Genomic DNA, 51619 nt, shown 5'->3' with positions numbered 1-51619 from the left:
TCACAGGCAGCAGCCTCTAGTGCAGTGCTCTGACTAATGAAGAATTAACTATTTCTGAGCAGTTAATAAAGATTTTTTTCCTCACCAATCAACATACTCTACATGATCCTTATAATTACTAAAAGCATTAAGCCCCTGGTATGAGTGCCCACATGTCAGACGGGAATTCTACTCTGAGTAAATGACAAATGGCAAACCTAATCCCATTTCACTTAATTTTTTCTAACATGTTCACTGAAATAAGAAATAATGGAATTCCTAAGTATTAGAAAAAGATGGTTCAGTCCAAAGCATTTGTTAAATGAGTATTGATGAGGTCTTTAGTCATATTTTATTGTGATGGAAGATTTTATACTCCAGTTCAGTTCTTGTTAGAATCAAGAAGTTAATTGGCTCCAAACAGGGGTTTTTACTTGCTTGTTTTGTTTTTCCTTTATTAAGAAGTGCACTCATCCACAACAACACAGGAGAGAAAGACTTGTGTGAGGAACACTAATATCTGCCTCATAACAATAAGAGGGAAAAGGTACAACCTAACCTTTCTAAAAAGCCTTGGGGCAGTGTTTTGCTTTTCAATGGAAAGGTCGTCCAGAATTAATTAAAGTCACTTTCCTGCTGAGGAGCAAGCATTTGACTTTACTTTGAAGGCTCAAAGAAAGTTGCTCATACTGATTTCTTAGAGACCCACATTTAAGACAGCATAGCCAAAGCAATTGGTCAGCCTTTAAAAAGTAACCTCCTTTTGGAGTCAAAAGTCTGAACAATTAATACACTGAAGACTTAGGTGCCTCTGAAGACACAGGCCAGAATTGGCAAGGCAAAACAAAAAGGGTAAGAACAGCTTACTTTTCCCTAAGAACTATTACCTCTCATTCAGGGAGGATCAGTCCTCACATTTACGTACACCATTTTCCTTCTTATTTTTAACTTAAGCTAAATCCTGTCGTTGGGACAGCTGCTCCCATTAAACAGAGAGGAGGAGGATAAAACCATACTTAGCAAAAATAAAAAGGATGTCATCTTATCGAAAAGAAAATGTATTTTGTAAAGGTTTGCATTACATAGGGAAAAAAAGGGGGTCAAATACACAGACAGTAACTCACCTTCTCAAAATATTCCTCTGCTGGAAGATTCTACACACTGTGCCTACCTAAATAAATAACCAGTAGGGTTGGCCACCTGCAGTGGCTCACGCCTGTAATCCCAGCACTTTGAGAGGCTAAGGCAGGCGGATCACTTGAGGTCACGAGTTCGAGACCAGCCTGGTCAACATGGCAAAACTCCGTCTCTACTAAAAACACAAAAATTAGCCAGGCGTGGTGGTTGCATGCCTATAATCCGAGCTACTCATGAGGCTGAGGCAGGAGAATTGCTTGAACCAGGGCGGCAAGGGGGAGGTTGCAGTGAGCTGAGATTGTGCCACTTTACTCCAGCCTGGGTGACAGAGCGAGAGTCCGTCTCAAATAAAATAAAATAAAAAACGAGCATGGTGGGGTGATCTATGCACATTATGATTTGTCTGAGAATCATTTGTTTGGCGCTTTGCTTGCTTGAAGATGACTCCATTAGTTTCCCACTTACGAGTGAAGGTTAGTGACTTAGTCTTCCTGAGCTTCAGTTTCCTCATCTATAAAATGATATTATAACATCTATTTTGTTGAATAGTTGTAAAAATTAGTGACAGCATAAACCTGGTATACCAAAAGGCTACAGACAAACTAGTATAAATTTGTTATTCACTATGTCCATTGCTTTGTGTATTTACCACATTTTATAAAAGCGACTAGAATCCTAGAATGCCCCACAAAAACCTTCTGGGCCTAAAATTGCAATCAAGTGGGTCATAATACATTAGCCTGACTTCTGAATACTAGAAGTTTGACAGAGCCCAGCTCATCCATCATGGACCCATCACTGGACACAAAACCTTCCCTGGTTGCCTCAGCCAGAAATAAACCTTCCAAACGTGGTGTTCTAATTTGCCTTGTACTTTTCCCATACAATTCTTCACACCCCGTCTTCGCTTAGAATTATTTGTAGACAGATCTTGGATCTGTATTCCCAGCACTTAGCACAGTGCCTCAAGCACCAGAACTAAAAAGGGGTTTGTGAATTTCACTGTCTTGTGGCAACTTTACAGCCTAACCCCACGTGGATGACTAAATGAATCAAAAAGTGAATGTATTTAGAGATTATCTGCTCTTTCTTTATTCTTCTGTGGTGAACCCTCTCTCCCACTTTTTTCTCCACTGGCTTCTAAACTGTGTCTCTTGAAGTTTGTCCGCCACCTCCCGCCCACATCATTTCCCCACAGTTGATCAGTTGACAGTAAAAAGACAGCAAGGAGGCTGATGTCTGGATGGCTGGATCATTTCTAAGCTGGGTATTTGCAGATCAGGGGTTTCCTGCACTTTGACAAGGATTTTTAAGCGAGTATGGTAAACAGAAAGTTGTAGATTGAGACTCTATAAAGGTGAATCAAAGTGTCTTTTGAAATCACTGGTTTCCCCATATCCCTATTGCCATATCCCTCATTATTCAGAGAAATTACAGAAAAGAGAGGTTAGCCTTCCAGGGTTACTAGTGATTTGCTGTGTTGACCTTTGACATGCTCTTTAATCTCTTAGGACTTTAGTATTTTCATCAATAATAATAACAACCTGTTCTAATTACATCACAGCCTTGCTAGGCAAATCATATGAGAGTAGTATATAAAAGATATACTACTATATTACTAGAACTAGATATTAAAAAAGGACTAGGTTAGCTTGTGTAAATAGCTTTTTAAATAATGAATGCTATGTGAATCAATATATTAATAATGAGAAAAATTAGATTTGCTTGAAAACAAAATGCTATTAAAAACAGGAAGAAGCCATGGGAAAAAAGTTTAATTTGTCATTATAACAGGTAAAGAATATTGCTATAGTCACCTTCATAATGCTCTGAGCTTCCTACCCTTACAGTGAACATTCAATACATTTGGAATAAAGAACACGTTTGAGATACACTATCAAATCAAAATGGTTTTCCTGGTTTGATCAGTGGTGGAAATCGAGGCTATTAATTTAATATCCACTCCTTCTCACCATGCACACTGGGTCATTATTTAACTGTGAGCAAATGGTCTAGGTGACTCTTAGCAAATCCTGAAAATATGTAATTTCCATTCCCACTACCAATTCCGATCAAGGCCATTCTGAAGTGCAGCAAATGAGTTTAAGTACAGGGTTGACACTGCACCGAGTACTGGCACTTTCTTGCTCCAGAGGAAGACAAATGTAAATGCTTGAAAAAACACAGTTGAGAGAATAATTGAAAATGCGTTCAATGTCTTCATCCTCTGAGAATATGTGTGTGCATGTGTGTATTTGTAGTTGCTCTTTCATAAAATGTGTATGTGTCTGTTTTGATTCTGAAGCTTCCCTCTGGTGTGGGTAGGTTTCACAGAGGGGTTCTGGCTTGTAAAGGTTAACCATGCAGAAATCAAGGCTTTGTGCATTTTTGCAAAGGTCACACTCATCAGCAGTTCCGGAAAGACTGCTGGGCAGGGCCATGGTAACCACCCCATGAGTGAACCATGGCTCTGGGTTTCATTTCCTTTAAGAACACCGCTACAGCCCCTGGTTGTGTCACCAAGAGATAAAGAGGCTGCTCAGTCACTTGAAATTCAATTTGTACATTACTCCAACCTAGCCCACCTCTTTCCTTCATGGTGTTTGGCAGCTGCTTGCTGGCACTCTGCATTTCAAATGCCTGAGCTGCAGGAAGCTGTTTAATAAGTGGGATAGGTTTTGATTAATGTAACAAGCTAAAAATAGACCATGATGTAATGCATATCTCAGCAGGAATCACAGAGCAAATTGGACGGTTTCAAAGGACCATGCTGCAGCAGAGAGTTTCTCTAAAGAAATATATTTATGTTTTTATAGCACCTTGAAGGGTCAAATTGTAGAATGAGTACATTTTGGACATGGAAGCTTGTCCTGTGGGTCTTTGAATAGCAATTATAGGTGACCACACAAGAAGCTCCAGAGAAAACTGGATATTTGACACTGACTCAGGTACACTAAGGGTCATCTATACTTCACCAAACACCCTGGTATTATTATTTTTAAAAACAGCAAAAGCGAATAGAAATGGTAGCAGTAAAATTCTGGCAGTATCTGTAAACTCAGTTATTTAAGTATTGCATTTAGTTTCGTCTAATGATCTAAAAGCCTCATGTAGTCCTATGTTTAAAGGCATTGATTTAAATTTCTCATTTCTTAGTGGATAAAATAATTAGAATTCATGTTGCTTGGTTTAAGAAAGACCAATGAAAAGAAAAGCAATAGACTTGTACGGCAAGATTCCCTTATATTTACTGAGAAATGGCACAATATGTAAATGAAATGTGGGATCACTTTTCTTAAGGGAGCAATAATTAAAGATTAAAAACAAAGTCTGGAATGTACTAAAAAGAAATGAAGGAAATAAATTCATTGTTTGTAATTGTTGTTTACTAAATCTATACATTGTAAGTTGCTAAAAATCACTTTGGATATTTAGTCAAAGTATGTGTGTCTGTGTATGTGTGTTGATGTGGTGTGGTGGGGGTAAGGGATGGGGGAAAATCTTCCCTTGCTATAAATGCAAATGAGTGTGTGGAAAAAATTATGTTTTTGTATTTTTCTCTACAAGTAATTTCACCTTCCCACTATGAGAATCTGTGTACTTTATAAATGGTCCCACACTCTGGTTACTGTAAAGATGTTGACTTGTTACCTTGCCAGTGAGGGAGAGCCAAAATTAACATTCTTAGGCTGTATGAGTAATATTTTTCCTAGAGAACTTGCCTATCTACTCAAAGTACTCATCTCATGGGATAGTCAATTAATACAACCAAGGTATAGATTCCATGAAAGTAAGTTAATGCCAAAAAGAGCAAAATTTGCCCAGCCAATGACCACAGTCCTAACCAAGCCATTCATTTTAAGAGTATCAACAATCAAATAAAATCCATCATCATTATTCCACGACAAACAACACAAATTGATTAAACTGTACTGTAGTGGGTTGAAAGGTGCCCTCCAAAAGTTATGTCCCTGGAGGGGATGGGGAAATGGGAAGCAGCTTTTCAGTGGGCATAAAGTTTCAGTTGTACAAAATGAATGAATTCTAGAGATCTGTTGCACATTATGCCCATAGTTAACAATATATTGTGCACTTAAAACTCTGTTAAGAGTGAAGTATTCTTACCACAATAAAAAATACATTTAAACGAATGTAAAGTTATGTGTCCTGGAACCTGTGAATGTGGCATTATTTGAAAAAAAGGGGTTTTGCAAATGTTAAATTAAGGACAAATGTTATTTGATTTAGGAATCACCATAATCCAGGATCCTAAATCAAATGATGTGTGCCCTTCAAAAAGAAGAGAAGAGAAGACACACACTCAAAGGAAATGTTGAGGTGAAGACTAGGGCGGAGGTTGGTATGATGTGCCGGTGGGCCAAGGGATGCCAGAGATGGCCCCAGCCACCAGAAACGAGGAGCATGGTGAGAGGCATGGGATGGATTCTCCTTCAAGGCCGCCAGAAGGAATGAACTCTATCAACTATTTAATTTTATTCTTCTAGCCTCCATAACTGTGAGGATAAATTTCTGTTGTTTTAAGTTGCCCAGTTGGTGCTAATTTGTTACAGTGGCCCTGGAAAACAAATACACACAACTGAGAGTATTATCTTTGTGTGCACAGAAGAGGAAAAAAACTACGTGAAAATGTGGATTGGTAATATGTTGCATGAGGGATATCTGCAAGTATCAACTTCTAAAAATATGTATTGTTTATTTTTGCACTATTTAATATATTTGAGACATCTTTTATTTATCTATTTTTGAGACAGTCTTGCTATGTCACCCAGGCTGGAGTGTGGTGGTGCAATCATGGTTTACTGCAACCTCTGCCTCCTGGGATCAAGCTATTCTCCTACCTCAGCCTCCAGAGTAGCTGGGAGTACAGACACGTGCCACCATGCCCCGCTAGTTTTTGTAATTTTGTAGATAAAAAGTTTCTCTACATTGTCCAGGATGGTCCCAAACTCCTGGGCTCAAGCGATCTGCCTGCTTTGGCCTTTCAAAATGCTGGGATTACAGATGTAAGCCACCATGCCAGGGCTGTTTGAGACATCTTACTATCAAAACAGAGATACATTAAGAACAAGGATGATTAACATAGAAGAATAAGACAAAAAGACAAAATAATAATAAAAAGGGATAGGGAGAAGTGAAAATTTACCTGAAAACTTCAGCTTGGGACAAACTAGAGAAGATGAGAAGAAAATTGTAGCAAGGAAAAAATAGGAAGCTGGGGTTACAATGATCTTAGTATCTAATAAAAGGAATATGGATTTCTTAGATAAATTTAGTAAAATTTACTTAAAAAGCAATAATTTAAATCAATAAGTGGTTTTATATAAAATTGAATTGATTTCACATATATAAAATCATTTGATTTGTATTGCCTATATATAAAAAATATATATTTTATATATAAATATATAAAAATTATATATTTATATATAAATATATAAAAATATATTATCTATAGAAATATATAAAATTTTATATATATAATATATATAAATATATATAAAATTTATATATGTAAATATATATAAAATATAATTATATAAATATATAAAATATAATTATATATAATATAATATATAATTATATATAATACATACATAAATATATAAAAATATAATTATATATAATATATAATATATATATAATTATTTAAACTATTTAATTTTATTTATTTAAAGTTATGTGTCCTGGAACCTGTGAATGTGGCATTATTTGAAAAAAAGGGGTTTTGCAAATGTTAAATTAAGGACAAGTGTTATTTGATTTAGGAATATAAATATATACATAAATATATATAATATATATATTACATATATATAAATATATATTATATATATTACATATATATAATATATATAATATATATAATATATTACATATATATAAATATATATAATATATATTACATATATATAATATATATAATATATATATTACATATATATAAATATATATAATATATATATTACATATATATAAATATATATAATATATATATTACATATATATAAATATATATAATATATATATTACATATATATAAATATATATAATATATATAATATATTACATATATATAAATATATATAATATATTACATATATATAAATATATATAATATATAATATATTACATATATATAAATATATATAATATATATAATATATTACATATATATAAATATATATAATATATATAATATATTACATATATATAAATATATATAATATATATAATATATTACATATATATAAATATATATAATATATATAATATATTACATATATATAAATATATATAATATATATAATATATTACATATATATAAATATATATAATATATATAATATATTACATATATATAAATATATATAATATATATAATATATTACATATATATAAATATATATAATATATATAATATATTACATATATATAAATATATATAATATATTACATATATAAATATATATAATATATTACATATATATAAATATATATAATATATTACATATATAAATATATATAATATATATAATATATTACATAATTATATAAATATATATATAATATATTTTAAAATATATAAAATATAAGATTTTATATATAAAAAATATAAGATTTTATATATAAAATATATAATATATAAATACATAAAACATATATATAACATACATATACACACACACATACAAAAACACACACATATAGTTAGAAGTGAAATACTGTCTGTTTTGGTACCACACACACACATATTTCTCTGATGGGAATAAGGTCATATGCAATTATAAAAAAGAAAGTGATGCTAATATAACATCATGGAAGTCCTGTTAGTTCTTACGTGATTTTTCCAAGCACATTAGACACAATGTTTTGTGTCACTAAGGAACAGGAGTTGAGTGCAACAAACCACTAAAGAATAGTTCTCTACATCAGCGGTCTCCAGCCTTTTTGGCACTGGGGAAGACCATTTTTCCACGGACCAGAGGCAAGGGTGGAAATGGGGATGGTTTCAGGATGATTCAAGCACATTACATATTATGCATTTTATTTCTATTATTATTACATTATAATATACAATGAAATAATTATATAACTCACCATAGTGTAGAATCAGTGGGAACCCTGAGCTTGTTTTCCTGCAACTAGATGGTCCCATCTGGGGGTGATGGGAGACAGTGACAGATCATCAGGCATTAGATTCTCTTAAGGAGTACACAACCACAACCCAGATCCCTTGCATGCACAGTTCACAATAGGGTTCACGCTTCTATGAGAATCTAATACCACCACCGACCTGACAGGAGGCATAGCTAGGTGGTAATGCTAACTCACCCGCCGCTCACCTGCTGCTCTGTAGCCAGTTCCTAACAGGCTATGGACCAGTACTATTCCATGGCCTGGGGGCTGGGGACACCTACTCTACATGATGCTAATTCACTGCATGTTCTTCCTCTTGGCTCAATTTAGTCAAGAATTTCACAGAGGGGCATATGGCCTGGTTCGGGCCATATGTGCATTTTGTCCTTATCTCTAACTGAGCAGCCTCAACCTGTTTTACCTTATATCCTCTTCCATCAAGCATCCCTCAGCTTTTTTTTTCTTTTTTCTGAGAAGCAGTCTCGCTCTGTCACCCAGGCTGGAGTGCAGTGGTGCAATCTCAGCTTACTGCAACCTCTACCTCCCAGGTCCAAGCGATTCTCCTGCCTCAGTCTCCCAAGTAGCTGGGACTACAGGCGCGTGCCACCACGCCCAGCTAATTTTTTGTATTTTTAGTAGAGTTGGAGTTTCACCATGTTAGCCAGGATGGTCTTGATCTCCTGACCTCGTGATCTGCCTGACTCGGCCTCCCAAAGTGCTGGGATTACACGTGTGAGCCACTGCGCCCGGCCCCTTCACCTTTTCTATAAAAGGAGAAAATCTTATATTTACTAAGGTATTTATTTTTCAAGAATTTAGAATGTCTTTTTAACTGCACTGGTGTTTTTATTATGATTATTACTGTGTTCTTGGTATTCTTGTTACAAAGTTGCATAAGTTTGAATGATCTGATCTGATTTATTTTGTCAGTGGGCCCTATTATTTTCAGTGCACCCTATTATTTTCAGTGCACAATTTTTCAGAACATAAGGTTTTTTAGAAGCACATGTATTGCATAATAGCATAAATACTTATATATGACACCTCCCTTTTAGACATTATTCTATAAGACAGGCAAAGTAAATGGTCTAATTTTAGCTTTGCTACCCTCTACACACATTAAGAATCTCTACTGTCTTTTGAGTCACCAGCAGCAAAGACTCTACTTTTTGCCAAGCTGATTATTCAGGGACTAACAAATGGAACTTATCTTTCTGGAAACTAGAATCATGACTGCAATAATCATCTGAGTAAAACCCATTCAAGTAATGTTCCCTTAATATGCCTGTAAAGTTATTCTTTACAAACATTTTTTAAAATAGCAAAACAGAAGCGTTGAAAAGAATTAAATCCATAAAAGGATATGAACTAAATGTACTGAACTCAACTTTTATCTTAATCCACACTGGGTGCTTTCAGTGTTATTTCAATACTTGTGAAACGGTGAAAGCTTTATTCAGGTATTGGTCAGGTATAAAATAATCCTGTTTGTTGCTTGCCCACTGATCCCTTATGGATCCCATACTGACCCATGATGGACCCATGATAGACTGTTAACTTTGTTGTACCAAGACTGACATACTGACTACAGAGAATTCTTATTCTCTTTCTTCAATTTAAAGTTTATTTTTAAGAATCAGAGTTCCTGCCGGGCGCGGTGGCTCATGCCTGTAATCCCTGCACTTTCGGAGGCCGAAGCGGGCAGATCACCTGAGGTCAGGAGTTCGAGACCAGGCAGGAGAATTGCTTGAACCTGGAAGGCGGAGGTTGCAGTGAGCCGAGATCGCGCCATTGCCTCCAGCCTGGGCAACAAGAGCAAAACTCCGTCTCAAAAAAAAAAAAAAAAAAAAAAAGAAAGGAAAAAAATCAGAGTTATTATTGACTATATTAACAGACTTTGATTTCAGTTTCCATTTGAAAAGCACTACAAAGATGTAGTATCAAATTTGGACAGGTTTAAATTTCCTTCAGTGTGATTCTAATAGTAATAATAAAACTACAATAGACAAGATGCTCAAAGCAGACAAGGTTACATAAACTCAATGTTTTCTAGTCCAAATCATCTGGTAATTTAACTAGAATTCTGAACGAGAATTGCATTCAAACTTCCATGGGGAATAAAAGGTGCATATATACAATATATTTAACTTAATGACAACTGTTTGGTGCTAGCAAAATAAAATATGGCCATTTAAATAGTCTGCCTGACTTGGACAGGCCTGATAAAACAATCGTAAGCCAAAACTAATTATTGTCACAATACTCAAGCTTTGTGGACTCAGTCAAAGAAATGTGTATTCAGACTTGATGGCCTTTGTGTTTACTGGGACTTTTCCTCTCCTTTCTCTGGGTCTTGCAAAGCTGACCCTAACCTCTTTTGAAGTCTGTGGTTACCCCGGGATCACATCAGATGCATTGAAGTGGGTTGTGCAAGAAAGAAGAGAGCTCATTAAGTGCTCACATTTTAATGCCATTTTCAGTGGATTACAATGATTGTTGAATGAGTTCTAGCTCTCCATTCATAGATTTAAAGGTTAGTATTTTAAGGTATCAGCTTATTGTTGTAGTAACATGAGCACTAATGTTTTGAAAGGGAACAAAAAGGTTTTCAATGATAAAGTTAATTTTGTATTACTCAATTATAAAAAATATAATCATTCCAAAATGTATTCAATATATCTCTTTCTCCTTTTTGAGATCTACTAATGTTTTTATGCACGTGGCTATATATTTTTACGCACCGTGTACTTAAACTTCAACATAGCATGTTGCACAGTTTTTTGTATTTCATTCATTTAAATGACTTCTGTGTACCAGGTTTGGTACGCTAGGAACTTGAGATATAACGACAAAAAGAGTTTAAATTATGGTAGAGGAGACAGAGAACAAGTTACAAAATGAATGAGAGTTTTAGAATGCACTTAAGGCTGAAAAAAAAGAATACAGAGCAATAGGGTAGAAAGAGCCAAAGTGAGGGTTTACTTTATGTAGAGTGGCCAAGTAAGGCTCTCTGAGTGTTAACCAACATTGGGTAGGCGCCAAAGAAGCTGGCAATGCAGAGATTCAGGTGTAAGCACGGGCCAATACAAAGGTCCTACGAAGAGCACAAATTTTATTTGGTAATTTTTGGTTTATGTACCTTCTCTGGCATATTACAAGCAAATGTATCATGTCATCTGGGAAGTACCAATTATGTGTTTATAAGTAAATACATAAAAAATGATGATGGTAATGTAATTATTAATAGCTAACATCTATTGCTCTTAGTACCTTCCAGAAACCATTCTGGATCTTTGGCTGTATTCGCTTATTCAGCTTATTAGCTCTGGGCTTTGCCTGTATTAGCTTATTTAATTCTCACAACAACCTTACAAAGCAGACGAGAAAACTGAGTTTCAAAGTGGGTAAGTAAATAGCCCAGGGTTACACAGCCATGTCAAACTAGCTGATCTGGAATTTGAAGCTAGGCATTCTGGCAATTAACTACCTCCACCATTAACCTCCCATTATGGACTGAAACGTATCCCACCCCACTAAAAAACGTGGTATGTTGAAGTCTTAAGAACGTAACCATATGTGGAAACAGTGCTTTAAAAGTGGTAATCAAGTTAAAATGAAGTCTTTAGGATGGGTCCCAATCCTACATGATCAATGTCCTTATAAGAAGAGGAAATTTGGACACAGACACACACAGAGAAAAGACAATGTGAAGACACAAGGAGACGACAACCATGGACAAACGAGGGAGATAAACATCGGCCAACACCTTAGTCTGGAAATCCTAGCTTCTAGGATTTTGAGAAAATATATTTTTGTTGTTTAAGCCACCCAGTCTGCAGTACTTTGTTATGGCAGTCCTGGCAAACTAATGTGCCATCCTACTAGGCTAACAGGAAAAAAAAAAAATCAGTGGCCTAATAGCAGTTTTATGAAAAAGGGGAAATAAACTGACTTGAGCCCAGATCATTTAACTAAATGTATTTAACTCTGCAATATGTAAGAACCTAAAAAAGAAGCATTAATACTTTTTTGTTTACTGTTTGTGGTTTAGGTGTAACATCATTGTCAGAATATGATGTAAATGACACAAGAGGGTAAATTTAGGCTTTGGTAAGTTAGGTGATGTGTTTTGCCTACACTGTCACCATTTGAACTGTTCCTCTGAGTAGTTACCTCCTGAAGATAAAAAAAGAACCAAAAAAATGACTCACAGAGTGTTCGGAATTGGTGGGTTCTTGGTCTCGCTGACTTCAAGAACCAAGCCGCCGACGCTCGCGGTGAGTGTTACAGTTCTGAAAGATGGTGTGTCCGGAGTTTGTTCCCTCAGATGTTCACATGTGTCCAGAGTTTCTTACTTTCGGTAGGTTTGTGGTCTCACTGGCTTCTGCAGTGAAGCTGCAGACCTTCTCGGTGGTGCGTGTTACAGCTCATAAACGCAGCGCGGACCTAAAGAGTGAACAGCAGCAACATTTATCGCGAAGAGCAAAACAACAAGAACTCCCGGGCTGGAACAGGACCCAGCAGGTTGCGCTCCTGGCTCGGGCAGCCTGCTTTTATTCCCTTATCTGGCCCCACCCACATCCTGCTGATTGGTCCATTTAACAGAGAGCTGATTGGTCCATTTTACAGAGCTGATTGGTCCGTTTTGACAGAGTTTTGATTGGTGCGTTTACAATCCCTGAGCTAGACACAGAGTGCCCATTGCTGCCATTTACAAACCTCTAACTAGACATAAACTTTCTCCAAGTCCTCACCAGATTAGCTAGATACAGAGAGCTAATTGGTGCATCCACAAACCCTGAGCTAGACACAGAGTGCTGACTGGTGCATATACAATCCTCCAGCAAGATATAAAAGTTCTCCAAGTCCCCACCCAACTCAGGAGCCCAACTGGCTTCACCTAGTGGATCCCGTGCCCACGTGGCCCTCGGAGCTGCCCGCCAGTCCCACTCCACGCGTGCTCTCTTCAGCCATTGGGCTGTCTATGGGACCGACCAGGAGCCGCCCTGGAGCAGGGCTAGGCTCTGGCCGGGGAGGAGCCCACCGGTGGGAGGGTTCGGGCATGGCAGGCTGCAAGTCCCGAGACCTGCCCCGTGGGGAGGTGGGTGAGGCCCGGCAAGAATTCGAGCGCGGCGTGAGCGGGCCTGCAGTGCTGGGGGACCCGGGGCACCCTCCGCAGCTGCTGGCCCCGGGGCACCCTCCGCAGCTGCTGGCCCGGGTGCTAAGCCCCTCACTGCGGGGTCCCGGGTGCGGGACCTGCGGAGCCCGGGTGCGGGGCCTGCGGAGCCCACGCCCACCCGGAACTCGCGCTGGCCCGCGAGCGCCCACTTCCCGCCCGTGCCTCTCCCTCCACACCTCCCGGCAACCAGAGGGAGCTGGCTCCGGCCTCATCCAGCCCCAGAGGGGGACTCCGACAATGCAGTGGCGGGCTGAAGGGCTCCTCAAGCATGGCCAAAGTGGACGCCGAGGCCGAGGAGGCGCCGAGAGTGAGGGCTGCTAGCACGGTGTCACCTCTCAACAGTATAACCATCATCTCACTATACAGAAACCCTAAATGTGTTCAAGTTTTCAGTGGAAAGGATTGTAATGATTCTAAATGAACACTTGCCAGTTATGGATTTATTACCTGTCAACTTCAAATTCAACCTTTGTGCCTTGCTTCTTGAATATGGATCTGGGGCCTTTAAATATTTCCCCTTTGCCAGTAGACATGATGTTAAGCTTTGTCTAGGGACAGCACTAGAGAGACGCTGCAGGAGGAAAGGGGTTTTGCGTCTCGGTTCAGGTGTTCTTGCTTCTCATGTTCCCTTAGCATGGGCATTTTCTCCAGCAGTTGACAACTGGGGCATGGGTGGCTTCTTCAGCACTAAACTTCTGAAGCACTCACAGATGCTCCGGTACATGGTCCCCACAATGTCTTCATGCACCCACCTCAGGAAATTTTGGACTGGAGTGCTTCCAGTGAGACATCGTCCTGTGAACAGCCTTCCCTGGCATCCTAGAGGGTGTGGATTCCTAGCAAGTTCCACTAGTGACTTTTCCTTTTCTGCCATCAATAAGATCGAGATCTCAGCCCTGGGGACTCTTCTTTGATTTCTTTATCTCAGCCAGCCATAAGGGCAGTGACTAGTATACATGATATAATATAATATAAATATGCTATTCTTTCTTTAGAGTTGTTTTTACTTCTAATCAATATCTTGTTAGTCGTATTCCTTTTATAATTAATAACTCTTTATATTAAACTGTCCCTGTTCAAATTGCTATGTGGCTCCTCTCTCTTGCCAGGACCCTGACTAATACAGTACTGAATAATCTCAAGGTTTTACAATCTCTCTTAAGGTATTGCAATACGCTGTCAGTTAGATTGTCGTAAAAGTAAGAATCATATAGTAACATCATTTTTCACTTCAAGGGCAATAAAAAACTGCCCTACCCTAAACTTGTAATCCTGGAGAATGTTAACATAGGACCACAGGTTCTTTGACTGGCTTATTTTTATTTTCCATACTCTGCAACACAATCCCTGGCGAACCATCTTCACAGTGTTTACAAAGTTGATGCTCCAAAAACACTAATATAAGACCCCACTCCTGATGGTTCATATTTCACCTCCTATCCATGTGCCTGTACATCAGACCTCCCACACTCCCACCTCCCACCAGGAAAGCTTTTTATCTTGACCATACTAGAGAGAATTATTTTCTCTTCAATTCTGATTTGTGCCCCCATCCTTTGTCAATCATGAGTCCTTGCTTCATATTCCAGAACCATAAAATTATATATATACACACATATATAATTATATATATACATTTATACATACAAATACATATATAATTCAATATATACATTTATACATAAAAATATATATATACATTTTTATATATGAATCTTTCATTTTCTCTTCTTTCTTGATGATTTCATAGTGGTCATCTGTTCCTAGTAATATTTCTTACACCTGCCTACATTTAAAAATGCCCTAAGGAGCTAGAGCTGCTAGCTTTATTTCCCTCTTACTCAGAGGTTTACAGTTGCAGGTTGCTTTCTACAAATCCATTATCTGAATCTAAATCAGTCTGGTGGTAGTTTACTGATACTAGCATAAGGTTGACCTGAAAGTGCTATGTCTCATTGCCAAATACCACAAGTTTCTTTTTTTCTTTTTCTTTCTTTTCTTTTCTTTCTTTCTTTTTTTCTTTTTCTTTCTTTTCTTTTCTTTCTTTCTTTTTTTCTTTTTCCTTTTTTTTTTTTTTTTGAGACAGAGTTTCACTCTTGTTGCTCAGGCTGGAGTGCAATGGCGCGCTCTCGGCTCACCACAACCTCCGCCTCCCAGGTTCAAGCAATATTCTCCTGCCTCAGCCTCCTGAGTAGCTGGGATTACAGGCATGCGCCACCACACCCGGCTAATTTTGTATTTTTAGTAGAGACGGGATTTCTCCATGTTGGTCAGGCTGGTCTTGAACTCCCAACCTCAGATGATCCGCCTGCTCGGCCTCCCAAAGTGCTGGGATTACAGGCGTGAGCCACTGCGCCCGGCCCACAAGTTTCATTTCTACTACATTTAGAATGGTTTTAACATGGAAAGTCTTAGAAAATGTACATTCAAATGATGTCAGTCCATACCTCACTTGGTCAAGCTCCTGTTTACAACATATCAAGTACTGGATGCGTTTAATACTGACTGTATCAGTACTTTCCATCTTTCAGTATAAATTTATTCCACTGAGTCCAGGAAAAACGATATAAATTTTCATTAAAGAAAACACCATATTATGACAGCAGTAAATGAATCATCTGCAATCTCTTTTAAAAGGTTTGATTTATTTCCTGCACTTGGGAGGCACTACGTTGTAAAAATATTTTCACTAACAAGTATGAAATATTGCAATATATATTTTTATACATACTGTATTTGGCTATGTAATACATTTCATTTTTGTATCTGCACACACGTGCATATCGATGGTGGGCCCTCCAGATAATTTCTTGGTTACATTTACTTTTTTTCATGAAAAAAAGGAAAACAAGTTGGCCAAGCAGCCTAGGCAAGCATCAAATTCATCATAGCTGAAGATAATATTTTCCTGAAGTGATTCATTCTCACATCTTCCTGCAGGAGTTTTCTCCACCCAGTGACATAGTGAAATGTCACTGAAGTGAAGGCTATTTTGCTTAGCCTTGACCAAACATAGAAGCTGACTGTGGATATGCAGTTATTTTTCCTCTTGGAAGACATGTTTTTTTATGCATGTGTAAGTAGAGTTAAGCTGAATCTAGAGAGCTGCTGCATGATAAGAGCTTGGTTTGAAAACATGTTGTGCAGCTGAATGACTTGAATAACAAAATCCCCGGCAGAGTGTTTCTGAGCTAACTGCATTTGCACTCTGCAAGGAGATCAATGCTTCCCCTCATTGATTTTCCTCAGTTGCAGAGCCAGGATTATGCACATTGTGAAGCTGTATTCCCAGATTCATCCCATCTGATTTTCTAGTCAGCACTAAAAAGGCATAGAGCTCAACTGTAAACTGAAGGTTATAAAAGTATAACTGTATCAAATTTGTACTTTCACTAAGGCTGCATGTTAAACAGAAGCACAATAATGTATTCCTAGTGCGATGGAAGGGCTGCATGGGACAAGACAGATTCTGTTTGTGCGCAGCTTCTAAATAAATGGCAGAGATGCCAAAGATAAATCTGAGATGCCTTGCATACGTTTGTGTAACTCCCAAGATATTTTCAAATGTGCTAGGGCTTCCTTTCTGGCGGACTTGAAATGCAAAGTAAGCATGTAAAGAAACGATTTCCTTCCTAAATTCAGGAATTGACTGTCATCTTTCTGAATTTGAAATTGCCCTAGAATTTATCACTGGAGAAGGTTAGTGGTTGGAAGGCTGTAAAAATCAAGGATCTAAAAAAAACATCAAGGATCCATTTCACTGTAAACAACTGGCAGCACTAAAAGTTGGTGAGTTTACTCTGCAGTTAACACAAAGTCTTGTCTTCCATAAAGTTGTGGAACATGTTATAATTCAGCTTAGCACTAACAGCCAATAGCAAAATGAAAGCACCCCCCAAAAAAGGTGACTTCAGCTCTTCCAAAATTTTCACCTTTATTATTTTTATATATCAAATAAGTATGCTGCTGTTAGTGAAGGATAAGAGGGGAAAGCTGACTCCTATATTAAATTTTCTCTTCCTCATTGCACTTTGAGGATAGAGAAGGTGTCACATTACAATGAGGATTTCAAATTTGCTTTTGAGAAAATTGTGTAAAATAAGCCATTTCCTACTAAGACTAGATAAATGATTACACAGCTGCTTGCCTTTCAAAGAGAATTTGCTCAGAATCTGGGCTTGCCACGGTGCTCACTTCATTATTAAAGAGTGCTGTCATATCTCACTCCCTGTGTCTGCTGGGGGCCGGGGCGCTCTCCCACACACCCACCCCTAGAGGCTGCTTTCGCTATAGAAACAAAGTCTGGAGACCAATGAAAGACAGACGTTTGGGCAGATCCATATCCAGGGTTAAGAATTTCCACTTCCTAGGCTTAACGTGTAAATTGAGCTGGTAGATCTACCCTAGTAGCTAAGAAATATAAACATGTTTCTAAGTTACCTAATCAGTGGACATTTTCCTGGTAAAAGATTAACCAAGCTGTGATCAGTTTCTCAGCAACTGAAGGTAAAAAGCAGATTCTGTATTCTAAATGTCAACACTTACCCCAAAGATTTTCTTCTTTCTTTAAATCATTCACATAGATTTTTTTTAAATCAAATGAATATTATTTCCCACTGTAAACTTAAATGAGACCAACCCACCCTTATAACCAACAAACATACCTTGGTCTGCTTTTATTTTTCTAGTCTGCCGTAAGCAAAATCGGCATTTATTTGCAGGCATTGGCAACTAAATGCATTTTTCCAGTTATTATTGTCATTCTTATCTACAAATGTCAGTGATATTTTCAATTAACTGTGATGTAGCATGAATTACACTAATATTTAAGTGATGGTCTTCTAAAGAGCATTAATTTTTTAATAAAAGTAACATATCTCTCTCATCCAGTAATTTTGAAATACTTGAAACTCAAGTTGGAATTGATTTTCTTGACTGTAAAGGAATGTTCCTAACCAGAGTACTTTCCTCTTGGAGTGTTCTCTTTAATGAAGTCTTACTTCTGAGAAAGTTGAGTTTTTATGAGTTGGTGCCCTTGCTTCAGTGATAGTAGTCTAAATAAATATTGTGAAGAAATTTGATAATGGGTAAGTAGCAGGAGACACCATTGTTTAACCTCCAAACTATGCTAGTAAGTAGGGTGATAGACTTGCCATGCTGAATAATGGAGCTGTTATTCTAGCCCAGTAGGATTGTTTCCAAAGGCCTGCAACAAGGATCTGCCAGGCCCTGGCTGTGTGTTGCCCTTGAGTGTGCTCGTAGTCTCCAGTATCAAGTAACGGCACATTTATCAAAGGAAATCACAATTTGGAAGAAAACCACATTTTCTACTCTTTCAAATAAGAAACATCCCTGTATGCTACTTTCATTTTTACTTGTTTTACCTAGGTGGAACAGAAGACTAATCTGGAAAAATAATTGTTAATAAAAAAACTACAACATTGAGAGAATTTCATTCCCTTGAAATATATACTTTTAAGGGGCCATTTTAATACTGCATGAAAAAAAGTATATTTTCTTTATAAACCCTGAACATGCTAATATATTATTATACACAGCATAAAGTTAAGGGTGTTTGAACAGTGAAAATAGAAAGCATTCATAGCTATTCAACCCTGAATACTTAGGACATTTCATTTCTTTTTACAGCAACCATATTCTGTCAATAAAAGATCAAATGCTTTTGGTTACTGGACTGAAAAAAATCAAATCCTCCAAACTTTTAGCACTTGACGTTCCCGGAGTATTTGCTCTCAGCTATAGCTCATTAAATGAGCTGATCCACCACTGAGTCTATAAATTGAAACAAAAGCAAAGAGCTCTTTTTTTTTTCTTTTTTCAAAGTAGATGGCACCAAACTGAAATGCACTTAAGTCTGGGCTTTTTATAAGTTCTTCTTACACATAGTGGGTATTCTGCAGAATAAATACATGTCATTAATCCAGCCATTTTTCAATACCAATCTGGTTGGGACGTCTCTGGGTTGGAGTGGTGGAACCATGATTATTAACTGGTAACTGGATGAGACTGAGGGGAGACCATGCAAATGACAAATGAAGTTTGACAAATTGGGTATTTGGTAATCACATGACCACTACATTTAATTACAAGCTTCTACTGGATTTTATGTCATTTCACACAAAAATATATTGTTAGTCACTATTCTAGGCACTTTATAGAGTATGTAAACAACCCTATGAAATGGATATCATGATATATACTCATATTAAAGGTGATGAACTGGGTCACAAAGCTTACAGAGCTAATAAGGAACAGAGTTAGGACTTGAACTCAGGGAATATTAGCCTAGAGTTAATCCCCTTAACCACTCTATTACTCTACCTCTTGTGTCTTTCTTAGGGATGCCAAATGAGGAGCTTTAGAGTCCAAGGAAATTGAAATAGATTGACCAATATATAACAGTCAAGGCCTTCACGCCACCCTTTTCTTCAGCCTTTCCTTATGTCACACATCCTATTAGATGAAATGTAAATCTAAGGTCCTTTGCATTCTGGTGCACATATGAGTACAGATTCATTCATTCATTTTTAACCACATTTCCATCTGAGAGGTGATACTGGAAATATCACCAATTTGCAATTCCAAACATTATTTTTCCTTTACTTTATATCCCAAATCAAAGAAAATATTTTCAACAACTGTTGAGTGTTAACCAAGCCAAGATGGCATTGCAACAGCTCTGCAACATTCTCTTCAAAAAGAGCTTGGCCGTAGTGTTAGATTTTAGTAGTATATTCAGGCCATATAGTTAGAATCATGCCATATGAAGCCTTTCAGATTGGCCTCTTTCACTCAGTAATAAACATTTAAAGTTCCTCTGTGTCTTTTCCTTGCTTGATAACTCATTTCTTTTTAGTGTTGAATAATATTCCTTTATATGGATATACCACAGTTTATCCATTCAGCTACTGAAGGACATCTTAGTTGCTTCCAAGTTTCAGCAATTATGAAAAAAAGCTGCTACAAATATCCATGTGCAGGTTTTTGCACGGACTTAAGTTTTCAATTCATTTAGGTAGATACCAAGGAGCATGATTGCTGGATCATGCAAGCTCATCATGGTAAGAGTTTGTTTAGTTTTGTAAGAAGCTGTCAATTGTCTTCCAAAGTGGCAATACCTCTTTGCATTCCCACTGGCAGTGAATGAGAGTTCCTGTTGCCCCACATCCTTGGCAGCTTTTGGAATTGTCAGTATTTTGGATTTTGGCCATTCAAATAGGTGGGGAGTGGTATCTCATTGTTATTTCGATTGGCACTTCCCTAAGGACAGATGATGTTGAACAACTGTTTATATGCTAGTTTGTCCTCTGTATGTCTTCTTTGATGACATTTCTGGTCATATCTTTTGCCCATGCTTTAATTGGGTTGTTCATTTTCTTATTGCATTTTAAAATTCTTTGTATATTTTGGATAACAGTCATTTATCAGATATATCTTTTGCAAATATTTTCTTTTAGCGTGTGCCTTGAATTCTCATTCACTTTGTGCCTCTTGATTCTTTTAAGTTTAGGGTAATTAGTTCACTGAAGTGATATACCAATATGTGAATTTTTAATTTGTACCATAAAATCCCATTTTCTTGGCTGGGCACAGTGGCTCACACCTATAATCCCAGCACCTTGGGAGGCTGAGGCAGGCAGATCACGAGGTCAGGAGATCAAGACCAGCCTGGCCAACATGGTGAAACCCTGTCTCTACTAAAAATACAAAAATTAGCAGGGCATGGTGGCACGCACCTGTAATCCCAGCTGCTCAGGAGGCTGAAGCAGGAGAATCGCTTGAACCCCAGAGGTGGAGGTTGCAGTGAGCCGAGAATGTGCCACTGCACTCCAGCCTAGGCAACAGAGCAAGTCTCTGTCTTGGGGAAAAAAAAAAAAATCCCATTTTCTCCTTCAATTAATTTATTAATTGAAGTCTTGCTAGTCCCATCTCCAACCAGTCTCCCAAACTTAATTCCTTAAATTGCCTAGAGTGGTTTTACACTCACCTCTGTGAAAGTCTGAGTAACTAAATTTTCCATATAAGAGTGAGCCTGTTATATGTTGCCCTTTGAGCTCTGGATGTCTGATATAAACACAAAGGAAATCTCTACACTTTTATTCATCTTACGTTCTTTGTTTAAATTTCCTTTTCCTGAACCAGTTTCCCATTTGCTTCAATAGTTCCACTATTCCCTACAGAGCTATAAAATAAAATGTGCACCTTCATTTCACAACCAAAGGGGAAAAAGAATTGGATATGGTTGTTTTCACGTAGAATACAGCGCTAGAGCTGACAGCAGAGCAAATTTATTTGCTCGTTTATGTAATCATTTCCAGGTATTAGCACATTACTTATTAACAAATGATTTAAGGACGTTGGTGGAAAAGGGGCCTGCATGGGGATATTTATTTAGATTTTCAAATAGTTTGAAAAATTAAAGCATAAGTCTAAACTTGGTGTCGATACTCTGTTTTCCAGGCATGTCTGCAGAAATGATCAGACGTATGGAATTACAAGATCTCCTGCTCGTTTAGGGTGTTCAAGGAAATCAAAGAACTGTGGAAACCATTACTGTCCAGGAAACAATGTTGTCTTTGAAAGCCTCATCACCTAAGACATGTCTCTGAAGTAGATGAAAAAGCCAACCCAGGCATAGTGGTGGAGCCCAGATGTCTCACATGTTTAGCATGAGCTAGAAGACACTGTTTAAGTAAAAATGACTAAAGCCAGCCTGCCAAAAAAGCTTGTATTTCAGGTTCTAAGAGTTACTTGCTCATTTGACAGATATTTATACATTCCCTACTTTGTGTAAATCAGCTCACACGGCAAGAAAAACATATTTAGACGGTTATATAAAAGACACTAAGAGCTAAGTGACATGAGAGGAATAAACATAATCTTATTAGAGTTCTTAGAGGGAGAGAGTACTCTTCATTTAGTAGATGTGATCAGACAGGCTTTAAGGAGGAGCTGCATCAAGAGGGTAAAGACGGTGGCAAGTGGAGGTGGGAGGAAACAGTAGTTTGGATGGAAGGACATCTTAAGGAAAAGGTGTAGAAGCAAAAAGTTCACATCTTCTGGTCCTGTTTGGGGAAAAAGAAGCAGTTCAGTCTGGATGGAGCTTAAACATATATAAAGATATAAATAAGATGAGAAGAGAGGTGTGGAAAGAGAGCATCAGGGCCCTGTGTTTGCTGTCTATTGCTACATAACAAAGTACCCCAAACCTGAGAACTTCAGACAGCAAACTATTGCTATTTTACAGTTTCTGAAGATCAGAAATCTTGGTGCAGCTCAGCTGGGCTTCAGGGTCTCCCATGAGACTCAATCAAGGTATCTATGAGTCTGGGCTGCAGTCGTCTGGGCTGCAGTCGTCTGAGCCTTGTCTGGGGCTGGAGGATCCACTTCTAAACTCAAGCGGCTATCAGCCAGAGGCCTCACTTCACTTGCAAGCAGGCCTCTTCATGACAGCTGGCTTCCCCTAGAGAAAGTAATGAGTAGGGGAGACAGAGAGCAAGTGGAAAAGAAGTTTTAATGTCTTTTGTAACCTGATCAGGGAAATGATGTACCATCATTTCTGCCATATTCTATTGGTCACACAGACTGACCCTTGTACAGCGTGAGAGGAGCCACACAAGGGTGTGGGTGCCAGGGGGTGAAGATCATTGGTGCCATTCTAGAGTGTGACTTGCACAACTACCATTTCAGTTGTGCAGATGAGGCCCTGCACATCTCTAAGGGCTTTATGGATAATGTAATTATCATGAAAGAATTTTTGAAAAGTAGAACGTATGAGCAGATAAACAGAACTTGATGCCTCATAAGATGTACTTAGTGACATTGAAACATATGCATTTGATGAATGGTAGAATGAGCAAACAGAATGGGTGAACAGCTGGAAGGATAACTGAAGGTCTAGATGAGAACTAATAAAGCCCCAGCTAGGTTGGAGACAGTGGGATGAGAAAGAAGGGCCAGATGCCCAAGTCAATAGCACAAAGGCTGAATTGACAGGATGTGCTGTCTGTCTCTAAAATAATTCAAGCGGAGGTCTGATGATGTCTCCATTCTCTCAGCAAACATTGTGTACATGTTAAATACCACACACTTTGCTATAGATTAGGGAGAAGAACTGAGGAAAGTCAGGAGCTCTCCGTCTATTTGGAGAGAAAGATAAGTAAACAGAAGGTTAAAATTCTAGGCAATAAGCACACTCCTGGGAAATAGAAAAGGGCATCTGGGGGCTTGAGAATGTGTTGTCACTTTAGTTGGTGGGCCGTGCCAGAAACAAAGGGCCCCTTAACTGAGTCAGGAGAGATGAGGTTGAGGAGATCAGTAAGGGTTTTTCAGGCAGAGAAAATGCACAGCTCAGAAATCCAGAGCTTAAAAAAGTGGCCCCACTGGCAGACCAGCACAGGTCTATGTGGGTATGGCAAAAGGTGGGCCTGCAAAGGTAGGCAAAATTGAGGGCCAGAAGTGTCCTTGGTCCCAACTTATGGAGTGTATGTTTTATTCAGCATGTATCAAACAAGGTAATCATCACATAGACTTGGTGTTTCAGAAAGAGCTCTTGGGCCGCTATCTGAAAAGAAGATGAAAGAAAAAGACTGGAGACCAGAGAGCTGTAATCTGGAAGTAATCTAGGTGAAAAATAATTAAGATCTAAACACAGGTTGTTATTGTGTGGCTGCAGGAAAGAGGGCATTTAAGAGATATTTTAGAAGTAGAGTTGATCAGATCATGTCATTGATTAGATGTGGGGCATGAAAGAGAGGTAGGTGTCTAGGATTACTCCGGCCTTGGTAACTAGTGGATGGTTGTCCTAACCATGGGAGCAGATAATGCAGGTGGAAAAGCAGTTTTGGGAGAGAAACAGTGAGCTTCGTTTTGGATGTGCTGCATTTGTGAAGAGCGTGCTATTCCGGCAGGAAAGACAACCATGCAAACTTGGAAGGCAGAAGAGAAACCTGGGGCTGGGCAGATTGGCTCAAGAGTTATCAGAATGCCCTCCTGTATAGGTGAGTTCATTGGCATGCATGTAATTGCCATGGGAGAATATGTTATGTGGAAAGTGAAGGTGTGGCCGGGTGGGGAACACTAACCAGTGTGCAGCTGGTGAAACAGACTGTTGGGACTGAGAACAGGAGATTCAAAGATGGGAAAAGTAAAGACAGAGAGGCTAAGGGAGAAACTGGTGCTGAGAACCAAGAACTTGCAGACAGGAGTTACAGACAGTGTCAAATGTGTCAGAGAAGGGAACCAAGATATGGATGAAATGATGTCTACTGGATTCAGCTGCTGGTCTCTCTCTGGCCACAGAGGCCAGAGTACAGAGGGCTGGCAAGTGAATGTAAGGCAAGAGAATGTAGAGATTCAGCAAGAAATGTGACAGTGGAAAGAAGGAAACAGAAGGTTCTGTAGCTAAAGGGGAACGTGGGTTTGCCGGAGACTGCAGACACCACAGGAAGGATCATATAAGAAGCTGATACGGAAGTTGGGCAGGGAAATGCTGGGAAGGGAAGGACAGGTCCCTGGCGAGGGCTCCACCCCCAGCCCTGTGCCCAGGGACCTAGGTGAGACAGGCACTCCTGCCTTTGTGCCCAAATGTTGCATTTCCCAAGACCACCCTGGCCTGCCACGCCTCCATCCTGTACCTATAAAACCCCCCGAGACCCTTGGCTAGGCGCAGTGGCACACGTCTGTAATCCCAGCACTTTGGGAGGCCGAGGTGGGTGAATCACTTGAGGTGAAGAGTTCTAGACCAGCCTGGCCAACATGGTGAAACCCCGTCTATACTAAAAAAAAAATACAAAAAATTAGCTGGGTGCTAATTAGCAGGTGCAGTGGCTCAAGCCTGTAATCCCAGCACTTTGGGAGGCTGAGGCGGGTGGATCATCAGGTCAGGAGTTCAAGATCAACCTCGCCAAGATGGTGAAACCCCGTCTCTACTAAAAATACAAAAAAAAATTAGCCAGGCATGGTGGTGGGCACCTGTAATCTCAGCTACTAGGGAGGCTAGGGCAGAGAACTGCTTAAACCTGGGAGGCGGAGAATGCAGTGAGCCGAGATCGTGCCACTGCTTTCCAGCCTTGGCGACAGAGTGAAACTCCATCTCAAAAAAAAAAAAAAAAAAAAAAGTAAATAAAAAATAAAGGGGCCGGGCGCAGTGGCTCATGCCTGTAATCCCAGCACTTTGGGAGGCTGAGGCAGGCGGATCACGAGGTCAAGAGATCCAGACCATCCTGGCTAACACGGTGAAACCCCGTCTCTACTAAAAATACAAAAAATTAGCTGGGAATGGTGGCGGGCACCTGTAGTCCCAGCTACTTGGGAGGCTGAGGCAGGAGAATGGTGTGAACCCGGGAGGTGGAGCTTGCAATGAGCCAAGAGGGCGCCGCTGCACTCCAGCCTGGGTGACAGAGCGAGACTCCGTCTCAAAAAATAAATAAATAAATAAAATAAAATTACCTGGGTGTGGTGATGGACGCTTGTCATCCCAGGTACTCAGGAGGCTGAGGTAGGAGCATCACTTGAGCCTGGCAGACAGAGGTTGCAGTGAGCTGAGATCGAGCCCCTGCACTCTAGCCTGGGCAACAGAGTGAGACTCTGTCTCAAAAAAACCAAAAACCAAACAAACAAACAAAAACCCCCGAGACCCTTGCAAGCAGGCACACAAGTGACTGGACGTCGAGAGGAACACGTCGGCAGAAGAAGACACAAGCAGCCGGATGGCTAAAGGACAGCTAGGGGAGCACGCCTGCGGAAGAGCACCTGGCATTCTTCCGGCACACCAGCAGCTAGGTGGAGGTTGGCCAGGGCAGTCGAAGGAGAGTTCAGGCCACCTAGCAGCCTGACTCCAGGGGAAAATCATCTCCCTTCTGGCTCCCTCATCTGCTAAGAGCTACTTCCACTCAATAAAACCTTGTACTCATTCTCCAAGCTCACGTGTGATCTGATTCTTCCAGTACACCAAGGCAAGAACCCAGGATACAGAAAGCCCTCTGTCCTTGCAATAAGCAGGAGTCTAATTGATCTAACACAGCTGCCTACGGATGGCTAAACTAAAAGAGCACCATGTAACACATACCCACTGGGCCTTCAGGAGCTATAAACATTCACCCCCAGACACTGCCGTGGGTTCGGAGCCCCACAACCTGCCCGTCTGTATGCTCCCCTAAAGGTTTGAGCAGCGGGGCCCTGAAGAAGCGAGCCACTCCCCCATCACTCACCCTGCAAAGGGGGACAAGGAAACTTTTCCAATTTCAAAGTCATATCACTAGGAGAAAAGAAGAAACAGACACCAGATCCTATGTGGGGAGACTCACTAGTATGTGTGAGGGCAAGAGAAATGGATAGCGGGCAAGACGTTAAAAGAATTTCTAACCTAATTAGTAGGTTCGTTTTCTGTGAAAGAGGGAGAGTTGCTGGGATGGAGTGCAAAAAAGAGAAGTTTCAAAATAACTAGTGTGAAGTAAGGGGGAAGGAAGTGTCTAGGGCCACAGCAAAAAGGATTACAAAGCAAACTGAGGAACCATTTGAGCGTCTGAATTTATCGTGGCACCAATTAATTGATTGATTGATTCAGTCATTATTGGATGCTTCAAAAGGTTTAGGTAATGTTGGTGCTGAAGGATTCACTGAGGACTAAAAGATTCAGACAAGCAAGGGTCCATCCACCCCAGAGGAGGCAGAAAGCTGCCATGCTAGGCAAAGGCCAGACAAATGTATCAAGGAAAGCTTTGCTGAGGTTTTAAGGTCCAAGATGAGTTCTGATTGGTTGATAGGGGTGAGCCAAGACAACAACTGTTACTCCTGGGTAGATTTCCCAAGCCATATCCACATTCATGCATGGCATGAAGTCCCATGCCAGCCACTATTGTAGCTGTTGGTAAGTATAAGTCAATTTTCATTTGCACTAACATGCTTACTCTATACCTGAATATGTGAAAGATATGAAATATTTCATATTTAGGTGGTTGGCAAATACAGAAATAATATCTTTATAAAGGTCTACTAAAAATAGTTTCAAGAATTAGTAGCTACAGTCATATTCTTTTTTTTAATTATTTTCTAGGAGGTAATCTAGTTTCATGAAAGCAAAGAAGAGAAGGAATGGAATATGATGTGCGTGTTCCAATCCCTTTGTTCATCACTAGCACATTTCACTCCTTGCCTGCTTAGAAAGCCAATAAGCCAACAAACCCCCAGGCCAGGGCCCACAAACTGGCATCCACTCTAGCCCTTGGAAGCAAGTCAGACCAATTACAGGTTGTGGAGACACTGCAGTTTGTTTGAAAATATTAAGTAGGTCAAATTGTCCTGTGAAATGTAGGCTGACAACTTCTTTATTAGTAAGAAGACCATTTATTAATGTATTCAACATCTGTTTCTTGAGTGCAAGACAATTTGATGGAGATTTTGGGTCTTACTAAAATCAATCAGAGGCCCTGTCCTCTGGAGACAACCTGCAGTCTAGAAGGGAGATGTCTACAAAAGGCTCATACAGGGCAGCAAGGTTATATGCCCAAGAAATTTCACAATAACACAGAGTAATCAGCCCATTGATGTTTTTGGGATCTCCCACTGGCAGCGAAGTTCAGGAGTGGTGAAAAAAAATACCCAGATTTCCAGGTCAGCATGCAGCTGCTAAGCTGGCCCATGATACTATATATAGTCTAGGTGTCCTGAAACTTTACAGCACCTTTTAAAATCATGTCCAGAAAAATTAGTTAAAATCAAACTGGATTAATGAAAGTCGTGCGCTGATCTAGAGGCAGGCAAAAATGCCAAAATGTGCCAAGAGAAAAGCAGAAAGAAGCAACATCATACAGCTTAGAGGTCAGGGGTGATCTTCTGTAGATGCCCGAGCAGAACATTGGCAATCAGGAGGATGAGTACAGGCAGCTTATCTGTGAACAAGCTGAGCTGCAACTGAGCAGCAAAAGAGCAGTAGAGCAGATAGTGGAGAGGATTATGAGTAGAAAAATAATGACCTCTACGGAGTCGCACGAAAAGGGTATGGCTGACATCCTTCCATCCTACAGGGAGATACTGTTGCAAAGTTTAAAGGAAGCTTTCCCTAAGATGTACAAGCTGAGGAACCTAGAGAACATGCTGGTAGCAGGACCTAAATAATGCTATGGGGCATAGAACAGTAGGTAGCAGGGCTTCACGGATGACCGGAAGAAAGGGAAAGGCACCAGCAGTCCTACCTTGCCTAAATTGAGGGAAGAAATTGTCACCTCCACCAGGTAAGTACCCTTCATGGGCATTCCCAGAGCATCTCAAGGTTTCTTTGTTTTCTTTGTTTTTGTTTTGAAACAGGATCTCTGTTGCCTGGGCTGTTGTCACTCTATGCCCAGGAATAGCTCACTGTAGCCTCAACCTATTGGGCTCAAGCAGTCCCCCAGCTAAGTCTCCCAAATAGCTGGAGTAGCTGGGGCTACAGGCACGTGCCACCACACACAGCTAATTTTATTTTTAGTACAGACAAAGCCTTGCTATGTTGCTCAGTCTGAGCATTTTGAGTTTATGCTTCGCATGGCACAGGCTTATAATTGCCTGCTTACTTGTATATGCTCTTGCCTAGACTAATATCTCCTTGAAGTATCCATTATTTCTCTGTTTTCATTACCCAGCACATTACTTAGCATATAGGTATCATTCAATGTTTGCTAAATGAAACAGTGATCAAATGACTTTTTGTTGGGTTTGACTTCATGTTTGCATGTAGGATATAGGAATGTGAATAGCAGGGCATTGGATCAGGAAGACAGAGTGAACCTACAGTGAATATTTGCCCTTTGCCCAGCATGTAAATCATCTCCCTTTGCTTTTGAGGAATTTCCAGTTTCCTCTGTGGAATTCACTACTTTTGAGTCATGGAAGGAGGCACATCTCACCTACCACTAAAGATGGCCAATCTGCCAATTGCTCTTTCTCAACCTCCCTTGCTGCTGGGGCATGAGCATATCACCTAAGTTCTAACAATCAGACCACTCCCCTGATTTTGGATAGAAAGCGTGTAATGCAAGGAGGGACAGAAAAAAATCCACTGTGGTTTGGTGACAGTTGCAGAATTGAGAGCTTGGTGCAGTAGCATGATGGCTGCCATAGAAGACAGTGCACATGGCAATCACATCATAGTGAGAACTGACTCTGCTAGCATTCTGTGACAGCAACTGTGGTGTCCTCATCCAGCCAGTTCTGTGGCATTATTTTGAGAATTCATTCTGGCAATACAAGCTTCTAAGTCTGTTTCTAGCCCTCCTGACAAGTCTGTAATCTGCCCAATATCTTTTTTTAAAAAATTCCTTTCTTCTTTAAGTCAACCAGTCAGTTTCTGTAACTTGCAACTTGGAACCCTGACTGATATAGAGCTAACTCCTGGGGCACCAGGCTAGAACTTTCACATATCATCTGCAGGCAGCAGGGGACCATTTAGACTTCTAAGGGTGTCATGACAATCACAGAAGTGTTCTAAGAACATCAAACTGTCAGTGGTATGTAGTATGAACTAGAAGAAGATGGATCTTGAAGAAGAAAAAAGATCAGGTAGGAAGGTTTTACACCTACACAGATGAGAAGTAATGCAGTAATGAAGGACTGAGCTAGGAGATTTGTAACTAGAATGAAGAAAAGAGGTCTATTTCTAATTCCTTGTCTGGTTTTCCACAGGGAATTTGGTCTAAAATGAGGGAAAATTGTGCTTCTGTAGAAAATGCATTATTTATATCACACCTTTCCATGTTATCTTATTCTAGTCTTTCATAGTCTTCCAGCTATTTTACAACTCTGTATATTGTGGACAACTGATTGCAATGCAAAGTAATTCTTGTCTGTAGATATGTAAATTATGCCTACTAGAAGTTCTATTGACTTTCTTCCCCACTGTGGAAGAGGCCAGTTTTGCCTCCATTTGCACATTTGTTTTAACATTTCTGATCCATAAATTAACATTTACAAAATTATCCCTTGAACTGGTTGAAACACCTCACCAGTTTCCTCTTTAATGAATCAAATAAAACCTTTACCTTGTGTTTGTATTTATATCTGTAGGAGACCTTGTTTTTGAAAAATTTAAGCCTTCATTTCTCTCTTTGTACATGGCTTCTTGAAAAAAAAGCTCCAAAATGGACATAAGTTACTGTCATTCCTGCTATTATCAATTGATGTTTAACTAGAAGTAAGTGTCTAGTACATGACAGGATTTATCTTAAAGAGGCTGTAGAGGAGGAAAAACTTTCCCTATACTCTCTTAGGTTCAGTATCTGGAGATTGCAAATTAAACAGAGAAAAGAAAGATTAACAGGAGAAAAGGTTATTTCACATGGACACAAGGAAGTGGGAGACTCACAGAATAAAAGTGAAAACGCCAAAGTTGTGGTTAGACCTAGGGACTTACATACTATTTTAGCAAAGGGTGATAAAGTATGAAGAAAGGACTAGACAAAGGAAAAGAGGAGTTTGGCTTCTAGAGAGGGTAACTTGTGGGAAGGTGACTAGGAAATTGTTATGGTCTGAATATGATTTGTCCCCACCAAAACTCATGTTGAGGCTTGGTCCCTAATGTGGCAGTGCTGGGAGGTGGTACCTTTAAAAGGTGATTAGAGGCCAGGCGCAGTGGCTTATGCCTGTAATTCCAGCACTTTGGGAGGCCGAGGTGGGCCGATCATGATGTCAAGAGATCGAGACCAGCCTGGCCAACATGGTGAAACCCCGTCTCTACTAAAAATACAAAAATTAGCTGAGCTTGGTGGTGCGTGCCTGTAGTCCCAGCTACTCAGGAGGCTGAGGCAGGAGAATCACTTGAACCTGGGAGGCGGAGGTTGCAGTGAGCCGAGATCATGCCACTACACTCCAGCCTGACGACAGAGCAAGATTCCGTCTCAAAAAAAAAAAAAAAAAAGTGGGGGGGGTGATTAGATTGTTAAAATGGACTAATGTCTTTTTTGTGAGACTGGGTTAGTTCTTGCAGGGATGGATTAGTTCTCATGGGAATGGATAAGTTCCCAAGAAAGCAGTTGTTATAAGGTGAGATTGACTCTCATGTTTTGCCTTTTTTTGCACATGCCCAGTTCCCCTTACATTATCTGCTATGTTTTGATGAAGCAAAGGCCCTCACTAGAAACCACCAGATGGGGCGACCAAATCTTGAACTTCCCAGCCTACAGAACCATGAGCGAAATAAACCTTTTTTTAAAAACAAAAATTAAATCTGTATCAGAAATTCTGTTATAACAACACAAAAATGAACTAAGAAATGTATGGTAAATAAGCATTATTTACTAAAGTCTGTTATGTAGACTCAGTCATCTCAAGTGATAAGAATTGTCTCCTGAGTCTTTCTTCTCTTCCTCTTATGGAAAAAGGAGGTCACCTATACTTTGCAAGTGTGGGTTTCCTTTACAAAGATTTCCTTTACAAAGGGGAAATTTATGCCCTTTTAAGCAGAAAAGGGAATGGCCTAGAGTGTCTCCTATGTTTGCTGTTTCTTAATTGCCTTCAGTTCAAAATAATCCTTATGCCAAAGTGACATATTTTGGGGTGATATTCTGATCCCTTCCAACTGCCGTAACAAAGTACCACAGACTGGAAGACTTTCACAAAGCTGACTCATTTATATGTAAAGTATTTGTCACTCAGTGTCCTAAATACATAGAAGTGCATGAGGGATTAAAATCCCTGCATATCCGATAGAGCCCTAAGTGGATCTCAATCAATATGAATGAATGGATGGGTGATTATGTTTATAGCGCCTGTCTTATGACTGCATGCTAAATCCTTTTCAGTGGACTCCAAGGAAGTGACCCAATTCTCTGGTTATATTAGAATTTTGTTATATGGAATATAGCTTAAAATAAGTGGACCATCAGCTGAAAGTAAGAAATCTTTGAGTCTTACAGCTATTTCATTGAAATAGAATTTGATTTGTACCACAACCATAAAAGGTGGTCTAGCAGTGCAAGATATTCTTCTATGGGATCATGAATACTGATCTATTTTTTACACAGATATATCTCAGAAGCTAACATTCAGAAATGTGCTAACACAATATGTCACAATATGTTGTTTAACAAAAATATAGAAAAAAGCCATATCTGCCACAAATGAGGAGTGTCATTAAAGCATCAGCTACAAGTATTCACAGGCTTCTGACTTGGCAATTGGCTGCAGAGAACCACTTACTCAAGCAATTCCTCACTATTAGCTTTTGCTTGTTGCTCTTGGCTTCAGCACAAAGTTGCTTTTAAAAGCAGGTGACAAAATGAAAGCCTCAAGTATATGACCTTATTTCAGGTCATTTGTAACTTCTCAGATTGTTGGTTAAAAAAAATGGTTTGCAAAGAGTATTAATAGGCTTGCATGGTTTTCATAAACCACCTGAATAAGGTGCTTCTCAGAAGGAACCATGCCATTCATAAAGTAAGGACTCTGGAGCCAGATGGAATGGGTGCGAAGTATGGCTCTAACATCTCCTAGCTGTTTGATGCTGAGAAAATTATTTAAATCTCCCTATGTCTTGGTTACTTACCAGTAAATCTCAGAATCCTCATGGGGAGTGAATATGTAAAGCACTTAGCATAAAGTCTGGTCCACAGAAATGCTATATAAGTATTTACTGATAATATGGAGATGTGTATTTATTGATTGAAAAAAGAATTCCTGCAAACTACAATGGCTCTGGCTGCTTCCCAACATGGGGAAGAGAAGGGGCAGCCTCAACATTGCCAACAGCTGGGGAGGACCAAGATGACTGGCCATTCGCTTCTGTAATACAATATTTCCTCTCTCCCCTCCACCTTTCCCACGTTTCTGGGAAAAGTGCCCAATAATGAAAACAAGTTGTTAGGAGGACCTCCCATGTGATATGAGAAGGATGGTACCTGATCTGGAGCCCATTCTTCAGGGGAAATTTTCTGATTCTTTGTCAGCTTAGTGGGAATGATCAAAATGTCTTTTGATAATGGTTTCTGTTCATTTTAGCAAATCTCATCCCAAATTGCGAACATAAAAAAAAGTGGATAGCATCTTCTTTTATTTCCTTTGCTAAATAGTTGAGAAGCATGAGATAGGTCCTTACAACTTCAGGCTTGTCTTCAAGAGTAAGTCCAAAAAAGAGGTAAACAGATTTCCTGCTTCAGGGACAGGCTGACAAGGGTTAACATTTTGCTGAGGACTCCATTTGTGTGCTCTGTAAGGAAACAGGCAATGCCTCACAGGATCCCATTACCCAAACAGGAGAAGCTAGGAGCCTTGGGAAGTATTTAGCCGGGGCATGAATGGGTCACATAACTTCATATAACTTGCAACACAGCATTTGTTTAACATTCAAGTAAGATTAGAGGGGAAAAAAGGTGTGTGCGCGCGCACACACACACACACACACACACAGAAAGAGAAGGAGGAACTTAAACCAGCTATGGTAAAGACAACCTAAAGGTCAAAATTGTAATATTAAATAAATCTTACAAGATTTTATAAACCGTAATTTATTGTCTATGTGCAACTGACATTTTAGCTCTTGGTTTAATACCTGACACTTCAAAGTATTCTTGTAGAAGAATGGTTGATAACCCTCTTACACAGTATAATTGGAATTCTGCATGTTAGAACATTTGGTTTCTGAAAGATTTTTGTAAATGTTAATAGCTGTCTTTTAAAATGGTGTAAGTGTGAAATGCTATGAAAAGCAAAGGTTTAAATGTCACTCTGTCTATAATTTTCATATTGTAAAAACTAAATAAGTTTTTTAAAATGGAAAACCTAAAAGCCTGCTGCAAGTTTGAAGATATCAGCTCATTCATTCTTCCTTTTTGAAATGGATATGACATTTAACCAAATGAGCCAAATTTAGAATTAAAGGTGATCTGTTTTTTCTAAAATTTAATATTGAACATTTCGCCTAAACTGAGAAGCAATTATATTTACAGAGTCCCTACTTCTTCCCACACTGCATGAGCTTATGATTAAAGATCTGCCTTTAAAGTATTCATCTGATGAGCCACCCAGCTACACATAGTCATTACCATCTGAATTTCCATTCTGGACTCCAGCCAGTCTGGCTGAGGCAGTATCTGGGCTCTTTGTATAGAGGCAGAGCCAATGCATTTCTTCCCAGAGTACATTTCTTCCCACTATGAAAATAAAAAATGCCTTTCCCCCCTTCTCCTTTCTCCTGTTTTTTTTTTTTTTTTTTTTTTTTCTCAGGTTAGCTTTTACTTCTTTGTGAATATTTACTGTGTAAGCAGGAAAGGGTTCATTTCCGTCCATTACCCCTCCTTGGGAATCTGAATTCTGCATCATCTCTGGTACTTGGCAGCCTGCGTACATAGGCCAAGAGTGAGCATCCTACAAACAAGAAAATAAATAAACCTGATACACCTAGAATAGGGTCCGAACATTACTGCTCAAACCCCATTTCACCTAAGTCCTGTTTAATGGACCAGTGTATTTGGTGTTGGGTATGTGGCTGCTATTAGAAATTTGTTACTTTTCATAAGTACCAAAGGTTGCAGGGGAATCAATTAATAAAAATGTAAATGAGATGGCATTCAAGAATTTCCCTCTAATCCATCACACTCATTCAATGCAGTAGTGTTACAATATGTTTTGCTGGTTGAAAGAGAAAGGAGCCCAGTTATTGTTCAAACGCCAGGAAGTACAAGTAACTTGTACCTAACTTACCTCTGCTCCTGTAAGCACATGCTCTAGATCTCAGCATCCTTTGCCTTGTGCAGCTAACAAGAGAAAGTCAGTTGGGTACAGCTGGTTAATACATACTAAGGCTATTTTCACAGAATCATTTATTCATTCTCCCTCAGCCTTTAACTCTATGAATAGAAACCAGTTTTAGGCTAAGCTCCTATTAGAGGCAGAGTCAAGAGATACAGTATTGGCCAAATCCAATATTTTCTATTGGGATAAATTGGGGATGTATGTAATCTGTTCTTCTTTCATTTTAACTTACATCTTAAGAATATTATATCACTTTGACCCAGTACACTGGACAATGCCTCCCTCTTCACCACAGGGAAGGAAAAAAGATGCATCCTTCTATATGAAATTGGGATTTTTTTTATATCCTGGGAGAGGCCTTAGTAAGTGATTAACCCTGTTATTTAATTATGACAGAGGAGCTGAGGTTCTCAAACTTTAGCAAGCATCAGAATCACCTGGAGGGTTTGTTAAAACACAGATTGCTGAGTCCTGTCCCAGTTTCTGAGTCAGTAGATCTAGAACAGGGCTGAGAATGTGCATTTCTAAAAAGTTTCCAGATGGTTCTGATGCTGCCTTTTCCACACTTTGAGAACCACGGAAATAGTGTGTTTTTCCAGCACCAAAGCCAAGGATTAACTGGGTTATAGCTAACAACCCTAAATAGCACACTCACTAAGTCACCTAAGGGCATACTTTATATTCTGCTTTTCCCGGTTTACTAAAGAGACAGCACCACACTGGATGATTTACAAAGATCATTTTTAATGGCATGGGTCATGGACTGGTAAAACTGCTTAAAAATGTTCCCAACTAAATTATTGTGAGCATGTTCTATTTGGGGCTTTAATTAATCATTCATTCCTATTTTTCTTCCTGAAAAACAAAAATAATAATATAATAACTTCCATTTGTTAATTTCTTCCTACAATGCTACTGGCTCTGTGTTGCCTGGTTCCCATCAGTTTACCTCATTCAACCTTCACTGCAATCAAGGAGGAAGCTTTATCATCCCTATCTGACAGAACTGAGGACATGGCTGAAGGAGATTAAAAGCACATTTGGAAATACCGCTTTAGATACTCTACAAGTTAACCTTGGAATAAACCAGACTATCAGAGGGCATTGTCACTCACTGACGGATTTCTTTCATTCCTCTCTGCTTTGGCATTAGGCAGTCAGCCACATCAAGAGACTTCATAAGAAACAGCCCTGTAACTCATTTGTTGCTTTCCTGTAAGAATGTTGTCAAGGACATTATTTACTTCATTACAAAGGGTCTTCTTTGTGCTGGAGAAACTTCTCTCAGATCTCTGTGCCAGGAAGAATGGTGTTTCTCTCAAACACTGGGTTTGATATTACAGATAGTATAAACTATATATCCAGGCACATCCTCCTTTAGTGAGTATATACAAACTGGCTTCACTTCATTTTTTTCATCTTCCAACTTCTCCATAATAATATTTACTTTTAAAAATGTTCTTAACAATGAATATGACCAAGACAATTTGAGGAAACCAATCATAAACTTTGTGTCAATATAGTAAGCATGTTTCCTGCAGGGAGATACCACTGTTCCCACTAAAATAGAACACAACAAAAGGAGGCAGGAGAGAAATGAATGACTTAGGACCTGTCTAGGTTGAAAAGGCAAACTAGAAGTGGGGCACACCTAACTTGTTTAAAAAGACTTTGTCAACTATTATTTGTGTACTCTTGGCATTTCTGTGTTCTCCTCATTCCTATTTCATTCCTATTCCCCTTTAATATTTCCTTTACATACCTGATACCTTCCCTCCCAAAAATGGTGTGTGTCTATGTAGTTCCTTGATGATTTTGTCAACGAATAATAAACCCTGGGTTTTGGATAAGGAGGTGAAAAGAAAGGGCTCTGCTTGATTCTGCACAGGGCTATACACCACAGGGCGAGGAAAAAAGGAAAATCCAAATATGTTTAGTCAGGATGTTTTCCTAAACTATTGAAGAAATCTTATCTGGCCTCCTCTTAAAATATGTAAGAACTGTTTCCAGCTGCTTGTTATTTGGCTGTGCTTATTTTAGACCAAAGCCAATAAAAAAAATGAGACTCTTCCCACAGTTTACTTATTAATTATACAGGAGAAAATAGTAGCTTAACAGGAGAACTCTGGTGGACACCCTTTTACCCAACTTAGCAATACTACCAGTGGGATGAACAGGCACCATGTGTCTGCTTGTGTGACAGTGTGACAAAACACAATACCACTTACCTTTCATTCCTGAGGGGAGAGAAAAGTGCATCCTGAATCTAATTATAGGGAAACATGGGATAAACCCAAACTGAGGGACATTCTACAAAATAAATGGCCTGTATTCTTCAAAACAATATCATGAAAGACAAAAAAAGGTAAGAAAACATTCCAGATTAAAGGAGATTAAAGAGTCATAAAAACTAAACCTAACACAAGATCCCAGATTGGGCTCTGAACCAGGGAGAAAAATGCTATAAAGAATATTATTGGAGTAGTAGCTCGTGCCTGTAGTCCCAGATACTCATGGGGGAGGCTAAGGAGGGAGGATAGCTTGATCCCAGGAGTTCAAGGCTGCAATGAGCTATGAGTAGAACACTGCACTCCAGCCTAGGCATCACAGCTAAACCCTGCCACATATCCCCCAACCAAGGAAAAGATATTTTTGAAGCCTCTGGCAAAATTAGAATAAAGATCTGTAGATTTGATAAGGGATTGTATTAATATTTCACATTTTGATAATTATAACATTGTTATGTGAGCAAATATTCATGTTTTTAGGAAATACACACTGAACTATTTAGGGGTAAAGAAGAACTGTGCCTACAGCTTACCCTCAAATGATTCAGAAAAATAGAATCACATAATCATTTTATGTAGATGGTAGAGATAAATATAGACATAGGTGCATTTACCCCATGTTCACGATGCAGCACGTTCATCACACAGCACGATGGGATAGATGGATGGATTCACAGATGGATGGATAGTTAAAGAGATGAAAGTAAATGAGGCAAAAGGTTAAAAACTGCGAATCCAGGTGAAGAGTATACAGTAGTTCTTTGTACTATTATTGCAATTTTCTCTGTTTGAAATTATCACAAAATGTTTGAGGTTTGTTTTGGAAAAAATAATAGCCACAGAGTATTTTTTTTCCCTAAGTAATAGTGCATGAAGTGTTGTTTGTGATGTGGCAAAGCAAATAGCTGCAAAATAAAGTTATTCACATAACAAGTATGGTCATCTTAAAAGCATGATGCCTAGTGAAAACCACTTCCTTTCATGCACAGACTTGGCTAAATCTTTTTAAAAATTTTTTGAAGCACTGGGGTTGATTATTCACACCACAGAATTCTCACGTGGTAGCAATGTTATGCACGCCATCTTTAAAACATGCTTGGCTCTCAAAAAGCCCTTCCCCCTACCCTCTAAAAAGCACTGGAACACACCAAAGCCTAGGAGGTACCAGCTGGAGTCATATATTCTGTTTTCTCTGACAAGGGTAGTGCCATTATAATCCAACAGGCCCATGTGAATGTGCGGCAAACATTCGCTTCGATTTTTATTGTGGAGCATGACAGAAAAGAACATTTGTTCCTTTTCATTCCTGAATGTTTTCATGGTGACATTTCTCAATCTGTGGGTTTGGGTGTGTGTGTGTGTGCGTGTGTGTGTGTGTGTGTTTACTGCTTTCTTTTCCCTCAAAGAGATCACCCAGTGACCTTGAAATCTGCACTGGCATTTCGCTGGCAGGAAGGGAAGCTCCCTCTTTTCATTTGCAAAATGTATAACAATTTGATCATCCTTAAACTTCTAAAAGGTTAATTATGCTCTCTTCATGAGTATCGAATAAAAACCTGTTTTATCTCTGCCCAAATGAAACCCACAGGGCTCACCCTCCCTCCAGCTCTGCCAGAAGCCCGAGTCCTTCCGGCTGTCAATTAACCACTATCAACTCCTAGATCTGTGTGAGCTGCTGTAGATTTTCTCATCCCAAAACTATGACAGCCCTCATTTGTTAGAGCTGTGTGATGACTTTAAAAATTTCTCAGCAGGAAAGTGTTACCAGCTTTGGGTGTGATGGAAAGAAAAGGGAAGCATGAGGAGCAAGCTGGAGAGAAAGAAAGAGAAAGATAAAAAGGTGTTGGATTACTAAAACTTCATTTCACTCTAAAGATTTCCACACCCAAACAAGAATTCAAACAACATAACGAAAATTGGAGGGAAACGCTAATAAACATAACAACCATAAAAATTAAAAGCAAATTTAAAATATTTAAGCTCTGCTGCAGCCAGAAGCATTAGATTCTTGCTAGTTCTCAAAGAAGGTACACTTCTGCACACTCAACGATGACGGTGCCCGTGTGTCAACACTCGTGGTGGGAGTGGTCAACAAGACTTTGTATGGAAAAGGCTCAACATCTACCCCCGCTCGCCTTTAACATTTCTAAGCTGCTACTATTTCTTGGCCATAAACAGCCTCTTTAGTTATAAGCCAGAAGCCATATCTTTAAAAGTAAGTCTGAGAGAGTTACATTTCATTTTTATTACAAGAAAACGTCATCTTTCAAAGAAAAGCAATGGCAGAGAATGGCAGCTCATGCTAGGGGGCAGGAAATCCTGCTTTTGCCTGACACTCATGGCTCCTTGTTTTAATAACTCATACTATTTCACATAAGCCAACCAAGCATTATTATATTTGAAAACATAAACAGAAGATGGAACAAGCAACATAGTTTTTTTCCAGAGGAAGCATGTTACTATACACAACAGCTCAAGTGTTTTAACAATTGCGTAATTACCAAGATACCCTACAGAGCCCGATCTTTTGACTAGACTGAAGCGTGTTATGTGTGTAAAAATAAAAAAGGCCTCTGTGCAACTTCACCCCATGTTCACCATGCAGTGAGTAAATGGGTGATAAAACAGCAAGTCTCTTAGTCTCTTATTTCTTCTTTTCTTTTTCTTTCTTTCTTCCTTCCTTCCTTTCTTTCTTTCTCTTTCCCTCCCTCCTTTCCTTCCTTCTTTCTTTCCTTCCTTCTTTCTTTTTCTTTCCTTCTTTCTTTCTTTCTTCATCTCATGTTCACCATGCAGTGAGTAAATGGGTGATAGAACAGCAAGTCTCTTAGTCTCTTATTTCTTTTTTCTCTTTTCTTTTTCTCTCTTTCTCTTTTTCTTTCTTTCCTTCCTTCCTTCCTTCCTTCCTTCCTTCCTTCCTTCCTTCCTTCCTTCCTTCTTTCCTTCCTTCTTTCTTTGCTTTTCAGGTGTCACCCAGGTGGGGGTACAGTGGCATGATCATAGCTCATAGCCTCAAACTCCTGGGTTCAAGTGATCCTCCCACCTCAGCCAATGTGGGGATAGAGATGCTCACCACCATACCCAGCTAACTTTTCTCTTTTTTGTAGACACAGGGGTCTCATTATGTTGCTCAGGCTTGTATTGAGCTCCTGGGCTCAAGCAATCCTCCTGCCTCAGCCTTCCAAATAATGCCTGAGATTACTGGTGCAAGCCACCAGGCCTGGCCCTTTATTTCTTCAGCAACGTCTCTGTAAGAAGATCTAGTGGAGACTACAACTTTCCAGTGATTTCATGAAAAATGAAATCATTTTTACCAAGAAGCACTAATGCAAATTCGGAGTTTTGGTTGTTCTTCTTCCTGGATGTGTGAGTATGTGTGTGTGGCAATATACGTAACATAAAACTTACCAATTTTACTATTTTCAAATGTATATTAAACACATTTCAAGTGGTGTTAAGTACATTCACAATGTTGTAGGTACTTCACCACATCCATCTCTAGAACTTTTTCGTCATCCCAAAGAGAAACTCCCCCATTACCCCTTTCCCTACCCACTGGTAACCTCTGCTCTACATCCTGTGTCAATGAATTTGCCATTTTAGGTACCTCACATAAATTAAATTATATAATGTTTGTCCTTCTGTGCCTGGCTTATTTTACTTAGCATGTTTTCAAGATTCATCGACATTGTAGCATGTATCAGAATCACATTTCTGTTTTTAAGGCTAAACATTCATATATATATATATATATATATATATATATATATATATATATATATATATTTGTATGCCACATTTTGTTTATCCATTCATCTGTTGATGGGCATTTGGGTTATTTCCACCTTTTGATTATCATGAATAATGCTGCTATGAACATTGGTGTGTTTGAGTCCCTACTTTCAATTCTTTGGGATATATACCTAGAAGCGGAATTATAAAGTATATACTGTAGTTTTTATGTACAATAATTGTGTTAGCCAGGCCAACACACATGTGTTTCTTTATGTGAGGTAAAAAAATAGAATATAAATTTTACTTAGCAAATATTGGATATTATCATGCTTACATTTCATTTCAACATGGTTTTTTTGTTGTTACTCAAGTATTTGACTAATTATAGGAAGATTTTAAAACTTTAGAAATGGGGGAAGAAACTGAATTCACGCTCTTTCTAATTTTCTTTTAGCAAAAATATAGAGTTTAGGTCTGTCTTAGTCTGTTTTGTGTTGCTATAACAGAATACTTAAAACTGGCCAATTTTTTTTTTTTTTCCGAGATGGAGCCTAGCCCTGTCGCCCAGGCTGGAGCACAGTGGTGCGATCTCGGCTCGCTACAAGCTCCACCTCCCGGGTTCAAGCGATTCTCCTGCCTCAGCCTCCCAAGTAGCTGGGATTACAGATTCACGCCTCCATGCCCAGCTAATTTTTATATTTTTAGTAGAGATGGGGTTTCACCATGTTGGCCAGGCTGGTCTCAAACTCCTGACCTCGTGATCCACCCCCCGCCAGCCTCCCAAAGTGCTGGGATTACAGGCGTGAGCCACCACACCCGGCCTGAAACTGGCTAATTTGTTTTTAAAGATTTATTTAGCTCATGGTTCTGCAGGCTGGGAAGTTCAAGATTGGGCAGCTACATCTGGTGGCTTCTGGTGAATGCCTCATGCTGCATCAGAACATGGCAGAGAAACAAAAGGGGAAGCAGGGCTGGGCACGGTGGTTCACACCTGTAATCCCAGCACTTTGGGAGGCCAAGGCAGGCAGATCACCTGAGGTCTGGAGTTTGAGACCAGCCTGACCAACATGGAGAAACCCCATTGCTACTAAAAATACAAAATTAGCTGGGTGTGGTAGCACATGCCTGTCATCTCAGCTATTCTCGGGAGGCTGAGGCAGGAAAATCGCTTGAACCTTGGAGGCAGAGGTTGCTGTGAGCCAAGATTGTGCCATTGTACTCCAGCCTGGGCAACAAGAGCCAAACTCTGTCTCAAAAAAAAAAAGGGGGGGGGAGGGAAGCAGGCACTTGCCAAAAAGGGCAAACATTAGAGGTGTCCTCACTTTGTAACTACCTGCATTCTTGGTAACTAACCCAGTCCCTTGAGAGTGAGAACTCACTCTTGAGACAAAGGCATTGAGACCTCTTAATGACCTAATTGCTGTTTTTTTTGTTTTTTTATTTTTTTGAGACAGAGTCTTGCTCTGTTGCCCAGGTGGGAGTGCAGTGGCGCGATCTCGGCTCACTGCAAGCTCCACCTCCCAGGTTCATGCCATTCTCCTGCCTCAGCCTCCCAAATAGCTGGGACTACAGGTGCCCGCCACCACGCCCAGCTAATTTTTTTTTTTTTGGTATTTTTAGTAGAGATGGGGTTTCACCATGTTAGCCAGGATGGTCTCCATCTCCTAACCTCGTGATCTGCCCGCCTCGGTCTCCCGAAGTGCTGAGATTACAGGCGTGAGCCACCGTGCCTGGCGCCTAATTGCCTTTTAAAGGTACCACCTCCCAACACTGCCACACTGGGGACCAAGCCTCAACATGAATTTTCGTGGGGACAAATCATATTCAAACAATAGTAAGGTCCAAACTAAAGCACTAACATGGGCAATAAGTATTTTCCTCTGAGTGGTGCATGGAGGAAGAACTTCATGTTTATCAAGAGTTATTATCAGTTGGCAGGGACAGTTGACAAGGTTTCCAACTGCACCCTTCTGTATGCCACTTTTCTCCCTGTAGTGGGAAGATTTTCCACTGCCCACGCAGGGTGTCATTTGGCAAACTGTCCCCCGTTCTTCCTTTTATATTTTTTTCTTTTTAGAGACAAGGTCTTGCTCTGTCACCCAAACTGGAGTACAATGGGATGATCTTCGCTCACTGCAACCTCTACCCCACAGGCTCAAGCAATCCTTCCACCTGAGCCTCCTGAGTAGCTGAGACCACAAGCACATACCACCACAATCAGCCAATTTTTAAGTTTTTTGGAGAGATAAGGTCTCCCTGTGTTGCCCAGGCTGGGCTCAAGTGATCCACCCACATTGGCCTCCCAAAGTGCTAAGATTACAGGCATGAGCCACTACATCTGACCACTGAGCCACCAAGCCCAGCCATCCTTCTTTCCTCCCTACAACCCACTATGCCTTTTGTGAACCAGATAATGCCACTGTTCTGCTCTCAGCTAATGAGAACAGATGGGCACATAATCCAAGGAGGATCAGTCTACAGATTGGCTAGGTGACCAGTGGCCTATGATCCAGGTTTTGGATTGCAAACGTGAACAGAACTAACTGGACTCCTATCTCAGGACATGAGAATCAGAAAACTGTTAATGAATCATGGAGCCACCGAAGAAGTGGGCAAAGATGGTACTAAGAATGCTATGAGATTGTCAGGTTTGGAAAGGACACTGTAAGCCAAAGTTACATGCAAGCTGAAATTATGAGGGAAAAGAGAAAGTCATATATTAGAGAAAAAATGCATCAGATACACAGGGAGAAGTAGATACATCTTGTGAGATGACACAGTCCATGAGGATGATGGCAGAGCTGCTTGCAAGAGCTGCCTTTGTGTCTAAGTCTTGCCATTTCAAGGTCTCTCCATGTATTTCTTTACCAATAAACCCTTTTGTTGAGTTAACTGGAGTAAGTCTCTGTCCCTTGCAGTTTAATAAACCTAATTGAAACTCTCTCTTCTATTGTTTCTTCTTCTATATCTACCATCTTCCAATGTCTCTTATTATCCTTCTAAGCCCCTTTCTTTCTTTTTTCTTCTTTTCTCCCCCATGCCTCATCCCTACCTATGCCTCAGGCATACTGCTAGGGCCCATCCTTATAGAAGACCCTAAAAAATGGAAAAGAAATAACACAGCAGTCTGGATATTTTTTAAGTGGCAACTTTATTGAGATGTGTATCATAATTCAGTATTTTAAAGTATACAATTTAGTGGGTTTTAGTATATTCAGAGTTGTACAGTCATCACAACTGTTTAATTTTAGAACATTTTCATCATCCCAAAAAGAAATCCCATACCCATAAGCAGTCATTCTCCATTTCCTCCTCCCCCTAGTCTCTGAGAACCACCAATCTACTTTCTGTCTCTACAAAGTTGCTTATTCTGGGCATTTCATATAAATACATTATGTACAAAATACAATAATTACAATACATGAGTAGCTTCTTTCACTTAGCATAATGTTTTCAAGGTTTTTCCATGTTGTTGCATGTACGAGTACTTCATTTCATTTCATCATTGAATAATATTCCATTGTATGGGTATACCACATTTTGCTAATTCACTCATATGTTGATAGGCCTTTGGGTTGTTTCCAGTTTGGGGCTGTTATGAATACTCCTGCTGTGAATATCTGCATACAGGTTTTTGTGTAGACATGTTTTCAGTTATCTTTGGTATATACCTAGGAATGGAATCGTTGGGTCATATGGCATAATGCAATATATTTAGTTGTCTTTTTGCTCCCCTTTCCCTTCTGCAGACCTTTGGCAGGTTTTGCAGCTATCACTCTATTATTTTCTTTATATTTTCTTTGCACGTTCCTGTTTTCAGTACATCTTTCCATTTTTCTCTTCTCTCTACTTTTCCTTTTATCTCATTATTTGAGTACATTTTTTAAAAAAACTCATCCTTAAGTAGCTTTCCCTGATGGCTTTTATTATATTTCCTTTACAATATTTTTCTTCTCTCTCCCTGTTGCTGATAATGCTTGAATAAACCCAGCTTCACCTAGAGGGAAATAAGTATCATGTTAGATACTTATTTCCCTCTAGGAATAGAATGACTTGAAGTAGTTCCGTAGAGTAAGAACTTCATAAACAGAAGCACATATTTAAGGGTGCATAGACAGAAGACTACAGTAGCTCATATTTAAATGACCATTGTGGTCATATTTTTATTCCTGTATTTGCCAAGTCTGACCACAAAACTTGATGTTGACCTGCAGTCTCTTCCATCCATCCATCTAAACAAACTGCAAATACAATGTGACTCCCAGGTAATTGCTGCGCTGCTGCTATAGGCTATGTCACCATCAGCAGTACTAACCCTTTGCCTCGGGCACCATATGAACAGTGACAGGCGAATCACCCTGATGAGATGAAGAACTCTAAGTGGATTGAGGGAGGCCTTTGACTCATCCCAGCCCCACAGCTTCCCACTCAGATGTGCTCTTACATTATTCCCACTGTAAACTCAAGTCAGAAGCCGAAAAGCACCAATTTTGCTCAGGGAGATGATTCAGTATTTTTAAAGTTTTTGACTGCTGACCAATTAAAAACCAGATGATACTGTTAACAACCTCTAAATAAGCCACGATTTAGAACCATAGAAGGCACCAAAGCACCTACCAGCCCTCCATGCTCAGTGTGAGTTTGAGAGAAATTCAAAGATAATTACAATGATGAGGAGGATGCTGATGACCTTAGGGATACTGGGCATGACTCACATCATTAACTGGAAAGCAGCAAATTCTGTTTCCTAAATATATCTCCAGTGAGCCTCCTATTTACTCCATTTCAGTATTTTTTTTCAAGATTCTGAAATAGTATCCATTTCCAGTTAATGATTTGACTGCTGCCCAATGTCCCTAAAGCCTTCACCATCATCTTTACCATTGTAATTATCATTGAATGTTTTTATACTCATACTGGGTACGGCTGCATATTAGATGAAGTAATGTGGCTGATTTCACATGTAACTTAAAAAGCATAGTTTCATCCATATTTAGTCAAACCACGTAGTTTATGCTATTGAAAATCTACCATTACTAAGACATTTGTTAACAAGCACTTTGCTAAGCCTTTCAGTCTGTGAATGGGGAAGTTGACACATTTTTCAAAAGGGAAAGCCACACAAGCTCATATTCCTAAAATTCATTAATATCATCATTTTGTAAAAGCCATTGGAGATTTTTCAGGACAAGGAGTGACATAAAGAAGCCTGATCCCCAAATTGGTTGGCATTGCCCTTAACTTACAATTTTGAATACTATTCATTGTGTCAGGCAATAGGACTTTTGAGGGTATGGTGGATACGAACAGTAATGAGTTTTGCTTTTATTTTAATTTTTGTGCTCTTTATTATCCAATATACCAAACCCCTTTCCAAATAAAGAGCTGGTGCCAATATCAGTCAGGGATTTTCTATCCATGAGTGTATTCTTATTCCTGTGTGATCAGACTTCAGAAAGAGTTCTAAAACAAGCAGTGCTGGTGGTGCTGGATTTTAGAGCAGAGATGCTATAAAAAGTGCACATTAGAGAAGTTTTGGATAACACAGCATGATGCAAATTGCTACCATACGCATCACTTACTGGAACCACGCCGATCTCAGCAGAGGGGACAGGAGTGACATCACCAGCACTGTGACTTGAACCACCCTCAGGAAAACACAGCTGATGGGACAGCAATGGTTGTAACAGCACAGAGACCTAGCAATGCACGCCATGTGAGACCAATCAAGAAGCAGTTGCTGGAGTTCTCAGTTTCATTTCTCAAATTTTATAGCTAGACCACATAAAAAAATTTATAAGAGAAGCCTGGGACATTTGGAGGCAATGAAGGGAAGTGGCACACTGAGCATCATTTTATTTTGTTCTTATCAGGTAAGAAATCACCAGAAATGAAAGCTTTCATAGTATCAGCGTTAATAACAAAATGACCTGTACAACAAGAACAGTTCAAGGGCTACTCTGTCCATTTCCTATGCCAAATAGCTCTTGCATTAACACTCTTGCTCTCTTCCCTAAAAGCTCACAGTGTTGAAATTAGAGAAGCCCCAGGGGTTACAACAGGCCAGAATACTGGGACAGACCATATCTAAATGATGCCAGACACTGAGAAATGCTATCAAGGACCAGCATTTTAAAAAATACCTAGAGAATTATCGAAATTTGTTCTGGCTTATTTTATTTTATTTTATTAGTATTTTTTGAGATAGTCTTGCTCTGTCACCTAGGCTGGAGTATAGTGGTGTGATCTCGGCTCACTGCAACCTCCACCTCCCGGGTTCAAGCAATTCTCTTGCCTCAGCCCCCCAAGTAGCTGGGATTACACGTGCACACCACTACACCCAGCTAATTTTCATATTTTAGTAGAGATGGCGTTTCTCCATGTTGGCCAGGCTGGTCTCAAACTCCTGACCTCAGGTGATTCGCCTGCCTTGGCCTCCCAAAGTGCTGGGATTACAGGTGTGAGCCACCACGCCTGGCCCTGATTTATTTTAAATTTAGTGTCAGCTCTCTGGCAATCTCAACTTCTCCTCTTTCTCAATCCAGTGGTTGGCTGGACATTCATTCTCTTAATACTCAGATGCAACCACTAGCTGACCATGAACTGACTCTGTTTCCTTTTGTTCAAAAATATTTATTAAATACGTTCTATGTGCCAGGTACTGACTAGGTGCTGGAGATGAAATGATTAACAAAACAAACATGATCCTTGCCCTCATGTTGTTTATATATTTACTTGTAGGGGAAGAGTAAGGGATATCAACCGAGTGCCACTCAAAAATGTAAGTAGGAACCACTGTTGTAGGAAAACAAAACAAAACAGGTGTTATGAATGAGTGTATGGGAGGAACATGCTTGGTCAGGGAAGACCATACCAGGAAATAGAACCAGATACCTCTTGCCACCTTCTCTTGTAGTGGCATCATCCATGATCCCTTCGTTCTATTGCCAGGACCATGGCAAGAGCCTTTGAAGCAGATTTTCTGATTCACATCCTTATCCCCAACTAGTTCATTTCCATATAGCAGCCAGAGGGAGCCTCCCAAAATGCATGGGAGGTAGTTTCTCTTTTTTTGAGACAGAGTCTTGCTCTGTCATCCAGGCTGGAGTACACTGGCGCAATCTCAGCTCACTGCAACCTCGCCTCCCGGGTTCAAATGATCCTTCCACCTCAGCCTCCCGAGTAGCTGGGATTACAGGTATGCACCACCACACCTGGCTAAGTTTTTTGTATTTTCCTAGAGATGGGTTTTCACCATTTTGGCCAGGCTGGTCTCGAACTCCTGACCTCAAGTGATCCACCCACCTCGGCCTCCCAAAGTTCTAGAATTACAAGAATGGACCACTGCGCCCAGCTCATGGGAGGTAATTTCCTTCCCCTGCTTGAACTTGTAGTGTAAAGATTAAAGTCCTTTCATGGCCTTCAAGGCCCTAGAAGACCTGACGTCCTGCTATCTCTCTGCCCTCATCTCCAACCACTGTGTTTCTGCCACACCGGCCTCTTTGTTGTTCTTCAAAAGACCGAGACTGACCCTTTCTCAGGGCCTTCCAAATTGTGGCGCCTCCTCCAACAAAGCTCTTCCCCCAGATGTCTGCAGAGTGTCCCCTTCACTTAACACAGACTCTACTGAAATGTCACTTTGCCAGGTCCGCCTTTCCTGCCAATCTGTATAAATGAGGAGCGTCCCACCAGCACTCTCAGGCCCCCACTCGGCTTTCATTTTCTGTACCATACGATATATTGTGTTTCATTTACTTATTGTCTGTTTTTTCCCACTAATGTGCAAACTCATGAAAACAGGGAGCAAACTATGAGGAAAAGCTGAGCAGAGGGAGCAGCGTGTGGGAAATCCTGAGACAGGAGAGCTTGGTGTGCTGAGCCACTGACAGCATTGTGGCTTTATGATTTATCTGGAACCACAGGTGCCTCCAACTCTGAGAACTGATCAAGGGCTTGGACAAAAGAGTGAAAATACCACTAGGAAAAAAAGAGTCCCCTCTGTGCAAAAAGAAGTCCAGATACATAGAGGAAGAGAGGGAACAAGAAGAGAGAACTCAACTTCCACTGCTCAGCAAGGCACAAAAAAGATCATGCTTTAAGAAAGAAATTCTCATTAAATTTCATGATTATTGTTTGTTCTTTATTTTCCTGATAAGATCAAATGAAAAACACCTGCCTTTAAAAAAATTCCTTTGAGAAAGTTGGTTAGGAGAGATAGTTGCTTTAGTATGACTCAGTAGCCCACATTTTCAATATCTCTCACCCAGTCTTCATCATTGCCAGGCACTTGTTAAGTTTACAGTGCCATTTTTTATGATAAAAGTTAACAAAAATGTATCAGAAATGAATTATAATCATTTTATTTAACTATTTTTTTCTGGGTGCACTGTGCATTGAACAAACATTGAGTATCTACTAAATGCCAGGCCCTGGGTTAAGGTGCCAGGGACACGGGGACTCTGCCTTCAAGGGACATCCTGGTCTACCAGCAAGTCAGGTAAAATACCAAAGATAACAGAATTGGTGACAAGGCTACGACAGGTAAACTGATCTCGTAAACCTGAACTGGAAGGAGAATCAAACATAACACTTCCTGAATCTTGAAACAGGAGCAAGCATCACTAAGGCCAAAATTGGGGGAAGACTCTTACAGGTGGAGAGAGCCAAGGAGCAAAGCTCTGAAAACACCAGAGAACAAGAAGTCCTAGAGGCCCGGTGGCTCATGTCTGTAATCCCAGCACTTTGGGAGAGTAGTACTTTGGGATGGCTGGAGGCCAGGAGTCTGAGACCAGCCTGGAAAACATAGTGAGACCTTGTCTCTACTTAAAAAAAAAATTAGTGGGGTGCAGTGGTGTGTGACTGTAGTCCCAGCTACTCAGGAGGCTGAGGCAGGAGGATCACCTGAGCCCAGGAGTTTGAGGTTACAGTGAGCTATGATTGAGCCAATGCACTCCAGCTTAGGCAACAGCAAAACTTTGTCTCAAAAAAAGAAAAGAAAAGAAAAGCCCTAATGGAGGAATCCTTTAATTATGTGCATCAGGGACAGGCCATTAATGGGCTGTAATTTTAAAAACCAGTTAAAATGAGGGAGCACACAACACGCACACACACAAAAGTGTACACTTCCCTCAAATATTTAAATACTCATTAGCCACTTTAAAAGACATAGGACCTCCACATTGACCATGGACTACCACATGGGCTTTCTTATATAAATCACACCCAAAATAGATCACCAATTTTTTTTCTGTAAGAGAAACTTAATCACATTTATGAAGCAATCTGAATGTAAAACACTTCTAGATGTCTAGGATTCCCTCACCCTAATATTCACAGTAGTCTCTACCACATCTAATCAAATGCATTTCCCTTAAAGCAACTTCATGATGCCAAGTTTTTCCAGCACTTTCAACTTAGTTTTCATTGTAATAACAAGTTTCTTTTGGATCTCATATTTTATTTGTTTGAATAAATTTTAATTAAATGTAATAATTACAATGGCAATTACAACTTGCATAAACAGGTTCAGGAACAAATGCAACCAGCTTCATGAAGCAGACAACTTAATGGGTAGGAGAAGACGGTAAGACCATACAGCAAGCTTGTCCAACCAGCTGCCCAAGGGCCACATGTGGCCCAGGATGGCTTTGAATGTGGCCCAACACAAATTTGTAAACTTTCTTAAAACATTATGAGTTTTTTAGTGTTTTTGTTTGTCTTAGCTCATCAGCTATCATTAGTGTTAGTGTGTTTTATGTGTGTCCTGAGACAATTCTTCTTTCAGGGTGGCCCTGGGGAGCCAAAAGATTGGACATTGCTGCGGTAGAGTAACTAGCCTTCAGCTCTAAATCAACCATGTTTTCTATGGGTTCCTCTCCTTAATAGCTAGTACCTAAGAACTAGGTAATGCTAACATTTTTATCAAGAGGATGCAAACTACTTAGCATCCTCTCTTACATCTCAGTCAATTCACCATATGTTTTATATCTATTATGTGCAGAGATTTACAATAGATTGAACAGGAGGGTTTAAATATAAATGAAAGGACTATTCAATAGCACAATAGGGTGACTATAGTCAATAATAACTTAATTTTACATTTAAAAATAACTTAAAGAGTGTAAATGGATTGTTTGTAACTCAAAGGATAAATACTTGAGGGGATGGATACCCCATTCTCCATGATGTGCTTACTTCATATTGCATGCCTATATCAAAACATTTCATGTACCCCATAAATATACACACCTATTATGTACCCAGAAAAGATAATAAAAATAAATGAAAGGGAAAAAAAGACATTATTGACCTTAAAAGGTCTCTAGTATTATTGTACAAATAACTACCATCATCATTGTTATTATCTGACATTCATTGACTACCTACTTTATGTTAGGCATTACGC

The 51619-nt window shown here is 39.6% G+C and overlaps 1 long non-coding RNA gene across 1 annotated transcript; it reads left to right on the top strand.

Annotated features, from left to right (window-relative positions):
* The first annotated feature begins 29937 nt into the window (after positions 1 to 29937).
* Positions 29938 to 37264, top strand: LOC105379157 (uncharacterized). Its single transcript, NR_188329.1, has 2 exons — positions 29938 to 30010; positions 36139 to 37264. It is a non-coding gene; the product is annotated as an uncharacterized LOC105379157 (long non-coding RNA).
* The last annotated feature ends 14355 nt before the right edge of the window (positions 37265 to 51619 follow it).

This window comes from Homo sapiens, chromosome 5, assembly GCF_000001405.40.
Source record: "Homo sapiens chromosome 5, GRCh38.p14 Primary Assembly".
Taxonomy (NCBI): Eukaryota; Metazoa; Chordata; class Mammalia; order Primates; family Hominidae; genus Homo; species Homo sapiens.
Note: the sequence above shows the minus strand (reverse complement) of the source record. Positions and strands in the feature narration are given on the sequence as shown.